The following is a 70,521-nucleotide window of genomic DNA, read 5'->3' as shown; positions in this document are numbered from 1 at the left end:
CACCGCCATGTTGGTCGTCACACGGTGCTCTATGCTCTTCAGCATCCCATTGGTCACAACCTGCGTCGAGGATTAACCAGTCATATTGCTGGAAATGAAGAAAAGTTTGAAGCAACGGCCAGAAGTACGTAGGTCAGTAGGTGATCAATTGCCTCGAGCTGCAAGCCGAAGTTGACGACGAAGGAGTTGGGCACGGGCACGACCTTGATCCAGTCGCCATTGTAGGCGACCTCGAGTCCAGGAACCAAGCTTGGGAGGAGTAGGGTGAGGAGGTTGCGGTCACAGTGCGGCGGCAGGCCGAGCGTCGTCTCCGGGTTCGGGCACGGTGGGTAATGGTTGATGTGGAGGACCACATCGCCGCCGCTGATGTCCCCCTCCAAGTAGTCAGGTCGGAGCCCCATGCCCTCGCACAGCAGCCGCAGTATCTCCATCCCCATGCCTCTCGTCAGCACGATGAACTTCTCGACAACCTCCCTATATATGCATGATCAGGGCCCTTTCTGATAGTGAGATATGGAACATATATGATTTGTCTAGTTGATCGGTGAGATCCCTAGCTTACCGAAGCCTCTGGGGCTTGTCGGGCCAGTCCTTGCTGCTGTCACTGACGGGGAAGGCGCAGGCAAGGCGGAGGCAGTCCCGCCAGTAGTTCTCGCCCCCGGTCTCAAAGATGGAGCCAGAGAAGATCCGGGTGGCTTTGCTTGGATCCTCCGAGAACAAGTGAGCCTTATCCGCCGCCGGTAGCTGGAAGAACTCCTGACACACCGCCTCCATGTCCCGCATCGCCTCCTCCGAGACGCCATGGTTGACGACCTGCAGTCAGGAAAAAAAAAATTCGGCGAAATTTTGAACCCTGCCTGCAGTACTTGGTTAATTCTCGCGATGCAAATGAAATAATTGGGATTGACATCCAGTTAACGGGAAACTTAAGGATGCTTGGTTTGCAGTTTGGACTCGCCATGAAGAAGCCGAACTCCTTGCCGGCGTCGAGGATGGCGCGGCGAACCTCGTCGCGGCTGCGGGACATGTCGACGACGGGCAGGGAGACACCGGCCGCGGAGATGGCAGGCGGGAGCTGGTCGGGCGAGAAGATAAACTCGTCCGGGAGCAAGCCACGGGATGGGGTTAAGTGGAGCATATTCTCCATGGATGAATCGGTGGAGGGTGTACGGGATCCGGAGGCGGAGAGCAGCAAGAAAGGGTACCTGCAAGCCACTTAGCTTGCTCGCTCCTGTTCTTCACACCATGCTGTACGAGCTATTTTATAGGCGTGGACGTAGAGTGAGAGCTTTGGGCAGAAAGAAGTTGCTGCGTATGCAATACATTATTAAACTTCTCGCCGATCCAAAGGTTGCGCAACGAGTTGTGTGTGTGAGAGAGTGACAGCATGAAACTTGCCGCTCTAGTCGGCAGAGAGAAAACAGACGAGAGTATTTCTGGTAACCACTTTGGATCCATCTCGTTTCAGTAGTTTATATCAAATATTTAACTATATATATATATATATATATATATAAAGAGTATATCATACATAGACAGTTATATATAATACGTTTTAGGTAGTTTCAGATATTACGAAACTGAATCAACGGTACCTGATACATCTGGAATCAAGAAAGTACATATTAGAAATGTTTAGATTGGTTATTCAACTCAGAAAGATCAGTATTCAAAACAGATTTACCTACTTTAACGTTAAGAAAGATAACTCTCTATCGATTACGACTGAATATGAGTCGATACCTCACTCTTATATAAGGTGGAAAGGCTAGGGGAGGAGACGAACAAGAGCGAGAGGGGCAAGCATCAAGACCCCAACAGAGGAGCTGCTCGGCAATTTTAGCTCTAGGTTAGATTAGATCCGATCTACTCCTTGTAATATTCTTAGCCACATTGCGTGTACTCGAGATCATCAATATACAGCAGCAACCAAGGTTAAGGTTACCGACCGGAGCTCGGTTACCGAGCTCCGGCAGTAACCGAAAATTCGCGATAACCGCGATTACCGGTCAAAAATTCAAAAAAATTCAGAGAAAATTCATTTGGCAAAATTTGAAATTTGGAAAAAAATCGCGATTTTAGCCGTTCGGTTTGGACCGGTTACCGAGCGGTTTTTGCGATTTATCGAGCGGTTTTCTCAAATTTTCTGCATTATCGGTAACCGCTCGGTTTTCTCGTTAATCGCTCGGTTTTCTCGATTTATCGAGCGGTTTTCTCGATTTTCAGTGAAGTTCAATAAAAAATCCAAAAATTATCTCAATCTTGTAAAATCAATAACTAATTCATCTGAGCTTCAAATCAAGTAAAAACGATTTTTGTTGGTTTCCTTGTAACATGATCTACATGATAAAAGTATTTATACTCATAAAAAAGTTCAAAATTTTCTGTGAAAAATTGTATTTTTTAAACCAAGTTAAATGCATAGTTTACTCTTTGCTAATCCAAAAATCATGAAATTAATTTTTTTAGTCTTCTTACATGATCCTATGTCTTTTAAAAATACATGAACTCATGAATTAGTTATTGTAATATGCATGATTGTGTAAATATGCTGCGACTAGATTAATTCATAACTGACCCATCACACCTCAAAAATTAGTGAAACCATTTTCATTAGCTTATTTATACTATTATTTACGTAGGAAAAATAATAGTAGACATGAAAAAGTTAATTACAGTGATGTTTCTTAACATATTCACTTTATGCTTGTGAACTTTGTAAAAATCATAGAGAAATTAATAAAACTCTAAATAAAGTGAAATCAATTTTAAAGATTTTCTTAAAATATGTTTTACACAAGAAAAATATGTGTTTGCATGTTATACTTTTCCTTAACATGAGGTAATACCTGAGCCGCACGCTTCAATATTTTTTATTTTTTTCAAACTTCCTCCCTATAGAATATGATGCAAACGACATTATTTTTTAAAACAATTTCACAGAAGGTCTTAGAATTGTGTCTAGTTTTTTAAGATTTTTTTTTATGTTTTTGAATTTTTTTGAATTTTTGAATTCAAATTCGGTTACCGTTCAGTTTCTGAAACCGGACCGGACCGAGAAGGTCGTTATCGCGGTTATCATCAGTTTTTTGAATTGTGGCAGTAACACCCCCACAGACATAGGGTATTACTCCAATCAGAGGTCTGAACCTGATACACCTGAAATCAAGAAATTACATATTAGGAAGGTTTAGATTGGTTACTCAACTCGGAACGATCAGTATTCAAAACAGATTTATCTACTTTAACGTAACGGAACACAACTCCCTATCGATTATGACTGGATTTTACAACATTGTAGATGCGCTTGAAGTCAAGAAACGTGAGGGTGCGGTACAACGGCGGGTTGTCCTCGCTAAGGAACTCCTCCGCGAGGCCAATGAGACAGTCTGCAGCCGGCATGATGCATGTCGCCACTGGTTCTATTACACTGTACCTTCTAATAGAGAGTATGCGATAAGAAGGAAGATTACTAAGAGGTTTGACAACATATTATATTTCACCAATTAACACAATATTAATGGTTGACATTAATTTCTATTTATTAATGAATGATATGAATTACTGTGTATGATGCGAAGTTGGTATCATCGAACGACTCTTTGACAGAATGACCTTCTAACGATGATGCGAAGGAGGAGCAAGAAGCAGCATCCCGTAAGCGTGCACAGGAGGAGGAGGATGAGAGGCTAGTCTGTCAGCTGTGCACTGCAGAGGAGCAAGAAGCAGCATCCCGTAAACGTGCCTAGGAGGAGGTGGACGAGAGGGTGGCCCGTCAGTGAGTTGCGGAGGATGCCGAAGGCTCAAATCATAGAGGCGTTCAGGCGTCAGACTTCGATGTCTTTGACACACCGGTGAGTCTGAAGCATAGGCGACGCTGCAGTTGATTAGGCATGGCCGGGTCCTCTACTCCACCACCATCGCCCCCCTTGTGTCCCTAGACGTACACAAGCCATTAGTCGTTAGTGCGGAGACGCGGTCCTCATCACAGGAGAGGTAGAGAGATATTGGACTGACTCAACTTGACCGACTTTTCAGGACTGACCTGTGAGAACTATTATGTATATATGTGTGTTTATTGATGCTTTACTTGTAATATGTGTTCATTACTATGTATTAATGAATATACTTTTATTATTGATTTATAGTAAATATATGTATCATTGTGTGCATGTATTAAGAGAGAGACAGAGAGATTGAGGAGAGGTAGTATAGAGAGGACAGAGAGAGAGAGAGGGAGAACACTGCTGGCTGAAACCTTCAGTTGGCAGTGATTCCAGTGAATCACTGTCGGCCCAATCCTTCAACCAGCAGTGATACCTCTTCACTGCCGGTCCACCGAGTCGGCAGTGATAGTCCTCGACTATCACTGCCCGTTGCCCACTGCTGGCTCCAAAACTGGCAGTGAAGGGTGTTTTGGAGCCGGCAGTGAAGGAGCTTTTTGTAGTAGTGTAGACTGCTATATTTGAATGTAGCTTGTGATTTGATCTATGTTCATGTTTTGTTTGCTGTTTGTGGGCTTGTTTATGGGCATGATTTGATCTGATCATTTGTGGCCTTAATATTATTGCTATTGGATCATTTATGTTGTGGGCTGTGATGTTATCGGGTTCTAGGTTTTTTTTGACCCGTTAAGGTATGAATCGGCCTACTACATAAATCTGATAGATTTCTAGTTGGGCTATCTTTCAGATTTGTTCTTTGTGATGTGGCAGTGTTTGATTTGCTGAAAATTTGACAGATTTTGTGAGACAAAATGTGTCAACGGATAGCTCTAAAAAATAAAACAAAAAAGGACGAATTGGAAGCCGATTAACATCCTATAATATATATTCATGACTAGCTTATATAAAAAGTCATTTTTTTTATTTCTTCATATATATATATATATATATATCATCAATAGGAACGGATGGGTATGTATTCCGTACATACGTAAATTGTATGCATGTATTAAGAGAGAGACAGAGATCGAGGAGAGAGGGAGTATAGAGAGGACACAGAGAGGGAAAACATTGCCAGTTGAAACCTCTGGTCAACATAGTCGGAGTCGACGAAGGAGAAGGCGACAACGACCATCTCCGGGTCTATGCCGAAGCTGAAGGCGAGGAAGGACTCCCTCTGAGTCAATGCTGATGCTGAAGGTGATGATGACTCCTTCCTGAGTCGATGTCGAAGGTGAAGATGACGACGACTCTAACTCATCGATGTAGTCGAAGCCGAAGGTGATGATGACCCCATCTTGGTCGACTACGACTGGATATGAGTCGATATCTCACCCCTATATAAGGCGAAAAGGCTGGGGGAGGAGACGAACAAGAGCGAGAGGGGCAAGCGTCAAGACCCCAACAGAGGAGCTACTCGACAACTTTAGCCCTAGGTTAGATTATATCTGATCTACTCCTTGTAATATTCCTAGCCACATTGCGTGTACTCGAGATCATCAATATACAGCAGTAACACCCTCATGGACGTAGGGTATTACTCCAATTGGAGGTCTGAACCTGTATTCATCGCATGTCTCATCTTGTGATTAATCCCTGCACTCGAAGGTACCCAGTCAATTTACGGACATATTATCGGTAACTAATCTTCGACAGTTGGCACGCCAAGTAGGGGTCTTCTTCTGTTTTGTAGGATTAATCATGCCTCGGGATCACTTTTGTGTCGGATTCTCCGACATCGGCTTCTACGACCACTTTAAGTCGACGACGGACATCTTTGAGTCCCCTCCCGTTGACTCTGAGATCATTTTTGGAACTATGGTTTTTCGTTGGGACGATCAAGGTGGACTGATCCACACCGGTACCCTCATGTCTAGACCATTGAATGCGTACCGTGAGGTAGGACATCTCGAGTGGGATCCTGAGGAGCCTAATGTTCTCCACTGTATGGACACCGATAGCAACGAGGGTGGCGACGGTGACTCCAACACTAGCCAGAGCAGTCGAACAGATCGATTCGTGTTTATGACTAGAGGTGACGACTCCCCATTGACTGACCTAATGGTGGTGGATTCAAACACCATGGTTAACAAGGGTGCGGAAATTCTTGAAGATCCGGCAACAACCATCGCTGCCAACAGTACTAGTGCCAAGTTACCACCCGAAACATCCGCAGCTGTAGCCTTGCGTACACCCGACACGACCCTTCACTGATGGATCACAGGAAGGCAGATGTCGCCTGGCTTTTCCCGACGACTTCCGATGGGTGTACCTACACCTGTGATAGCCCACGGCTCAAGGGACAAGCTCCCTCCTAACAGTCACCATGAGGCTTCATCGGCTCGACCGCAACCGAGCCTCGGTAGCGACATATTCAGTACTCTGGACGCTAACATGCAAAGAGCTCATCTGATTCTCAGATCCCTTCCAGAATTAGATCCGGCGAATCCACTAACTCCTATGGTCAATCATGTCAAGATCCTACTCGATGTGGCTTAAATCCAAGTTACTCGAGCAAACAATCCCCACAACTCCAGGCCCCTAGTCGGTACTATCCCGGCTCGAGAAGCCACAGGCAGAAACACTCGCGAGTAGAGAAATCTTAGACTGGAAGCTCAGCTGGTCGAGCCCGAACACAACACTGTGGGCCAAACTGTAGCTACCATATCCATAGGCGCAGAAATCATGAAGACCCAAGGAACCGTATTCCTCACAACCGGCATCATCTATGTACGGCGATCGAAAGCTATAGTGAGGAACGCCGCGAAGACAATCGCCTCTACTACGACTGCAGATCTACAGGACGAGATGGTCGACATGACTCCCCTGTTTGAAAAGACAGGTGTGATAGTCCCCCCACCTCCTCCTAAAGTGTTCAACGAGGGCTGCGAAGCTTCCATACGCGAACTTTGATCAATTTGGTGGCCCGAGAAGTTCAAAGTGGGCCCGATCCAGAAGTACGAGGGGTAGATCAATCCCAATGAGTGGTTGCAAATCTACACCACTGTTATTCAAGCAGCCAATGGTGACAACCGAGTAATAGCCAATTACCTATTAACCACCTTTGATGGACCCGCAAGGTCCTAGTGGCTAAACTTGCCAGCCAACTCGATTCGTTTGTGGGCAGAGCTTAAGGCTCAGTTCATAGCTAATTTCTAAGGCACATTCGAGCGTCCAGGAATGGAGAATGACCTCCACCAATTGCAGCAGAGCAACAACGAATCCCTTCAAGATTTCATCCGCTGGTTCAGTGACAGGCGTAACATGATCCCGGACATCTTTGATGAGTCGGTAATCATCGCCTTCAAATGAGGCGTTCAGGACACGGATCTACGTGGAAAGATGGCTACTCGGAAGATCCGTACAGTCAAAGAGCTTTTAGAGTTGACTGACAAGTGTGGAAAACAAGCAAAAGCTCAGGTGCGTGCTAAGAACCTTCAATCTGGCAAGGACAAACCTGAGTCCTTAGAGAGCGGAGGAAAGAAGAACAAACCTGGTGAGAAGCGCAAGGGTCCCGATACGACTATAGCTACAGTCGACAGGAGCAAATCGCACAACTCTAGTGAGAACAAAGGCCTCAGTCGAGGTGGCGGAAAGTGGTGTCCCATCCATTGAAGCATCCAACACGACTTCAACGAGTGATATGTGTTGAAGAAGAAACTTGATGAAAAGATTAAGGCAAATGCTGAGCGTGGTAATAAGTAGGTTAAGCCAAACATTGAGGGTGACGAGCCCTAGTTCCACGAGGCTGACCACAGCTTGGCGCACATCTTTGGAGGATCCTCCACGTACGAGTCCAAAAGGTAGTACAAGGCGGTCGAGCGAGAAGTCAACTTGGACCTAATTGGGCCCTCTCGGTATCTCAAGTGGTCGGAACAGCCGGTCACCTTTGATCAAACCGACCATCCGGCTGCGGTACAACATCTTGGTCGATACCCAGTCGTAGTTCAGCTAACCATACTCAACATCAAAGTTTCCAGAACTCTGGTCGATGGTGGTAATTCACTCAACCTCATTTTCTCCAAAACCTTGGACAAGATGGGAATTCAGAGAACAGAGCTTAGGATAGGAGTTGAGCCTTTTGACGGTATAACTCCCAACTCATCAACCATGCCTCTCATCCAGATCGAGCTTCGCGTCACATTTGGCATGCCTGACAACTTCCGTACAGAAAAGCTGACATTCGATGTCTCGGACTTTGAGACGGCGTACAATGTGATCCTAGGTTGCCCAATTCTGGGCAAGTTCATGGTAGTGGTTCACTATGCCTACCAAGCACTCAAGATCACGGGACCCAATGGGACCATTATAGTTAAAGGAGATCAGCGTGCAGCGGTCAAATGCGACAAGCAAAGCCTGGATATGGTCGAACACTTCAGTTGAGTGGCCACCACTCCTAAGGACACAAATTCTAAGTGTCAAAGGCATCAAGGTGTCGTCGAGGACAAAGATTCTAAGCTTGTGAGTCTTGCTGGCACTTCTAAATCCGACGACGCAAAAGGCAAGACCAATGACAGCACCGACAACAAAAAGACTGATGGTTGCGTCAAGGCAGTGCCCCTCGACCCATCTAAACCATCAAAGATGGTTAAGGTTGGGGTCAATCTTGACCCTAAATAGGAAGTCGAGCTCATCACCTTCCTCCAAGCAAACCAAGACGTATTCGCATGGCAATCATCAGATATGCCTGGGGTCCAAGGGAGGTGATCGAGCATCGACTAGCTATTAAACCCGATGCCAAACCTGTGGTGTAGAAGCAGCAAAGGTTTGCGGAAGATAGGAAGTGGGCCATCGAGGAGGAGGTCGATAAGCTCCTAAAGGTGGGCTTCATTCGAGAAGTGTGTCATCCTACATGGCTCGTAAATCCTGTCCTCGTCATGAAAACTAATGGTAGATGGAGAATGTGCATCGAGTTCACCGACCTCAACAAGGCTTGTTCCAAGGATCCTTTTCTTCTCTTGCGCATCGACCAGATCGTCGACTCTACGACAGGCTGTGAGTTGCTATGTTTTCTAGATGCTCATTCATGGTATCACCAAATTAGCATGGGATTAGTGGATGAGAAGAAAATGGCTTTTACTACTCCCTTCGGTGTATGTTGCTATGTAAAGATGCATTTCGGTTTAAAAAACACTGGTGCTACATATCAAAGGTGTATTCAAAACTGTCTACAACCTCAAATCGGTGCAATGTAGAAGCATACATCGATGATGTTGTAGTCAAATCAAAAACCAGAAACGCATTGGTTGACAATCTCAAGGAAACATTCGACAACCTCGGGAAGTATCGCATGATGCTCAACCCTGAAAAATGCACGTTTGGTGTGCCGTCCGGTAAGCTTCTCGGCTTCTAGGTGTCATGTCGCGGCATTGATACCAACCCACACAAAATAGAGGCTCTTGACCATACGAGGTCACCTCGAACACTGAAGGAGGTTCAGAAACAGGTTGCATTGTTGCTATTAGTCGATTCATTTCTAGGAAGGGCGAGCGAGGGATGCTTTTCTTAAAGCTATTGAAGAAAAAAGACCGGTTCGAGTGGATAGAAAAAGCGGAGCGCGCCTTCTAGGACTTAAAAAGGTACTTATCGTCTCCATTAACCCTTACACCGCTTAACAAAAAAGAGGAGCTCTTTTTGTATACTGCAGCTACCCCACAAGTTGTAAGCAGGGTACTGGTGGTCGAACGGGAATGTTCCGAGAAAAAGGCCAAGGTCTAGAAACCCGTTCACTATGTGAGCGAGGTTCTACATGATTCTAAGCTACGATACCCGCAAGTACAGAAGTTGATATATGCAGTCTTGATGTCTTCCTAGAAATTACGGCACTACTTTCAAAAGCACAGGATCACCGTCATGACGATATACCCGCTAAAGGATGTAATACACAATTGGGAGTGTTAGAGCTAAATGAGTTCGACGTAAGTTACGCACCACGCGCAAGCGTGAAATTTGGAGTGTCAGCGGACTTCATCGCCGAATGGACAAGCGTTGAAGAAACAAGGCCAAACAGAGTCGAAGATCACTGGACGCTCTTCTTTAATGGATCGCTCATGCTCCAGGGCTCAAGGGCTAGAATTGTACTCAAATCTCCTACGGGCGACGTACTTAGGTACATTGTTCAATTAGACTTTAAAGCTTCTAATAATGTTGTAGAATATGAAGGATTGGTAAACAGGCTCCGCATAGCTTCATCGCTTGGAATTAATTGACTTCTTGATAGGGCAGAAGGAGAATGTTGTAACTCATCATATTAGTGACGATTGTATTTCTTCTACTTTCAATTAATATATCCTGTTCTATGCAAAAAAAAAATACCGGTTGCCGCATGTGTGTGAGTGCCGGGTATGGTTTGTGTATGTCCTCCTCGAAGGAATAAAAAATAAAACAAAAAAGATGAGCAGGAAGCCGATTAACATCCTATAATATATATTCATGACTAGCTTATATAAAAAGTCGTTTTTATTTATTTCTTCATATATACAGAAGAGTGAAGGTGGGAGGAATCTCCCCTACCCATGACCCCTTGGGTCCTTTATATAGGTGTGGTGGAGAGATGAAATTTCCTCTCCAACCTTTGGTGGGGTAAAAATATTATAAGGTGACCCTTGGGCCTTTACATGGGCTGCTTTTATACGTGGGCTTCTTTGTAGGTCTGGGTCTTTCCCCCAACAACTAGTCATATGTAAGCTGTTCTATTCAAAGTTAGCTGAAATGTCATTTAGCTTTACAGGTTACTACATAACAACACAATGGTGACATGATATCATGTATGGTTCCACTACTACAAAAATTTCTATCAGTGTTAGATTAGAATCATCATCATTACTGCATAATCGACAATGATAATATGACATTATCATTGTCGGTTGTAGAATTGACACTGATAAGTGGAGCTATCACTAATGGTTTGAGATACGAAACAACAGTGATAATGGTGTTATCATTGCCTATTATAGTCATATGACTGTTAGGGATAACAACACTATCACTGCCTATTTAAGCCACAAACCGGCAGTGATGAATCCACACCCCAAAAAGTAATATTTACATTTCTGGCTAGCCTTAGGAATTGATAGCCATGTCCTCTGAAATAAAATACAGCTGATGATGACTACTTGATAATAGTCACATTTGGACACTTTAGGGTTTTCCGTAATTCTCAGAGCATATCTCTATTCCTGGGAGGGGATTCTTAGATGAAAGAAAACTACCCGTAGGTACCCAGGGGATCGTGTAAAAAGGAAAGTTTATCTTCAATAATGGGAAGAGAGACTCCAGAGGATGTATGATGTCCCCTCTATATATATACAGCTTGGGGATACTGCAGAGGATAAGTCATTAGAAGTCGAATAAGTCGCGCAAACCAGAAGACACCACAAACTAAGCAAGGAAGTCACCAACTAGGATAGATTTATCTAGGCTAGTTACGCACCACCCTAGTAATAAACTCATATTAATACAAGATAAATAGGACGTATGGTTATTATTTTAAAGGAGGTCCAAATCTGTCTAAAAAACTTTCTGTGTGTTCTTTTGATTCGTCTACTCGAAGCATCCCCATCTATTCTACAAATTTTAAGTTCAGCGGTTCACCAATCGTTGAGAGCTAGCGCTGTCAATGGGGATCATGATAATGGGAGTTGAAAATTCTACAGTGTTTGATTCGCTGAAAATATGATAGATTTTGTGAGACAAAATGTGTCAATAGACAGCTCTAAAAAATAAAACAAAAAAGGATGAGCAGGAAGCCGACTAACATCCTATAATATATATTCATGACTAACTTATATAAAAAGTTGTTTTTTATTTATTGCTTCATATACATATATATATATACATATATATATATATATATATATCATCATCATCATCATCATCATCATCATCATCAGGGACGGACGGCGGACATCTTTGTGTATGTCCTCCTCGAAGGAATAAAAAATAAAACAAAAAAGATGAGCAGGCACTACCGGATTTTGATACTTTGCCGTGTGCCCACGGCACACGGCAAAGCACTAAAAACACTCGGCATAACACTGTCGGCATACACAGTGCCGGCAAACAGCTGTTTGCCGAGTGTTTTATGTCGAGCACTCGGCAAACATATTCGCCGAGAGCCAAATACGACACTCGGCCAAAAAACCGACATAACGGCGTCAGGGCCGTAACGGCCGCTTTGCCGAGTGTCTAATGTATACACTCGGCAAACCTCGCGACGTTGCCGAGTACCCTCCAATACACTCGGCAAAAGGAGTACAGAATAAAGCCGAGATAGCACTCTTTGCCGAGTGTATACACTCGGCAAACTGGCATCCAAAATGCCAGTTTAAACAGCCTTGTGACACGTGTCATGTTGGCCGAGTGTAACACTCGGCATATCCTTGTTTGCCGAGTGTAACACTCGGCAACCTATTCTATACCAGACGGCCAATTAGTCCTACCAGATTCAAAACTGTCGCTGCAATTCAAAACAATTTATATATATCTCACATATTACCACATTCACATAAACATCACATAAACCGTCGCATAAACATCACATAACATCACATAAACTGTCGCATAAACATCACATAAACCGTCGCATAAACATCGCAAGTGACACAAACATCACAAATTGTCGAGACAAGATAGCAAAATATAGTCCAAACAAAAAGAAAATGTTGCAGGCTGTAACAGACTCCACACTTGATTACCACCTTAACCTGCATCAATCAAGGAGCAAAAACACTAAGTAAGAAGTATGCATTTGAAAGTAAACAGAAATGCTAAGTATGGATATGGGGTTACAAAAGTAAGTTTTCAAAGTGAGGAGAACAAACCAAAGTGAGGTGGAGTACCAATGTGCGAACCTCCAGCTCCAGGCGTATTCGATCCCTCTGATGGATACTGCACAAAGGAGGATATAGTTAGCACAACACTCTATGGTTGTAGGAATGGCAATAATGGTGATTACAAGGTTATAAACTAACTCACAGGAGTGTGTGGAGCATGTGGAGCAAGTGGACGAGAAGGGGTTGGCATCGGTGGCGGAGTTTGGCCCATTGCAGCATAAAGGGGTGTTATCATCGCGTACCACTGGGATCGTTCTGCCGCCATCCTCTCCTCGAACGATCTCTCTAATTCGTGCCGGAGCCTCCTTTCTTCATCCAGCTGGGCCTACAGTATGTCATCGCAATCTCATCATCGTTCCAATGCAAAGCATATACAGATCGTCGAGGATGAATGAAATAGAACTAACCTGGATTTCGTTCATCGCAATCCGTGTAGGCTCTGGGCGAGGACGTATACCCGGACCTGAGCTCGTGCTCTGAGCTCTAAGCTGAGAGAGAGAGGGAGTGGTGGCCGTATCGAGTGTGCCGTCGCCAATCCAGAACCGGCCATGTTTCTTGCCTCCTCCCGCCCTCATAACCACTTCCCCATCAAGATCATGCTCGCTCGGATCAAAGTCTGGGCCGTGGACCTCCTTTGCCATCGATGTGTATCCATCCAGGCGAGCCTTGACGTTCTCGTTGCTGTACGCTGAGGCCGGGTCATTCGGGTCATATGCAACCCCGTGCATCGCCTTTGACTTATGGGCCAAAGCATAAGCCTTGAACTGGGAGAGAGGCTGACCATCATTTTTTGCCGACTGCAACAGAAAAGCAATAACATTCATAAAGGGGACGCCTGCACAGAAATTAAGGAGAACTGAGCTTGGGAACAACAGATGCTATTGCATACCCATCTAGCCGCGAAACTAGTCAGGCTGAGTGATGGTGTGGCGCGCCAGGCATCAACAATCGCCTTTCCCGGCAAGCATTGTGACTCTCCTCCCACTCGGGAGCGCACCACTTCTCCACGATCACCGTCCAGCACGGAAGGTCTCCTGCGCACCACCCCGGAGGCACCTAAATAATCAAGTACATAATATATAAGAAGAAGAAATTAAGTGTTAGTAATCTAAGGAATAATAAGCTTTAATGTACTTTACCTGCAGGTACTGCTCCCGGGTCAGAGATATGGTCCTAGCGTCTTTTTTTTGTCACCTTCGCTCCAAGGTGTTCCGCGTGAAATTTGATCACGGCCTGGACGCGCGCCTCGTAGTGCATATCCTTAACAAGCTTCTTGGCAGCTTTGTCGACGACAGCAGCTGCCCTAGCCTCTAAGCCCGGCTCGCATCTAAAAAAATCCTGCATATAGACGCGACAGATCCAGTCATTAGTTAAATAATTTCCATGCGATTAGTATTGACTAATGTAGTGCGAAAGAAACTTACCCATAGCTCGGCCTTCACCCGCTCGGCTCTATTGGGAAACACCCTTCCCTCCCGATCACGGGCGTCCGGCGCAGCTGCATAGTGGGCCCATGTGTATGCCGGCTCGGTTACTCCGCCCAGAGTAACCATGCCAGGGAACTTCTCCTTGATCAAAAGTCCAAGGATGCCGTTTACATGGCGTGAGTGGTCACCCTCTCCAACCCTCAGCCAGTTCCTGCACAAGTGTAAAGGCAATTTATTAGTATGTGTTGAAATATTGAAGATACAAAGGCAAAAAAATAGTGAGAGTAGAGAGAGCCATTTACTTCTCCCCATCTGGTCGAATGAGCGGGCGTCTAGCCATTGGCACCGGTCGCCTCGGGAGGCTAGAAGGACCACGCAGCCACACACGAGAAGAAGTAGAGCTAGAGCTACCCCCCTGGTCAACCTGCTCCTCCTCTACCTGCTCCTCCTCATCCCCAGACTGAGTCACAGCCGTAGGTATAGGCGAGTCAGACTCAGACTCAACCGCACCTAGAGGCGACTCAGTCTCCTCCTCAACAGCAGGTATAGAAGGACCTCCTCCACCCCTGCCTCCGCCTCTCGGCCTTCCTGGAGGTCTTCCCCGGGGTCTCTTTCCGGACCCGTCACCTGCATCCGTGGCTTTCCCCGTCGCCTTTTTGTATAGCGACGTCAACTTCCTCATACCGCCCACCATGCTTCAATCACTTCCTATGAGAACGAGTAAACCAATTAGTACGGATGTTACAACTTGATGTAAATAAATGAAGCATACTAAAAAAAACATGCTATGAGAAAGAATAAATCATACAGTTATTAGAAATAATCATTATCATCGGGATCAGCTGGATCATAAGTCTCATCATCACTATCACGCGTGTTGAAATAATCATCCTGATGCTCGGGAGGAGGAATGCCGTCATCATTGTCATTGCCTAAATGTAACCGCTCAAGTAATTCCAAGTCCCTCGCATTCTCAACCTCGTCTTCTTCGTCCTCGTCAGCACCAGTTTCATTGTCTACTTCCATGACCTGAGCTTCCGTCAAGTCGATCTCAAAATTCCCTGCGAGGCCATCTTCTTGAAAGAATTCTCCATCATATGTGTTGGGGTCTATGTTGTAATCTTCATTGTTTGGGACTGGTAGTTTACCGTGTGGCGGTACCTTGTACACAACATCCCAACCCTTAAGACGCTGAACGGTTTTGCACGGGTACGAGAGATAATAAACTTGCGTGGCCTGTTGAGCCACAATATAGACATCGTCTCCTGGTAAGACGGTTGATTGTCGAATTTCGACTAGCCCAAGATTAGGGGTCCGTCTCACAACTTCTGGATCGAACCAATGGCATTTGAATATGACGGGATTTAGAGGTTTGCTCCCATCAAAATTCAGTTCGTATATTTCTTCAATTCTTCTGTAGTACTCAGCCCCATCTAAGCCTGGAGTAAAAACTCCGGTATTTGTTGTTCTACGATTGGGTCGACTCTGCTCGTGGTTTGCTGTGTGGAAGCGATATCCATTCACGTCATAAGCCTTAAATGACTTGACCCTATAGGCACAACCATCAGCAACTTGTCTCAAGTCGGCACTCATAGACTCGTCGGTTGTTCCCTACAAGTTTAAGCGGGATAGCTTGGTGTATTAGTCGCATGTAAGAAATGAAATTAAGTTAGAAATGAAATCAAGTTGGTGTAATAGCCAAGTTAGAAAGTACTTTGTGTTTGAACCAAGAAATGAAATCAGGCATGTCATTTCCCACACCATCTCTAAGAAGGGCCGAAGCTTCCTCGAGGGTAGGTTCCCTTGATTCATGCCAGAATTGCTCATTGAATTCCCTATAGCAATGAGAAGAAGCGGAGTTGGACACAAACTTGTGAGTAGTTGAGAAATAATGTATTGAGCACTTACTGCATGTACGGCTCCACTTCGGATAGGTTGGTCAAGACATACAACATAATAGTGCGCCACTCTTCATGTTGCAAGGTCTTGTTAGTCGCACCACTTGCACTGCCAAGTTGCCCTCTAAAGATGCTAAGCTTTGATTCATCTTCGGGGTTGCCAGCATTGTAACGAGGGGGTGGATTATGCACACTGGTAAGATTATTAGCATAGTATTTTGTTGTGTAGTTTGACACCTCCTCCAGGATGTATGATTCGGCTATGGATGCTTCAATTTTGCATTTATTTTTACATTTATTTCGAAGAATCTTTTGCAATCTCTCAATTGAGTAGCACCAACGGCCTTGCATGGCCCCCCCCCCATTCGTGCCTCATACGGGAGGTGCAAAATCATATGTTGCATCGGATTAAAGAAGCCGGGTGGAAAGATCTTCTCCAACTTGCAGAGCAACACAGGCGCCAGTCTTTCCATGTCTGCTACCACGGTATGAGATAACTCTTTAGCACAAAGCTGGCGGAAGAAATTGCTCAACTCCGCAAGCACTAGCCAAACATCCTCGGGGACATAGCCTCGAATCATCACCGGCAGTAGCCGCTCAAGCCATATGTGATAGTCATGACTCTTGAGCCCGTTGATTCGCAAAGTAGCTAAATTCACTCCCCTCTTCAGATTCGCTGCATACCCATCAGGGAACATCAAGGTTTGGAACCACTCAAGTACTTCCCTCCTTTGGGCCCTTGTAAGAACGAAATTGGCCTTTGGCTTCGTCCACGATTTCCCGCCTCTGGGAGGGGCCATGTCTAGCTTTGGTCTATTGCATAATCTCGTTTGATCGACTCTAGCCTTAACGTTATCCTTCGTCTTCTCAGGAATGTCCATGATTGTTCCAAAAATGGCCTCAGCGACATTCTTTTCAGTGTGCATTACATCAATGTTATGTGGAAGAAGGAGATCATCAAAGTAGGGGAGATTCCACAAGCATGGCTTGTGAGTCCAGGCGTGTTGCTCACCATATCCCAGAAATCCATCTCCTTGGGCATTGGCCTCGAGAGCGTCTAACTGAGCACGAACCGTGGCACCGGTCATCTTAGGTGGTGCCGAGCCTTCGACAACTACATCTTTCGTAAAGTTCTGCACGTCTTGTCTGAATGGATGGTCAAGAGGAAGGAATTGTCGATGCTTGTCGAAGGAAGAATATTTGCCACCCTTTGTCAACCAAATGAACTTCAGAGCCGCCCTGCATACTGGGCATGGGAACTTCCCATGCACACACCAGCCACAGAATATCCCATATGCCGGTAGGTCATGCAGGGAGTACTGGTACCAAACATGCATTTTGAAGTTTGTCTTTGTAGCTCGGTCGTATGTCCAGACCCCATCCTCCCAAGCACGGACCAAATCATCCATCAGCGGCTCCATGTACACACTCATATTCTTCCCCGGGTATTCAGGCCCCGAAATTATCAGCGACAGGAATATGTTCTGTCGTTGAAAGATGACGCCGGGAGGGAGATTGAGGGGAATAACAAACATGGGCCAACAGCTGTATGAGGCACAAGTCATACCATATGGATTGAACCCATCAGTTGCGAGCGCAATTCGTACATTACGAGCCTCTAGAGCTTTGTCACGATGAATCAGATCGAACCTCTTCCATGCTTCACCATCTGATGGATGTACCAGCTTGTCAGGATTGTATCGACGCCCATCTTTGTGCCATGTCATCTGTTTAGCAGATTCCACAGTCATATACAGACGTTGGATTCTCGGTACGAATGGAAGATACCGAAGGATCTTCACGGGGATTGCGAGCTGCCTCTTCTGACCATCACCAGAGTCTACCTCAAGATACCTAGAGGAATTGCACTTCACACAGTACTTTGCGTCCGCGTGTTCTTTCCTAAATAAGATGCATCCCTTTGGACAAGCATGTATCTGCTCATATGGCATCTTAAGTGCACGGAGGACTTTCTTCGACTCGTACATGCTCTTTGGCAGAATGTGACCTTCCGGGAGAAGGCTACCAACAACTGTCAGCATTGCGTCGAAGGTTTCTCGGCTGAAGCTAAACTGGGACTTGATAGCCATTAGGCGTCCGATGGCATCCAATTGAGAAACCTTGGAATGCCCGTGAAGGGGTTGCTGCGCTGTAGACAACATATCATAAAAGTCCTTTGCGGTTGACTCCGGCACTTCCTCCATACGTGCTTCATTAAAATGTGCGTCATGAAAGTCATCTAGCATGTCTCCGACCCCGACATCATAGTCGTTGGTGCGTTGACGCACCACCTCCTCTCTGGCACGTTCGGACTCACCATGGTAGGTCCACCGGGTATAGTGTGGCATAAACCCATTCTTACAAAGGTGTTGACCCATGACCTCCTTTGTTTGTTGACGCGCGTTTGCACAAATACTGCAGGGGCACCAAGTTCCACGAGGTCCCTTTGGCCTAGCAAATGCTAATTCCAAGAATGCATCGGTCTTCTGGATCCATTCATCGGTCAAAAAACCCTGACTAGAGCGGCCAGTGTACATCCACTCACGATCATCCATCCTCTAACATATTGGGAAACATACACATACAGTTAATTATTTCCATCAAATATTTGTGTTTTACCATAAGAGGGAATCGGCATGCATCAAACTATCTAATAGGTAAAGATAGGTCCTAATCCCACCTGATGATGTGTACATTGGGCCGTTTCCATGCTCTACTCCGATCCGAGACAGAATTTCGGCAGCACCTCCCCGCTGTTCTCCAAATACACGTCTCGGCAACAAGCCAAGACAATGTGTATCCGGAGAACAACGGGGAGACGCTGCCGAAACTCTGTCTCCGATCGGAGTAGAGCATTGAAACAAACCCAATCTACACATCCTCAGGCTGTCCAAAAAATGTGGATAATTCGAAACAGTTACGGTTATAGATATGCAAAGACTTGCATATTTATAACCATAACTCTTTCAAACGGGAGACGCATAGGTTACGCGACATGCACATCCTAAACCCTAAATTAACAGCTTGTTCTAATTTAAGAAAATTTGCAAATATAGAGTAGTTGTACATGCAAACCAGATTTTAGTCTCAGGTTTAGAAATGACATAATATCTCAGTTTTTGGCATCCATATGTTAGACTAAACATTTGATTAAAATAAGGTAAAATGATAGTGATTAAGACTAAACCACTCTAGAGTCTCATATTTCCATGGAAAACAGCACCTATATTTAGCATTGTAAGCATGAAAGATTAATGGAAGAAATATGCTAAATGAGATAGAATACAAATGCCATATATATTAGTCTCAAGTTTAGAATGCCGTAATGTTTCAGTTTTTGTCATCCATATATTAGGCTAAACATTTGAATAAAAGAAGGTAAAATGATGGTGATTAAGATTAAACCACTCTAGAGTCTCATATCCCATGAAAACCACATCTATATTCAGTATTGTAAGCATGAAAAATTAATGGCAGAAATATGCTAAAGAAGATAGAATACAAATGCCATATATACAGATATGCGTATACCCATCTGTTTTCTCAATCGTTGAAAGCACGTGCCCTTTAGTCCACCTCAAAATTACTATCTTGTTTGTATGCTTAATTTGAAGTCAAATTTCTGCATACGCAATTCCAGCTGTCAACTGTCATTTGGTATACTCCCACGATATTTTTCTTAGGTTCTTTGTCGAGATGCAATGTATGCATAGGTGAGCCGTGCGCTCTGTGCTTTATAGCAGTCCCCAGTTTGTGCCTGACGAAACCGAGGAATGCAGAATTGAGGCGCCAGCAACGTCCTCCCCCCCTGTCACTGTGTTGTTTGCCTGTTTGCCACTGAGTTGAGCTCATGGCAACTTGGGCAACTTGTGTATAGTTGCATAGATAGTAGTAAGATGGTATGGTATGCTAAGGAGCTAGACCACACTGAGACCATTAAAGGTAACAGAACGAATCGAAACAACTGCTGGCGCTCGGCAATGGCATCTTAAATATTGCTGCACTTCAGAAAAATTAGTGATTCAGTTGTGTGTCCAGGGGGAAATTCCCAGAGAAGTAGCTCTGGTGCTGTCAACTTTCCTAATTTAGGTGGTCTTATCGAAGGCGATACTGTCATTGGTGTCGCTTCCTAATCTCCGTCGCAAGAATCGTTTTCGAGATAGAGTTCTATGTGGGGCTGAAATCTTGAGCTGGCCTCTTGTATTACGTTATAGTTTAGGCTCCATATTTTGCTGCTTGGCCAGTAGTTCTTTCAGAAAATATGAAATGAATGACTGAATGCAGCCTACGAACTTTTCTGTGAGCGCATCTGCTCAATCTGCAAACCCACGGTGCTGCAGGCTAAGATGGACTAACTACCTGAGGCCAGATATCAAGAGAGGAAAGTTCACCCAAGGGGAAGAACAAACAATCCTCCGGCTCAACTAGTCTACCTACTAAGAACTCTAGCATGTGCCTGGCATCAACTACTCTAACTAGAAAAATCTCTTGCATATGCCTGGCATCAACTAAGTGTATGTCAATCTAATCTTCACAAAGTCATATTTAGCATGTAGTCCAATCTTTTTAGCATGTACCTTGCTGATTTGCAGGAGGTCGGAGGGGGGCGGCGCGGAGCGGCGTCGGAGGGGTGCGGCGCGGGCGGGGCGGCGCCAGGCGGCGTCGGGCGGCTGCGCGAGGCGGGGCGGCGGCGGAGGAGGGGGACCTGGCCGGCGCGGGTCGGCGCGGGGCGGCGCTAGCCGGCGCGAGGCGGAGCCGCCGGCGTGGAGCGGCGTCGGAGGGGGCCGGTGCGGGCAGGGCGGCGTCGGGCTGTGGCGTCGGGCGGGGCGGCGTGAGGCGGGCGGCAGCAGCGGAGGGGGATCTGGGAGGAGGGGGAGGGCGGCGCTGGCGCCAGCGGCGGATTGGGCCGTGGGAGGCTGCGGCGGCGGCCGGGGAGAAGGAATAAAAATGGGAGTAGATCTGTCCCCGCGCGCGGCCGGGGTGGGAAACCCTATATTCGTGAAATTGCCGAGTGTCTGTTTTTGCCGAGTGTCAAATCTAGAACACTCGGCAAAGCTATTGTTTGCCGAGTGTAAACGCAAGAACACTCGGCAAACACCTGAATTTTTTTTTCTGCTACAAATGCACTTAATGAATTAAAAATAGCAAAAGGACCCCAAAAAATACCAGATTTTAACATCGAATATGCTATGATGTATGTTGAGTGTAGAAAAAGTTTCAAGGTCAAACGACGATTGAACCATCACTTGAGCTTCAAACCTGATCCGTTCCCTCTCGAAACAACGATTCTTCCTCGGAGATGCTTCAGTTTCTAAGCATCGTACGTGATAATTTTTGCGAAACCTTCTCAAATTTTTATCACAGCCTCTACGTATCATATTATAACGCTATGGCAAGTCTCATGGTTTTCAGACTTCGTTTATTTTTTTTAGAATTAGAAAACCAATAAGCTACATGTTGGTGGTCGAGTGTTGCCGCCCAGATATTTCAAATTTCTTTTCATTTCTTGGGTAAGGCCTAAAAATAGACTCAACAACATGAATATGATTTTTTTACCCATTTTTGTTCATTATTTCATGTGCTTGCAGATCAAATTTGACTTATATCCATTAAAAGCCAGGAAATGCACTTAATGAATTAAAAATAGTAAACGGACCCAGAAAAATGCCAAAGTTTAACATGGAATATTCTATGTTGTATGTTAAGTGTAGAAAAAGTTTCAAGGTCAAACGATGATTCAACCGTCACTTTGGCTTCAAACCTGATCCGTTCCCTCTCGAAATCACGATTCTTTTTCGTAGATGCTTCGGTTTCTAAGCATCGTACGTGACAGCTTTTGCTTCTTCCACTTGGCAAGCATTGAAAATTCCTTCTTTGTCTGGATGACAGCTGGAATGATAATATATAGCAGAGAAATTCCTTTTTTAAGGCAAGCAAGAAGAATTGTCATTCTCCTTTGTTTGTGAGCTCAGCTCTTCACACGGTAGCATCTTTGACACATGTTTAGACCACAACTGATTCCAAGGGCCACTCTCAGGAGTCCACATCTGCTGCATCTCAATCTTGAAGCACGACTGAATTCTAACTCTAAGTTCATAACAATATCATCCTTAAACCATACTGCAGTAGTACCGGAATCGATGTGTGGCGGCCCTTGGTCGGTTGTTATTACGAGAAAGAAAAGAGAACAAAAGGAAACCAAAAAGAAAATAAAGAAAAAAAATTAGTTTGCCGAGTGCCTAATATCGGGCACTCAGCAAACATACATGTTTGCCGAGTGTCCGTTAGACGACACTCGGCAAAGTGGAGACTCGCCGTCAGACGCCGAACGGAGGGACACGTGCCACGTTTTTTTGCCGAGTGTCCTAATTCGCCGAGTGTTTTTTCTCTTTTTGCCGAGTGCTATTTTTTGCCGAGTGTTTTTTTATGAATTTACCGAGTGCCATATTGTTTGCCGAGTGCTTTCGTTAGGAACTCGGCGTAGGTTGCTGTTTGCCGAGTACCCGATATAATGCACTCGGCATACACGTAGGCACTCGGCATAAGCCTCATTTCCGGTAGTGAGGAAACCGATTAACATCCTATAATATATATTCATGACTAGCTTATATAAAAAGTCGTTTTTATTTATTTCTTCATATATATATATTAATTACATACGGACGGGTATCACCATCAACAGGGACGGACGGGTATGCATTACGTACGTACGTACATGTGGATCCCGGCCAGGAGCTAGAGATCGATGTCACTGAAATCCATGGCCGGCCTAATGGCCGGACTTTTGTTTTAATTTGCTTCATATCTCCTTCTGAACGTTCTTGAGGTTTGTGGTAAGATTGAGCGATGACCCCAATTTTACAACATTGTAGGTGCGCTTGAAGTCGCGGAACGTGAGGGTGCGGTACAACGGTGGGTTGTCCTCGCTAAGGAACTCCTCCGCGGGGCCAATGAGACAGTCTGCTGCCGGCATGATGCACGTCGCCACCGTTGTCCTCGCCACCGCCATGTTGGTCGTCACACGGTGCTCTATGCTCTTCAGCATCCCATTGGTCACAACCTGCGTCGAGGATTAACCAGTCATATTGCTGGAAATGAAGAAAACCTTGAAGCAACGGCCAGAAGTACGTAGGTGATCAATTGCCTCGAGCTGCAAGCCGAAGTTGACGACGAAGGAGTTGGGCACGGGCACGACCTTGATCCAGTCGCCATTGTAGGCGACCTCGAGTCCAGGAACCAAGCTTGGGAGGAGTAGGGTGAGGAGGTTGCGGTCACAGTGCGGCGGCAGGCCGAGCGTCGTGTCCGGGTTCGGGCACGGTGGGTAATGGTTGATGTGGAGGACCACATCGCCGCCGCTGATGTCCCCCTCCAAGTAGTCAGGTCGGAGCCCCATGCCCTCGCACAGCAGCCGCAGTATCTCCATCCCCATGCCTCTCGTCAGCACGATGAACTTCTCGACAACCTCCCTATATATGCATGATCAGGGCCCTTTCTGATAGTGAGATATGGAACATATATGATTTGTCTAGTTGATCGGTGAGATCCCTAGCTTACCGAAGCCTCTGGGGCTTGTCGGGCCAGTCCTTGCTGCTGTCACCGACGGGGAAGGCGCAGGCAAGGCGGAGGCAGTCCCGCCAGTAGTTCTCGCCCCCGGTCTCAAAGATGGAGCCAGAGAAGATCCGGGTGGCTTTGCTTGGATCCTCCGAGAACAAGTGAGCCTTATCCGCCGCCGGTAGCTGGAAGAACTCCTGACACACCGCCTCCATGTCCCGCATCGCCTCCTCCGAGACGCCATGGTTGACGACCTGCAGTCAGGAAAAAAAAAATTCGGCGAAATTTTGAACCCTGCCTGCAGTACTTGGTTAATTCTCGCGATGCAAATGAAATAATTGGGATTGACATCCAGTTAACGGGAAACTTAAGGATGCTTGGTTTGCAGTTTGGACTCGCCATGAAGAAGCCGAACTCCTTGCCGGCGTCGAGGATGGCGCGGCGAACCTCGTCGCGGCTGCGGGACATGTCGACGACGGGAAGGGAGACACCGGCCGCGGAGATGGCAGGCGGGAGCTGGTCGGGCGAGAAGATAAACTCGTCCGGGAGCAAGCCACGGGATGGGGTTAAGTGGAGCATATTCTCCATGGATGAATCGGTGGAGGGTGTACGGGATCCGGAGGCGGAGAGCAGCAAGAAAGGGTACCTGCAAGCCACTTAGCTTGCTCGCTCCTGTTCTTCACACCATGCTGTACGAGCTATTTTATAGGCGTGGACGTAGAGTGAGAGCTTTGGGCAGAAAGAAGTTGCTGCGTATGCAATACATTATTAAACTTCTCGCCGATCCAAAGGTTGCGCAATGAGTCGTGTGTGTGAGAGTGACAGCATGAAACTTGCCGCTCTAGTCGACAGAGAGAAAACAGACAAGAGTATTTCTGGTAACCACTTTGGATCCATCTCGTTTCAGTAGTTCATATCAAATATCTAACTATAGGTGTATATATATATATAAAGAGTATATCATATATAGACAGGATATATACAACACGTATTAGGCAGTTCCAGATATCACGAAACCGAATCAGCGATACCTGATACATCTGGAATCAAGAAAGTACATATTAGAAAGGTTTATATTGGTTACTCAACTCGAAACGATCAGTATTCAAAATAGATTTATCTACTTTAACATCAAGGAAGACATCTCCCTATCGACTACGGCTGGATGCGAGCCGATACCTCACCCCTATATAAGGCGGAAAGGCTGGGGGAGGAGACGAACAAGAGCGAGAGGGGCAAGCATCAAGACCCTAACAGAGGAGCTACTCGGCAACTTTAGCTCTAGGTTACATTAGATCCGATCTACTTCTTGTAATATTCTTAGTTACATTGCGTGTACTCGAAATCAACAATATACAGTAGCAACCAAGGTTAAGGTTACCGACCGGAACTCGGTAACCGAGCTCCGGCGGTAATCGAAAATTCGCGATAACCGCGGTTACCGGTCAAAAATTCAAAAAAAAATCGGAGAAAATTCATTTGGCAAAATTTGAAATTTGGAAAAAAATCGCGATTTTAGCCGTTCGGTAACCGGTCGATTTGGGCCGGTTACCGAGCGGTTTTTGCGATTTATCGAGCGGTTTTCTCAAAATTTCTGCATTGTCGGTAACTGCTCGGTTTCTCAATAACCGTTCGGTTTTCTCGATTTATCGAGCGGTTTTCTCGATTTTCAGTGGAGTTCAACAAAAAATCCAAAAATTATCTCAATCTTGTAAAATCAATAACTAAATCATCTGAGCTTCAAATCAAGTAAAATAAATTTTGTTGGTTTCCCTGTAACATGATCTACATGATAAAAGTATTTATACTCATAAAAAATTTCAAAATTTTCTGTGAAAAATTGTATTTTTTAAAACCAAGTTAAATGCATAGTTTACTCTTGGCTAATCCAAAAATCATGAAATTAATTTTTTTTAGTCTTCTTACATGATCCTATGTCTTTTAAAAATACATGAACTCATGAAATAGTTATTGTAACATGCATGATTTGTGTAAATGTGTTGTGACTAGATTAATTCATAACTGACCCATCACACCTCAAAAATTAGTGAAACCACTTTCATTATCCTATTTATACTATTATTTACGTAGGAAAAATAATGGTAGACATGAAAAAGTTAATTACAGTGATGTTTCTTAACATACTCACTTTATACTTGTGAACTTTGTAAAAATCATAGAGAAATTAATAAAACTCTAAATAAAGTGAAATCAATTTTAAAGATTCTCTTAAAATACGTTTTACTCAAGAAAAATATGTGTTTGCATGTTAAACATTTTTCTTAACATGAGGTAATAACCGAGCCGCACGGTTCAATATTTTTCATTTTTTTTCAAACTTACTCCCTATAGAATATGATGTAAATGACATTATTTTTTTAAAAAAATTCACAGAAGGTCTTAGAATTGTGTCTAGTTTTTTTAAGATTTTTTTGAATTTTTTGAATTCAAATTCGGTTACCGTTCGGTTTTTGAAACCGGATCGGACCGAGAAGGTCGGTTATCGCGGTTTTTGAGCGGTTACCATCAGTTTTTTGAACCGTGGCAGCAACACCCCCACAGACGTAGAGTATTACTCCAATCGGAGGTCTGAACCTGATACACCCGAAATCAAAAAAGTACATATTAGGAAGGTTTAGATTGGTTACTCAACTCGGAACGATCAGTATTCAAAACAGATTTATCTACTTTAATGTAAAGGAACACAACTCCCTATCGACTACGATTGGATTTTACAACATTGTAGATGCGCTTGAAGTCACAAAACGTGAGGGTGCGGTACAACGGCGGGTTGTCCTCGCTAAGGAACTCCTCCGCGAGGGCCAATGAGACAGTCTGCAGCCGGCATGATGCATGTCGCCACTGGTTCTATTACACTGTACCTTCTAATAGAGAGTATGCGATAAGAAGGAAGATTACTAAGAGGTTTGACAACATATTATATTTCACCAATTAACACAATATTAATGGTTGACATTAATTTCTATTTATTAATGAATGATATGAATTACTGTGTGTGATACGAAGTTGGTATCATCGGACGACTCTTTGACAGAATGACCTTCCAACGATGATGCGAAGGAGGAGCAAGAAGCAGCATCCCGTAAGCGTGCACAAGAGGAGGAGGATGAGAGGCTAGTCCGTCAGCTGTGCACTGCAGAGGAGCAAGAAACAGCATCCCGTAAACGTGCCTAGGAGGAGGTGAACGAGAGGGTGGTCCGTCAGTGAGCTGCGGAGGAGGCCGAAGGCTCAAGTCATAGAGGCATTCAGGCGTTAGACTTCGATGTCTTTGACACACCGGTGAGTCTGAAGCATAGGCGACGATGCAGTTGATTAGGCATGGCCGGGTCCTCTACTCCACCACCATCGCCCCCCTTGTGTCCCTAGACGTACACAAGCCATTAGTCGTTAGTGCGGAGACGTGGTCCTCATCACAGGAGAGGTAGAGAGATATTGGACTGGCTCAACTTGACCGACTTTTCAGGGGTGACCTGTGAGAACTATTATGTATATATGTGTGTTTATTGATGCCTGACTTGTAATATGTGTTCATTACTATGTATTAATGAATGTACTTTTATTATTGATTTATAGTAAATATATGTATCATTGTGTGCATGTATTAAGAGAGAGACAGAGAGATTGAGGAGAGGTAGTATAGAGAGGACAGAGAGAGAGAGAGGAAGAACACTGCTGGCTGAAACCTTCAGTTGGCAGTGATTCCAGTGAATCACTGTCGGCCCAATCCTTCAACCAGCAGTGATACCTCTTCACTGCCGGTCCACCGAGTCGGCAGTGATAGTCCTCGACTATCACTGCCTGTTGCCTACTGCTGGCTCCAAAACTGGCAGTGAAGGGTGTTTTGGAGCCGGCAGTGAAGGAGATTTTTTAGTAGTGTAGACTGCTATATTTGAATGTAGCTTGTGATTTGATCTATGTTCATGTTCTGTTTGCTGTTTGTGGGCTTGTTTATGGGCATGATTTGATCTGATCATTTGTGGTCTTAATATTATTGCTATTGGATCATTTATGTTGTGGGCTGTGATGTTATCGGGTTCTAGGTTTTTTTTGACCCGTTAAGGTATGAATCGGCCTACTACATAAATCTGATAGATTTCTAGTTGGGCTATCTTTCAGATTTGTTCTTTGTGATGTGGCAGTGTTTGATTTGCTGAAAATTTGACAGATTTTGTGAGACAAAATGTGTCAACGGATAGCTCTAAAAAATAAAACAAAAAAGGACGAATTGGAAGCCGATTAACATCCTATAATATATATTCATGACTAGCTTATATAAAAAGTCATTTTTTTATTTCTTCATATATATATATATATATATATATATATATATATATATATCATCAATAGGAATAGACGGGTATGTATTCCGTACATACGTAAATTGTATGCACGTATTAAGAGAGAGACAGAGATCGAGGAGAGAGGGAGTATAGAGATGACACAGAGAGGGAAAACATTGCCAGCTGAAACCTCTGGTCGACATAGTCGGAGTCGACGAAGGAGAAGACGACAACAACCATCTCCGGGTCTATGCCGAAGCTGAAGGCGAGGAAGGACTCCCTTTGAGTCAATGCTGATGCTGAAGGTGATGATGACTCCTTCCTGAGTCGATGTCGAAGGTGAAGATGACGACGACTCTAACTCATCGACGTAGTCGAAGCCGAAGGTGATGACGACCCCATCTTGGTCGACATCGAAGGTGAAGGCAACAACGACCATCTTTGGGTCGATGCCGAAGCTAAAGGCGAAGAACGTGTCTGAGTCGATGCTGATGCCGAAGCTGCCAACGTAGCCAAAGGAGTAGCCATTGTCGATGAAGTTGGTCAGTAGTGGACCGTGTATGAAGGGACTTTCTTCTCCACGGAGCTCAAAGGGACGTGTCTTTAAGATTTACGGTCTAAGGTCCGAGTGGAGCGTTGTCTTTACCTAAAGCTGAGCGGCAACTCGGTCCTCTTTTGCGAGCCTTTGTCTGCCTTTTTAAGCCGATTGGTACGTTGCCTTTACCTAAGGACCAGTGGCACTTCGACTTGCTGTCCTGCATGACACAATGTGCTTCGCATCTTTCTCGGAAATAAGAAATACATAATAACTGATGAATGCTTCGGCTCATGAACAGGATGAATAAATATTTAAATGCATTGATGTAATCCGAAGACATGGTTTCTCTTTGGTGTGAGGGCAGGCACTCTTAGCCCCCATCTTTTGTAACCCGAAGGTGCAATGCCTTCGGTGTGGGGGGTAAGCACTCTTAGCCACCGTCTTTTGTTTTAAGTCGAGAGGTGCGCTACCCATGCAAAAAAAGGTACCGGTTGCCGCATGTGTGTAAGTACGTGTCGGGTATGGCTTGTGTATATCCTCCTCGATGGAATAAAAAATAAAACAAAAAAGATGAGCAGGAAGCCGATTAACATCCTATAATATATATTCATGACTAGCTTATATAAAAAGTCGTTTTTATTTATTTCTTCATATATATATATATATATATTAATTACGTACGGACGGGTATCACCATCAACAGGGACGGACGGGTATGCATTACGTACGTACGTACATGGATCCAGGCCAGGAGCTAGAGATCGATGTCACTGAAATCCATAACCGGCCTGGAGGCCGGATTTTTGTTTTAATTTGCTTCATATCTCCTTCTGAACGTTCTTGAGGTTTGTGGTAAGATTGAGCGATGACCCCAAATTTACAACATTGTAGATGCGCTTGAAGTCGCGGAACGTGAGGGTGCGGTACAACGGCGGGTTGTCCTCGCTAAGGAACTCCTCCGCGGGGCCAATGAGACAGTCTGCTGCCGGCATGATGCACGTCGCCACCGTTGTCCTCGCCACCGCCATGTTGGTCGTCACACGGTGCTCTATGGTCTTCAGCATCCCATTGGTCACAACCTGCGTCGAGGATTAACCAGTCATATTGCTGGAAATGAAGAAAAGTTTGAAGCAACGGCCAGAAGTACGTAGGTGATCAATTGCCTCGAGCTGCAAGCCGAAGTTGACGACGAAGGAGTTGGGCACGGGCACGACCTTGATCCAGTCGCCATTGTAGGCGACCTCGAGTCCAGGAACCAAGCTTGGGAGGAGTAGGGTGAGGAGGTTGCGGTCACAGTGCGGCGGCAGGCCGAGCGTCGTCTCCGGGTTCGGGCACGGTGGGTAATGGTTGATGTGGAGGACCACATCGCCGCCGCTGATGTCCCCCTCCAAGTAGTCAGGTCGGAGCCCCATGCCCTCGCACAGCAGCCGCAGTATCTCCATCCCCATGCCTCTCGTCAGCACGATGAACTTCTCGACAACCTCCCTATATATGCATGATCAGGGCCCTTTCTGATAGTGAGATATGGAACATATATGATTTGTCTAGTTGATCGGTGAGATCCCTAGCTTACCGAAGCCTCTGGGGCTTGTCGGGCCAGTCCTTGCTGCTGTCACCGACGGGGAAGGCGTAGGCAAGGCGGAGGCAGTCCCGCCAGTAGTTCTCGCCCCCGGTCTCAAAGATGGAGCCAGAGAAGATCCGGGTGGCTTTGCTTGGATCCTCCGAGAACAAGTGAGCCTTATCCGCCGCCGGTAGCTGGAAGAACTCCTGACACATCGCCTCCATGTCCCGCATCGCCTCCTCCGAGACGCCATGGTTGACGACCTGCAGTCAGGGAAAAAAAATTCGGCGAAATATTGAACCCTGCCTGCAGTACTTGGTTAATTCTCGCGATGCAAATGAATTAATTGGGATTGACATCCAGTTAACGGGAAAGCAAAGGATGCTTGGTTTGCAGTTTGGACTCGCCATGAAGAAGCCGAACTCCTTGCCGGCGTCGAGGATGGCGCGGCGGACCTCGTCGCGGCTGCGGGACATGTCGACGACGGGAAGGGAGACACCGGCCGCGGAGATGGCAGGCGGGAGCTGGTCGGGCGAGAAGATGAACTCGTCCGGGAGGAAGCCACGGGACGGGGTTAAGTGGAGCATATTCTCCATGGATGAATCGGTGGAGGGTGTACGGGATCCGGAGGCGGAGAGCAGCAAGAAAGGGTACCTGCAAGCCACTTAGCTTGCTCGCTCCTGTTCTTCACACCATGCTGTACGAGCTATTTTATAGGCATGGACGTAGAGTGAGAGCTTTGGGCAGAAAGAAGTTTGCTGCGTATGCAATACATTATTAAACTTCTCGCCGATCCAAAGGTTGCGCAATGAGTTGTGTGTGAGAGTGACAGCATGAAACTTGCCGCTCTAGTCGACAGAGAGAAAACAGACGAGTATTTCTGGTAACCACTTTGGATCCATCTCATTTTAGTAGTTCATATCAAATATCTAACTATAGGTATATATATATAAAGAGTATATTATACATAGACAGGATATATACAACACATATTAGGCAGTTTCAGATGTTAGAGTTTATCTCTTTCCCTATTTAGGTAATCCCCTTCTCAATTTAGATGGCCGGTGGTTGAGTCTTTCCCGCCTAGCCTTTCCTTATGCGCCTAATCTCCCGGATCTCCTCCCTGATCTTGTTTCTATAAATCAGGTAGAGAAAGATCCTCGGTAGAGGTTTATATATTGTACTCCTGTTATTCAGTTTAGAAATACAAGCAATATTCGCGCTATCATGCTATCATGGTATCAAGAGACCATCACGATCCAATGACAACCCGCTTCCGCTAAACCTCACCTGCCTGCGCTGCCTCCTGGTGCCGCGCCGCCGCCCTGGTGCCGCCGCCATGCCTCCTGGTGACCCCCCGCCCGCTCCCGCCGATGCCCAGCAGCGCGCCGAGGACGCGGCCGCACGTGAGAAGGCCCGCCAGGACCTAGTTGGCGCCGCCGATGCGGCTGCCAAGGCCGCTGCCGCCGCTCAGGATCGCGTCCGCGCCGCCCAGGACGTTCTCACGACAGAACGCCAGGCCGCTGCCGATCTCGAGCGCGCCGCGGCCGCTTCTCGCAGCGCTGCCTTCCCACCTGGTGACGACGGTGCCCACAACGACGCCAGCGCCGTCGATGACCTCGATGTCCACGACTACGAGGCCGCCACCATCGCCAATCTCCACGCGCAGGCGGCGGGCGTTCAGAACATCCGTGCCCTCGTGCCCGTGGTTCTGGACCCCCTCTCCTCCCACTACAACCGCTGGCGCGACCTCGTCCTCCTCACCCTTGAGCGGTACGCCCTCACCAACCACGTCCTCTCCGACCCCGCCTTCCCCGCCGTGCCGTCCTGGTGGCGCATGGACGCCGTCGTCCTGTCGTGGGTGCTGGGCACGCTCTCCCCCGAGCTGATGGAGTCCGCCTGCACCCGCAACGGCACAGCACGCCACGCCTGGATCACCGTCGAGGCGCAATTCCTCAGCAACCGCGAAGCTCGCGCCCTTCGCCTCGACGCCGAATTTCGTGTCTTCATGCAAGGCGACCTCTCAATCGACGACTACTGCCGCAAGATGAAGCTCTCGGCGAACTTAGCGAGGTCATCCGCGACCACACCCTCGTCCTCAATGTGTTGCGCGGCCTAAACGAGAAATTCGCCCACATGAAGGCCCACTTCAAGCGCTCCAAGCCGTTCCCCTCCTTCGATGTGGTCCGCAACGACCTCATCCTTGAGGAGATCGACTCCAGCGCGCCAACACCACCTCCGGCGACCGCCCTCGTCGCTGCTCCGGCACGGCCTTCCGGCGGCTCTGCTCCCCCTGGCACCCCCTCCACTGGTGGCCCGGCGGCGCCCCATGACGGATCCACCCGCTCCACGGCGCCCTCCGGCAGCACCGGCCGCGGCTCTGCCGGTGGAGGTCGCTGGCGCCGTCGTGGCAACGGCAGTGGCGGCGGCAAGGCCACGGCGCCATGGCCCTCGATCTACAACCCGTGGACCGGGCAAATCACCATGTGGCCCGGCCCTCAGCAGCATCGTGGCCAGACGCCGCGTGCGCCTGCGCCCCAGGCCGCGTACCAGCAGGCCCTGCTGGCTACCCCGGCCCACTTCGCCCAGCTCGCCCCTGGGCCATTCCTGCCGGCGCCGTTCGGGCAGGCCCAGCCGCAGCTTGGGCCACCTCCGCAGCCCACCACGGTACCTGCTGCCTCGGCTCACCAGGCCTCACCGTGGACACCGTGGTCCCTTGGGATCAGCAGTCCCTCGCCAGCAACTTCAGCACCATGATCCTCAATCCTCCCGGTCCAACTGATTGGGTCATGGACTCCGGCGCCTCCAGTCATATGAATTCCGACACTGGTAACATCTCCTTGTTTCACCCACCACGCTCCTCCTCCATTGTAGTTGGCAATGGATCTACTTTACCTGTCACAGCGTCTGGCCACTCTATCCTACCGGGTCCCTTTTATCTCAATAATATCCTTGTTGCCCATGATATCATTAAAAACCTCATCTCTGTTCGTCAGTTCACTATTGATAATAATTGTTCTATCGAATTTGACCCGTTTGGCCTCTCTGTGAAGGATCTCAATTCCAGGAGCATGATCGCCAGGTGCAATAGTTCCGGACCCCTCTACACTCTCACCGCTCCTGTGCATTCCACGGAGTCATGCGCCCTTGTTGCAGCCCCCCCCCCTCACCACTTGGCACCGTCGTCTTGGGCATCCTGGGCATGAGGTTCTGTCCAAACTCGCTAGTACCTCTGCCATCAGTTGGAATAAAAATACTAGTGATTCTCTTTGTCATGCATGCCAAGTTGGGCGTCACATTAGATTACCTTTTGGAACCTCCTCCTCGCGAGCTCTTAAGAATTTTGATTTGATTCATTGTGATCTATGGACCTCCCCTATTACCAGTGTATCTGGTTACAAATATTATCCTGTTATTCTTGATGACTGCTCGCACTTCCTTTGGACGTTCCCACTTCGGCTCAAATCCGAGACGTTTCCCGCCTTGGCTAATTTTTTCTCTTATGTGAAGACACAGTTCGGTTGCACCATTCGGAGCATTCAGTGTGACAACGGTCGCGAGTTTGATAATTTCTCAACTCGCACTTTCTTTCTCACCAATGGTGTCCTGCTCCGGATGTCGTGCCCCTACATGTCCTCTCAAAACGGTAAAGCCGAGCGTATGATTCGTTCCATTAATAACATCATGCGTTCCATGCTCTTTCAGGCCTCCCTTGCCCCATCATATTGGGTTGAAGGCCTTCACACCGCCACATACCTCATCAATCGACTACCCACCAAAACACTGGCGCTCGGCACCCCCCACTTTGCCCTGTTTGGTTCCCATCCCTCCTACGACCACCTCCGTGTATTCGGCTACGCATGTTACCCCAACATGTCCGCCACCGCGCCTCACAAACTTGCTCCCCGGTCGACTCTTTGCGTCTTTCTTGGCTACTCCAGTAACCACAAGGGTTACCACTGCTTGGACCTCTCATCCAACAGAATCATCACTTCCCGTCATGTGATCTTTGATGAGACATGCTTTCCCCTCGCTCGCTCTCGAGCATCGCCCTCTGACCTTGACTTCTTGTCTAAGTTTGAGGTTTCGGTCTTTCCGATCATTCCCTCCCCTACAGGTACTCGCCTCACCTCGCCTGGCGCCTCGCCCGCCGCAGTTGCTGCGACCAACGTCGCACCCGCTACGACTGCTGACGCCCCGGGCCTGCAGCGTCTGGTGCCACACCTGCCCACCGCACCTACCACGGTCTTGACCTCGACGACAGCATCCGCGCCACGTGCGGCCACGGTGTCACCTTCACCCGTCGCACCATGCGCGGCCCCCGCGGCCCCGTCATCCCCTGCGCCACGCGCGGTCCCGGTGGCCCCGACATCCCCCGCGCCATGCGCGGCCCCAACGGCTTCTGCGCCACATGCGGCCTCGTCACCTGCACTCCACGCGGCCTCATCACCGACGGTGCTGGTGCCTGCTGCGCCCCGAGCGCGCGCAACGACTGCACCCCAGCTGGTGTACAGCCGCCGACCGCACCCTGTCACTGCTACGCCCGTCTCGGCGGCACCCTCTCCTCCACCGCCCGTGGCTCCTGCACCTGCCCGGCTTCCACCTGGTGCTGTCCCCATTGCCCCGGTGGTTAACCAGCACGGGATGGCCACCCGCGGCAAGTCTGGCTTTCGTCTACCAGCCGCGTTCAGTGCCACGGCCCTCTCGCCCATTCCGAAGACCTATCGCAGTGCCCTCGCCGATCCACACTGGCGCTGTGCGATGGAAGAGGAGTACGACGCCTTGCTCTCCAACAACACGTGGGATCTCGTCCCACGTCCTTTCGGTGCCAACATCGTCACTGGCAAGTGGATTTTCCGCCACAAGTTCCATGCCGATGGTTCCCTCGACCGATATAAGGCACGTTGGGTCCTCCGTGGCTTCACCCAGCGTCCCGGTGTGGATTATGACGAGACTTTCAGTCCGGTGGTCAAGCCTGCAACTGTTCGTACTGTTCTGTCCCTGGCGCTCTCTCAGCACTGGCCGGTTCACCAGCTCGACGTCAAGAATGCCTTCTTGCATGGCACTCTCACTGAGATGGTCTACTGCTCACAGCCCACAGGTTTTGTTGATCCTACTCAGCCACATGCTGTTTGTCGTCTCAATAAGTCCTTGTATGGTCTGAAGTAGGTGCCTCGTGCCTGGTATAGTCACTTTGCTGCGCACTTGCTCACTTTGGGATTCACTGAGGCCAAGTCTGACACCTCCTTGTTCATCTATCGCCACGGGACCGACAGGGTATTCTTACTGCTGTATGTGGATGACATTGTCCTCACTGCATCCAGCCAGGATCTCCTTCGTCGCATCATCACTGCACTACAGAAGGAATTCTCCATGAAGGATCTCGGTGTCCTCCATCACTTCCTGGGTGTGACTGTTCAGCAGTGTTCTGAGGGCCTCTTTCTTTCACAACGGTAGTACACACTGGATGTGCTTGAGTGAGCTGGCATGACCAACTGCAAGCCGTGCAGTACCCCCGTTGACACTCATGCCAAGGTCTCCTCCACAGTCGGTGCACCTGTCAACGACCCCACTCAGTACCGTAGTTTGGTTGGTGCATTGCAGTACCTCACCTTCACTCGGCCCGATATCTCTTATGCTGTTCAGCAGGTGTGTCTCCACATGCATGATCCTCGTGACGTTCACCTCTCTGCAGTTAAATGCATCTTGCGCTATCTGCAAGGGACAATTGGTCATGGCCTTCTTCTGCAACCGTCGACGACCTCTGCTCTGCTTGTCTACACCGATGCTGATTGGGCCGGTTGTCCGGACACACGCAAGTCTACTTCAGGCTACGCTTTGTTCCTTGGTGACAACCTGGTTTCCTGGTCCTCCAAGCGGCAGAACACGGTGTCCCGCTCCAATGCCGAGGCTGAGTACTGGGCAGTTGCCAATGGTGTGGCCGAGGCTTGCTGGCTTCGACAGTTGCTACAGGAACTCCACAGTCCCCTGATGAAGAGCACCTTGGTCTATTGTGATAATGTCAGTGCTGTCTACTTATCAACCAACCCTGTTCAGCATCAGCGAATGAAGCATGTCGAGATCGATCTCCACTTCGTCCGCGAGCGTGTTGCTATTGGAGATGTTCGCGTTCTCCATGTCCCGACGACATCCCAGTTTGCTGACATCTTCACCAAGGGGCTTCCCACTTCTGTTTTTTGTGAGTTTCGCTCCAGTCTTAACGTCTGTCCTGTGGATGTTCCGACTGCGGGGGGGGGGGGGAGGGTGTTAGAGTTTATCTCTTTCCCTATTTAGGTAATCCCCTTCTCAATTTAGATGGCTGGCGGTTGAGTCTTTCCCGCCTAGCCTTTCCTTATGCGCCTAATCTCCCGGATCTCCTCCATGATCTTGTTTCTATAAATCAGGTAGAGGAAGATCCTCGGTAGAGGTTTATATATTGTACTCCTGTTATTCAGTTTAGAAATACAAGCAATATTCGCGCTATCATGCTATCACTAGATATCATGAAACCGAATCAGCGGTACCTGATACATCTGGAATCAAGAAATTACATATTAGGGATTTTTAGATTAGTTACTCAACTCGGAACGATCAGTATTCAAAATAGATTTATCTACTTTAACGTCAAGGAAGACAACCCCCTATCAACTACAGCTGGATATGAGTCGATACCTCACTCCTATATAAGGCAGAAAGGCTTGGGGAGGAGACGAACAAGAGCGAGAGGGGCAAGCGTCAAGACCCCAATAGAGGAGCTACTCGGCAACTTTAGCCCTAGGTTAGATTAGATCTGATCTACTCCTTGTAATATTCCTAGCCACATTGCGTGTACTCGAGATCATCAATATATAGCAGTAACACCCCCATGGACGTAGGGTATTACTCCAATCGAAGGTCTGAACCTGTATTCATCGCATGTCTCATCTTGTGATTAATCCCTGCACTCAAAGGTACCCAGTCAATTTACGGATATATTATCGGTAACTAATCTTCGACAGTTGGCACGCCAAGTAGGGGCCTTCTTCTGTTTTGTAGGATTAATCATGCCTCGGGATCACTTTTGTGTCGGATTCTCCGACATTGGCTTCTACGACCACTTTAAGTCGACGACGGACATCTTCGAGTCCCCTCCCGTCAACTCTGAGATCATCTTCGGAACTATGGTTTTCCGTTGGGATGATTAAGGTGGACTGATCCACACCGGTACCCTCATGTCCAGACCATTATATGCGTACCACGAGATGGGACATCTCGAGTGGGATCCCGGGGAGCCTAATGTTCTCCGTTGTATGGACACCGATAGCAATGAGGGTGGCAACGATGACTCCAACACTAGCCAGAGCAGTCGAACAGATCGATTCGTGTTTATGGCCAGAGGCGACGACTCCCCACCGACTGACCCAATGGTGGTGGATCCAAACACCGTGATCGACAATGGTGCGGAAATTCATGAAGATCCGGCAACAGCCATCGCTGCCAACGGTACTAGTGCCGAGTTACCACCCGAAACATTCGCAGCTGCAGCCTTGCATGCACCCAACACGACCCTCCACCGGCGGATCATAGGAAGGCAGATGCCGCTTGGCCTTTCCCGATGACTTCCGATGGGTGTACCTACACCTTTGACAGCCCAGGACTCAAGGGACAAGCTCCCTCCTAACAGTCACCATGAGGCTTCATCGGCTCAACCGCAATCGAGCCTCGGTAGTGACATATTCAGTACTTCAGACGCTAACGTGCAAGGAGCTCATCTGATTCTTAGATCCCTTCCAGAATTAGATCCGGTGAATCCACTAACTCCTATGGTCAATCATGTCAAGATCCTACTCGATGTGGCTCAAATCCAAGTTACTCGAGCAAACAATCCCCACAACTCCAGGCCCCTAGTCGGTACTATCCCGGCTCGAGAAGCCACGGGCAGAAACGCTCGCGAGTAGAGGAATCTTAGACGGGAAGCTCAGCTAGTCGAGCCTGAACACAACACTGTGGGCCAAACTGTAGCTACTATATCCATAGGGGCAGAAATCAAGAAGACCTAAGGAACCGTATTCCTCACAACCGGCATCATCTATGTACGGCGATCGAAAGCTGTAGTGAGGAACGCCGCGAAGACGATCGCCTCTACTACGACCGCAGATCTACAGGACGAGATGGTCGACATGACTCCCCTGCTTGAAAAGACAAGTGTGATAGTCCCCCACCTCCTCCTAAAGTGTTCAACGAGGGCTGCGAAGCTTCCATACGCGAACTTCGATCAATTTGGTGGCCTGAGAAGTTCAAAGCGGGCCCGATCCAGAAGTACGAGGCGTAGATCAATCCCAATGAATGGTTGCAGATCTACACCACTATTATTTGAGCAGCCAGTGGTGACAACTGAGTAATGGCCAATTACCTGTTAACCACCTTTGATGGACCCGCAAGGTCCTGGTGGCTAAACTTGCCACCCAACTCGAGCCCTAGTTCCACGAGGCTGACCACAGCTTGGCGCACATCTTTGGAGGATCCTCCACGTACGAGTCCAAAAGGTAGTACAAGGCGGTCGAGCGAGAAGTCAACTTGGCCCTAATTGGGCCCACTTGGTATCTCAAGTGGTCGGAACAGCCGGTCACCTTTGATCAAACCGACCATCCGGCTACGGTACAACATCCTGGTCGATACCCTGTCGTGGTTCAGCTAACCATACTCAACATCAAAGTTTCCAGAACTCTGGTCGATGGTGGTAGTTCACTCAACCTCATTTTCTCCAAAACCTTGGACAAGATGGGAATTCAGAGAACAGAGCTTAGGATAGGAGTTGAGCCATTCGACGGTATACCTCCAACTCATCAACCATGCCTCTCGTCCAGATCGAGCTTCGCGTCACATTTGGCATGCTTGACAACTTCCGTACAGAAAAGCTGACATTCGATGTCGCGGACTTTGAGACGGCGTACAATGTGATCCTAGGTTGCCCAATGCTAGGCAAGTTCATGGTTCACTATGCCTACCAAACACTCAAGATCCCGGGACCCAATGGGGCCATTATAGTTAAAGGAGATCAGCGTGCAATGGTCAAATGTGACAAGCAAAGCCTGGATATGGTCAAACACTTCCGTTGAGTGGCCACCACTCCTAAGGACACAAATTCTAAGCATCAAAGGCATCAAGGTGTCGTCGAGGACAAAGATTCTAGGCTTGTGAGTCTTGCTGGCACTTCTAAATCCGACGACGCAAAAGGCAAGACCAATGACAGCACCAACAACAAAAAGACTGATGGTTGCGTCAAGGTAGTGCCCCTCGACCCATCTGAACCATCCAAGATGGTTAAGGTTGGGGTCAATCTTGACCCTAAATAGGAACTTGAGCTCATCACCTTCCTCCAAGCAAACCAAGACGTATTCGCATGGGAATCATCAGATATGCCTGGGGTCCTAGGGAGGTGATCGAGCATCGACTAGCTATTAAACCCGATGCCAAACCTGTGTTGTAGAAGCAGCAAAGGTTTGCGGAAGATAGGAAGTGGGCCATCGAGGAGGAGGTCGATAAGCTCCTAAAGGTGGGCTTCATTCAAGAAGTGCGTCATCCTACATGGCTCGTAAATCCTGTCCTCGTCATGAAAACTAATGGTGGATGGAGAATGTGCATCGAGTTCACCGACCTCAACAAGGCTTGTTCCAAGGATCCTTTTCCTCTCTTGCGCATCGACCAGATCGTCGACTCTACGACAGGCTGCGAGTTGCTATGTTTTCTAGATGCCCATTCATGGTATCACCAAATTAGCATAGGATTAGTGGATAGAAGAAAACGGCTTTTACTACTCCCTTCGGTGTATGTTGCTATGTAAAGATGCATTTTGGTTTAAAAAACGCTGGTGCTACATATCAAAGGTGTATTCAAAACTGTCTGCAACCTCAAATTGGTGCAATGTAGAAGCATACATCGATGATGTTGTAGTCAAATAAAAAACCAGAAACACATTGGTTGACAATCTCAAGGAAACATTCGACAACCTCAGGAAGTATCGCATGATGCTCAACCCTGAAAAATGCACGTTTGGTGTGCCGTCCGGTAAGCTTCTCGGCTTCTAGGTGTCATGTCGCGGCATTGATACCAATCCACACAAAATAAAGGATCTTGACCATATGAGGTCACCTCGAACACTGAAGGAGGTTCAGAAACAGGTTGCATTGTTGCTCTTAGTCGATTCATTTCCAGGAAGGGCGAGCGAGGGATGCTTTTCTTAAAGTTGTTGAAGAAAAAAGACCGGTTCGAGTGGATAGAAAAAGTGGAGCGCGCCTTCTAGGACTTAAAAAGGTACTTATCATCTCCATTAACCCTTACACCGCTTAACAAAAAAGAGCAGCTCTTTTTGTATACTGCAGCTACCCCACAAGTTGTAAGCAGGGTACTGGTGGTCGAACGGGAATGTTCCGAGAAAAAGGCCAAGATCTAGAAATCCGTTTACTATGTGAGCGAGGTTCTACATGATTCTAAGCTATAATACCCGCAAGTACAGAAGCTGATATATGCAGTCTTGATGTCTTCCTAGAAATTACGGCACTACTTTCAAGAGCACAGGATCACCGTCATGATGACGTACCCGCTAAAGGATGTAATACACAATTGGGAGTGTTAGAGCTAAATGAGTTCGACGTAAGTTACACACCACGCGCAAGCGTGAAATTCGGAGTGTCAGCGGACTTCATCGCCGAATGGACAAGCGTTGAAGAAACAAGACCAAACATAGTCGAAGATCACTGGACGCTCTTCTTTGATGGATCGCTCATGCTCCAGGGCTCAAGGGCTGGCATTGTACTCAAATCTCCTACGGGCGACGTACTTAGGTACGTTGTTCAATTAGACTTTAAAGCTTCTAATAATGTTGTAGAATATGAAGACTGGTAAACAGGCTCCGCATAGCTTTATCGCTTGGAATTAAATGACTTCTTGATAGGACAGAAGGAGAATGTTGCATCATATTAGTGATGATTGTATTTCTTCTACTTTCAATTAATATATCCTGTTCCATGCAAAAAAAAAAGTACCAGTTGCCGCATGTGTGTGAGTGTCGGGTATGGTTTGTGTATGTCTTCCTGGATGGAACAAAAAATAAAACAAAAAAGATGAGCAGGAAGCCGATTAACATCCTATAATATATATTCATGACTAGCTTATATAAAAAGTCGTTTTTATTTATTATTTCATATATATATATTAATTACATACGGACGGGTATCACCATCAACAGGGACGAACGGGTATGCATTACGTACGTACTCGTACATGGATCCCGGCCAGGAGCTAAAGATCGATGTCACTGAAATCGGCCCCCCGGTGTCCCCAGACGTACATAAGTCATTAGTCGTTAGTGCGGAGACGCGATCCTCATCACGGCAGAGGTAGAGAGATACTAGACTGGCTCAACTAGACTAACTTTTCAGGGAGTGACCTGTGAGAACTATTATATATATATGTGTGTTTGTTGATACCTGACTTGTAATATGTGTTCATTACTATGTATTAACGAATGTAACTTTATTATTGATTTTTAGTAAATATATGTATCATTGTGTGCATGTATTAAAGTTGTTTTTATTTATTTCTTCATATATATATATATGAATTACATACGGACGGGTATCACCATCAACAGGGACGGACGGGTATGCATTACGTACGTACGTACATGGATCCCGGCCAGGAGCTAGAGATCGATGTCACTCAAATCCATGACCGGCCTGGAGGCCGGACTTTTGTTTTAATTTGCTTCATATCTCCTTCTGAACGTTCTTGAGGTTTGTGGTAAGATTGAGCGATGACCCCAAATTTACAACATTGTAGATGCGCTTGAAGTCGCGGAACGTGAGGGTGCGGTACAACGGCGCGTTGTCCTCGCTAAGGAACTCCTCCGCGGGGCCAATGAGACAGTCTGCTGCCGGCATGATGCACGTCGCCACCGTTGTCCTCGCCACCGCCATGTTGGTCGTCACACGGTGCTCTATGGTCTTCAGCATCCCATTGGTCACAACCTGCGTCGAGGATTAACCAGTCATATTGCTGGAAATGAAGAAAAGTTTGAAGCAACGGCCAGAAGTACGTAGGTGATCAATTGCCTCGAGCTGCAAGCCGAAGTTGACGACGAAGGAGTTGGGCACGGGCACGACCTTGATCCAGTCGCCATTGTAGGCGACCTCGAGTCCAGGAACCAAGCTTGGGAGGAGTAGGGTGAGGAGGTTGCGGTCACAGTGCGGCGGCAGGCCGAGCGTCGTCTCCGGGTTCGGGCACGGTGGGTAATGGTTGATGTGGAGGACCACATCGCCGCCGCTGATGTCCCCCTCCAAGTAGTCAGGTCGGAGCCCCATGCCCTCGCACAGCAGCCGCAGTATCTCCATCCCCATGGCTCTCGTCAGCACGATGAACTTCTCGACAACCTCCCTATATATGCATGATCAGGGCCCTTTCTGATAGTGAGATATGGAACATATATGATTTGTCTAGTTGATCGGTGAGATCCCTAGCTTACCGAAGCCTCTGGGGCTTGTCGGGCCAGTCCTTGCTGCTGTCACTGACGGGGAAGGCGCAGGCAAGGCGGAGGCAGTCCCGCCAGTAGTTCTCGCCCCCGGTCTCAAAGATGGAGCCAGAGAAGATCCGGGTGGCTTTGCTTGGATCCTCCGAGAACAAGTGAGCCTTATCCGCCGCCGGTAGCTGGAAGAACTCCTGACACACCGCTTCCATGTCCCGCATCGCCTCCTCCGAGACGCCATGGTTGACGACCTGCGGTCAGGGAAAAAAAATTCGGCGAAATTTTGAACCCTGCCTGCAGTACTTGCTTAATTCTCGCGATGCAAATGAATTAATTGGGATTGACATCCAGTTGACGGGAAAGTTAAGGATGCTTGGTTTGCAGTTTGGAGTTTTGGACTCACCATGAAGAAGCCGAACTCCTTGCCGGCGTCGAGGATGGCGCGGCGGACCTCGTCGCGGCTGCGGGACATGTCGACGACGGGAAGGGAGACACCGGCCGCGGAGATGGCAGGCGGGAGCTGGTCGGGCGAGAAGATGAACTCGTCCGGGAGGAAGCCACGGGACGGGGTTAAGTGGAGCATATTCTCCATGGATGAATCGGTGGAGGGTGTACGAGATCCGGAGAGCAGCAAGGAAGGGTACCTGCAAGCCACTTAGCTTGATCGCTCCTGTTCTTCACACCATGCTGTACGAGCTATTTTATAGGCGTGGACGTAGAGTGAGAGCTTTGGGCAGAACGAAGTTTGCTGCGTATGCAATGCGTTGTGTGTGTGTGTGAGTGACAGCGTGAAACTTGCCACTCTAGTCGGCAGAGAAAAAACATAGAGTATTTCTTGTAACTACTTTGGATCTATCTCTCTATTTGTTCCAGTAGTTCATGTCGAATATCTAACTATAGATATATACATATAAAAAGTATATTATACATAGATAGAGTATGTATAATATGTATTAGATAGTTCCAGATATTACGGAACCGAATCAGCGGTACCTAATACATCCGGAATCAAGAAAGTACATATTAGGAAGGTTTAGATTGGTTACCCAACTCAGAACGATCAGTATTCAAAACAGATTGATCTATTTTGACGTCAGAAAAGACAACTCCCTATCAACTACGGCTGGATATGAGTTGGTACCTCACCCTTATATAAGGCGGAAAGGCTAAGGGAGGAGACGAACAAGAGCGAGAAGGGCAAGCATCAAGACCCCAACAGAGGAGCTACTCGGCAACTTTAGCCCTAGGTTAGATTAGATCCGATCTGCTCCTTGTAATATTCTTAGTCACATTGCGTATACTTGAGATAATCAATATACAGCAGTAACACCCCCGCGGATGTAGGGTATTACTCCAATCGAAGGCCCAAACCTGTATACATCGCATGTCTCGTCTCGTGATTAATCCTTGCACTCGAAGGTACCTAGTCAATTTACGGACATATTGTCGAGAACTAATCTTCGACAGTTGGCGCGCCAGGTAGGTAGGGGCCTTCTTCTGTTTTGTAGGATTAATCATGCCTCGAGCTCACTTTGGCGTCGGATTCTCCGACACCGGCTTCTACGACCACTTTAAGTCAACGGCAGACATCTTTGAGTCCCCTCCCGTCAACTCTGAGATCATCTTCGAAACTATGGTTTTCCGTTGGGACGATCAAGGTGGACTGATCCACACCAGTACCCTCGAGTCAAGACCATTGGATGCATACCGCGAGGTGGGACATCTCGAATGGGATCCCGCTGTATGGACACCGACAGCAACGAGGGTGACGAGGATGGCGACGGTGACTCCAACACTAGCTAGAGCAGTCGAATAGATCGATTCGTGTTTATGGCCAGAGGCAACGACTCCCCACCGACTGACCCAATGGTGGTAGATCCAAACACCATGGTCGACAACGGTGCAGAAATTCTTGAAGATCTGGCAACAGCCATCGTTGCCAACGATACTGGTGCCGAGTTACCACCCGAAACATCCACAGCTGCAGCCTTGCGTGCACCCGACACGACCCTCCACAGGCGGATCACAGGAAGGCAGATGCCGCCTGGCCTTTCCCGATGACTTCTGGTGGGTGTACCTACACCCGTGACAGCCCATGGCTCAAGGGATAAGCTCCCTCCTAACAGTCACCATGAGGCTTCATCGGCTCGACCGTAACCGAGCCTCGGTAGTGACATATTCAGTACTCCGGATGCTAACGTGCAAGGAGCTCATTTGATTCTCAGATCCCTTCCAGAATTAGATCCGGCGAATCCATTAACTCCTATGATCAATCATGTCAAGATCCTACTCGATGCAGCTCAAATCCAAGTTACTCGAGCAAACAATCCCCACAACTCCAGACCCCCTAGTCGGTACTATCCCGACTCGAGAAGCCACGGGCAGAAACGCTATCGAGTAGAGGAATCTCAGACGGGAAGCTTAGCTAGTCAAGCTCGAACATGACACTGTGGGCTAAACTGTAGCTACCATATCCATAGGCACAGAAATCAAGAAGACCCGAGGAACCATATTCCTCACAACCGGTATGATCTACGTACGGCGATCGAAAACCGCAGCGAGGAATGTCGCGAAGATGATCGCCGCTACTACGACCGCAGATCTACAGGACGAGATGGTCGATATGACTCCCCTACTCGAAAAGACAGGTGTGATAGTCCCCCCTCACCCCCTCCTAAAGTGTTCGACGAGGGCTACGAAGCTTTCATACGCGAACTTCGGTCAATTTGGTGGCCTGAGAAGTTCAAAGCGGGCCCGATCCAGAAGTACAATGGGAAGATCAATCCCAATGAGTGGTTGCAGATCTACACCACTGTTATTCGAGCAGCCAGTGGTGACAACCGAGTAATGGCCAATTACCTATTAACCACCCTTGATGGACCTGCAAGGTCCTGGTGGCTAAACTTGTCGCACAACTCGATTCGTTTGTGGGTAGAGCTTAAGGCTCAGTTCATAGTCAATTTCTAAGGCACATTCGAGAATCCAGGAATGGAGAACGACCTCCACCAGTTGCAGTAGGGCGACGACTAATCCCTTCAAGATTTCATCCGCTGGTTCAGTGACAGGCATAACACGATCCCAGACATCTCTGATGAGTTGGTGATCATCGCCTTCAAACAAGGCGTTCAGGACACAGATCTTCGTGGAAAGATGGCTACTCGGAAGATCCGTACGGTCAAAGTGCTTTTAGAGTTGGCCGACAAGTGTGGAAAACAAGCGGAAGCTCAGGTGCGCGCTAAAACCTTCAATCTGGCAAGGACAAACCTGAGTCCTCGAAGAGCGAAGGAAAGAAGAACAAACCCGGTGACAAGCGCAAGGGTCCCAAAACGACTATAGCTACGGCCGACAGGAGCAAATCGCACAACACTGGGGAGAACAAAGGCCTCAGTTGAGGTGGCGGAAAGTGGTGTCCCATCCATTGGAGCAACCAACACAACTTCAACGAGTGCTATGTGTTGAAGAAAAAACTTGATGAAAAGATCAAGGCAAATGCCGAGTGTGGTAATAAGCAGGTTAAGCCAAACGTTGAGGGTGACGAGCTCTAGTTCCATGAGGATGACAACAGCTTGGCGCACATCTTCGGAGGATCCTCCATGTATGAGTCCAAAAGGCAGTACAAGGCGGTCGAGCGAGAAGTCAACTTAGCCCTAACTTGGCCCACTCGGTATATCAAGTGGTCGGAATAGCCGATCACCTTTGATCAAACCGACCATTCGGCTACGGCACTACATCCTGGTTGATACCCGGTCGTGGTTCAGTTGACCATACTCAACATCAAAGTTTCCAGAACTCTGGTCGATAGTGGTAGTTCACTCAACCTCATTTTCTCCAAAACCTTGGACAAGATGGGAATTCAGGGATCAGAGCTTAGAATAGGAATCGAGCCTTTTGACGGTATAACTCCCAAATCATTGACCATGCCTCTCGTCCAGATTGAGCTTCGGGTTACATTTGGCACGCCTAACAACTTCCATACAGAAAAGCTGACATTCGATGTCGCGGACTTCGAGACGGCATACAATGTGATCCTAGGTTGCCCAATGCTGAGCAAGTTCATGGCAGTGGTTCACTATGCCTACCAAACACTCAAGATCCCAGGACCCAATGGAGCCATTATAGTTAAAGGAGATCAGCGTGCAGCGGTAAAAAATGACAAGCAAAGCCTGGATATGGTCAAACACTTCAGTCGAGCGGCCACCACTCCTAAGGACACAAATTCTAAGCGTCAAAGGCATCAAGGTGTCATCGAGGCCAAAGATTCCAGGCTTGTGAGTCTTGCTGGCACTTCTAAATTCGACGATGCCAAAGGCAAGACCAACGACAGCGTCAGCAACAAAAACACTGATGGTTGCGTCAAGGCAGTGCCCCTCGACCCATCTGAACCATCCAAGATGGTTAAGGTTGGGTCCAATCTTGACCCTAAATAGGAACTCGAGCTCATCACCTTCCTCCAGGCAAACCAAGACATGTTCGTATAGCAACCGTCCGATATGCCTGGGGTTCCCAGGGAGGTGATCGAGCATCGACTAGCTGTTAAACCCGATGCCAAACCTGTGGTGCAGAAGCAACAAAGATTTGCGGAAGATAGGATGTGGGCCATCCAGGAGGAGGTCGATAAGCTCCTAAAGGTAGGCTTCTCTTGAGAAGTGCGTCATCCTGCATGGCTCACAAATCCTGTCCTCGTCAAGAAAGCCAATGGCAGATGGAGAATGTGCATCGACTTCACTGACCTCAACAAGGCTTGTTCCAAGGATCCTTTTTCTCTCTTGCGCATCGACCAGATCGTCGACTCTATGACGGACTGCGAGTTGCTATGTTTTCTAGATGCCTATTAAGGGTATCACCAAATTAGCATGGGATTAGTGGATGAGGAGAAAACGGCTTTTACTACTCCCTTCGGTGTATGTTGCTGTGTAAAGATGCATTTCGGTTTAAAAATGCTGGTGCTACATATCAAAGGTGTATTCAAAACTGTCTACAACCCCAAATCGGGCGCAATGTAGAAGCATACATTGATGATGTTGTAGTCAAATAAAAAAAACCAGAAACGCATTGGTTGACGATCTCAAGGAAACATTCGACAACCTCAGGAAGTATCACATGATTCTCAACCCTGAAAAATGCACGTTTGGTGTGCCGTCCAGCAAGCTTCTCGGCTTCTTGGTGTCAAGTCGCGGCATTGATACCAACCTGCACAAAATAGAGGCTCTTGACCATATGAGGTCAGCTCGAACACTGAAGGAGGTTCAAAAACAGGTTGCATTACTGCTGTTAGTCGATTCATTTCCAGGATGGGCGAGCGAGGGATGCCTTTCTTCAAGCTGTTGAAGGAAAAAGACCGGTTCGAGTGGATAGAAAAAGTGGAGCATGCCTTCTAGGACTTAAAAATGTACTTATCGTATCCATTAATCCTTACACCACTTAACGAAAAAGAGGTGCTATTTTTGTATACTGCAGCTATCCCACAAGTTGTAAGCAGAGTACTGGTGGTCGAGCGGGAATGTCCCGATAAAAGGCTAAGGTCTAGAAACCTGTTTACTATGTGAGCGAGGTTCTACACGATGCTAAGCTACGATACCCGCAAGTACAGAAGCTGATATATGCAGTCTTGATGTCTTCCTAGAAATTACAGCACTACTTTCAAGAGCACAGGATCACCATCATGATGACGTACCCGCTAAAGGATGTAATACGCAATCGGGAATGTTAGAGCTAAATGAGTTTGACGTAAGTTATGCACCACGCACAAGCGTGAAATCCGGAGTGTTAGCGGCCTTCATCACCGAATGGACAAGCGTTGAAGAAACAAGGCCAAACATGGTCGAAGATCATTGGACGCTCTTCTTTGATGGATCGCTCATGCTCCAGAGTTCGAGGGCTTGCATTGTACTCAAATCTCCTACGGGCGATGAACTTAGGTACGTTGTTAAATTAGACTTTAAAGCTTATAACAATGTTGTAGAATATGAAGGACTAGTAAATGAGCTCCGCATAGCTTCATCACTTGGAATTAAATGACTTCTTGTGAAAGAGGACTCATAGCTAGTCGTGAACCAAGTTTAAAAGGAGTTCCAGTGCTCAGACGACAACATGGCAGCTTACTTACTCGAGGTACAAAAGCTCGAGCAAAAGTTCAAAGGGCTAGAAGTGATGCACATCAGAAGGAGTGATAACTCTGGTGCGGATGATCTTGCTAGACTCGTTTCTTCTCGAGCACCGGTACCCATAGGGGTCTTCGTTGAAACTATCTATCCCGAGAGTTCGGCGAACGGATGCTGCCCAACCTGACCAGTAGTCTAGCCAGGTCAGCAAGGTAGAACGCAAAGACACAGATGCTGCACTACTCAAACACAATCTGACTTGGATGACTCCGTACCAAGCCTATCTCGAGGCTTGAGACATCCCTGATGATGATCAGTCTGTAGAGAAAATTGCTCGTAAATCCAAGCACTACATTTTGGTAAATGGCAAGCTCTACCAAAAGGGGAGTAACAAAATCTTGATGAAGTGCATCACTCAGGAAGAGGGCAGTAAAATATTGCTCGATATCCATGGAGGCATGTGTGGTAATCATGCGTCTTCTCGCATCTTGGTCAGAAAAGTTTTCTGCCAGGGATTCTATTGGCCGACTGCCCTCTAGGATGCTTCCGAGCTGGTCAAAAAGTGCGAGAGCTACCAATTTTTCAGAAGGCAGACCACTCGACCAGCCCAAGCTCTGCAAACAATTCCTCTTTCTTCGCATTTCTCTGTCTGGGGCATGGATATCCTGGAACCATTCCCAAGGGCCCAAGGTGGTTACAAATTCCTATTTGTGGATATCGACACGTTCACCAAGTGGATAGGCCGAACCTATAGGAAAAATAACTACAGAAGCAGCCAAGAAGTTCATGAGGAGCATAATTACTCGATTCGGCATTCCACATCGGATAATTATGGATAATGGTAGTCAGTTCAGAAGTGGGACCTTTATTGCATTATGTGAAGAATTCGGTATCAAAACTTGTTTCATCTCAGTTGCTCAGCCGCAGAGTAACGGTCAAGTTGAGCGTGCTAATGAAATAGTCTTACAGGGCATCAAAACTCGGGTCTTCGACAGGCTAAAAGCCTACTCAAAACGCTAGGTAAAAGAACTTCCCTCAGTACTATAAGTCATTCGTACTTCGGCCAATAGAGCCACCGGTGAAACTCCGTTCTTCTTGGTTTATGGAGCTGTCGGTGACATGGGAACCAGGGGTCCCCGAGTCCCGAGGCCAGGACAGCAGAATGCCACATGGTGCCTTCTCTCGGGGACCATCCCCCCGAGGGTTGAGAAGAGACTTATCCAGGAGAGGGTGCTCGGGGCCATGAACAGTGGTCCCCGAGTACCCAGAGTTCCCCAAGGACCTGAGAAGCCACTTGCCGGTGGACCCCACAAGGGCTCAACGGTGAGGTGTCCATCGGTAGGAGGCCCAATGCTGCATTTAAAGAGGGAGCGTGGCCATTCACTTCCAACCACTCCCCCCCCCTCACGCCTGTCGTACTGAGTATGTCAGTCCTTGCCACCGCCTGGTAGGAAGGCGTGGGGATATTTAATGCGACGGGTCACATCACACGTCAGCTTGCGGGGCCATAAGGGAAACGGTTTGGAGATATCGTCGCTGGGCTCGAGGCGTATCGCTTGCCCCGCTGCTGTGTCAGGTCTGTTCTGACCGGGCGGGCATGCGAGGCAGTTCGGCGGCTGCCCGGTGGGCCCCCTGCACCTGCTAAAGTTGGGCGTAATGGGCGACAGGACCAGCCGAAGGCGTATTTTCAACCCTTGTAACATCAAACTGTAGCCCCATGACGGTTGCTTTCTATTTATGGCTCATGGGAACTCGTGCCCCCATTTCTGGGCACGCCGAGCCTCCCCAACAGGATAAAGGGGGGTGCACTTCGTAGAAAGGAGGACTTGGAAGAGCAAGACGACTAATAGAGGTCAAGTTGAGATAGGGCAGCTCGAAGCAAGACCGAAGCTCTAGACTTAGACAAAAAACCTTGTAACTCAGAGATCCAGAGAAAGACATTTCAAAAGCATTAATAGCACATCATACACACAGGAGTAGGGTATTACGCTCCGTGCGGCCTGAACCTGTCTAAAATCCCTTGAGCATTTACTCTCACTCGCCGACGATCATCCGTCCCGCCTAGATCTCACTTATTCGCATTAAATCCACGTACGAGGTAGATCCATAATCAGCCCCCCTGGCCAAATTTCAAAGGGGGTCCCTCAGGATCCCCGCTTGCGGTGTTCACCCACCGACAAGAGCGGAAGCGATGCTCCTGACTAAGTTGTAGTTCGGATCACCTCGAGTAGAAGGTTACTCCGAAGAAAGGCAGGATCAATTATGAGCGGACGATATAAATTTACTCGAGGAGTACCGAGATCGAGCATCTATTCGAGCAGCTAAGTATCAGCAAGCGTTGCATAGATATCTAAGCCTGATAATTCAGCCCAGGAAACTCGCTGCTGGGGACCACGTCCTACGAAAGGTGCCGAAATAGGCCCAACGCCACAAGTTATTGCCTAAGTGGGAAGGACTTTACATAGTAGTTGAAGTCACTCAACCTGGATCAGTACAGCTATCTACTCTAAACAGTGAGATACTCGAGCACTCGTGGAACATCGACTAACTCCGAAAGTTTCCTTCATAGAAAAGGTGGGTTATAGGTAAGTCAATTACATTCGATTTAGTTAGTTGCTCGATTACATAATCTTTCCCTTTTCCTCTAATCCATGTGGCTAGTGCAAAATTGGCAGAGAGGATACACCTAGCTCTTGCAAATAATGAAGATCCACAACCTCCAAAAGTTTGGAGGCATATGAACCCTCATTCGCCCTTGAACGAGTCGAGGAACCTTTTATACTCCTCCCTCGGGTGGCAGCTAGTCACTCCAGGAATCGGTCGCCGATCAGCATAAGGGCTAGGAAAAGTGGTCGAGGCAAAGACCCTACTGGAGCTACTGCCAACGCTGGTGATGCCGAGTGGTCTTCTACGTGGCGTGAAGGTGATCTGGCAGTTATCGACGGAGAAGGTGACCGCACCTCCTTAGCGGTGATGACTCGGGGGCTCCACCGTCGAAGACCTCGATGACGGCTTGGTCGATGATCCGGTCGAGATCACCACCATCCGCATTCCTCTTCGGTGTGGAGTGCTGCGCCGTCTAGCCTAAAGCATAGGTCTTGATGTAACGATGAATGCACTGAGTGAGGGGACGGCGGTGATCTATGGTGGGCATTTCTTCTCTCTCCTTCTTAGACCCACCACTCGAATCCTCGTCATCGGAGGAGGTGATGATGATGACCTCAAGAAGTATTATGGTGAGAGGCCTAGGGGAGTTGACTTCTGTGGTTGGCTCAAGAGGCAAAGATGGAGTGGAGGCCATGGCTTTAACCTCTACGAGTCCTAAGAGGCAATGGGCAAAGGAAACAAAGGAGACGATGGACAAACGGATTTGAGTCTCCTCTATTTATAGCGGGGGAAACGGGTTGTACTGTGTAAACGTAGCCATCAAGATCCGAAATGATGGTGCCTCAGGCACGTAGCATGTTTGGCGGAAGTTGAGACGTCATGACTTGTCCCCTCTCTACAAAGAGGGATGGGTGGCCATTATGACGTGTCAAATCAATGTTGCGGTGAAAATGAGCACAAACGGGAGTGGGGTCTTTTAATGCCCACCTACCCGGCAGTTTGAGTTTACTTGATAACCACATTGCAGTTAAAACCATAATGCTCAAGGGCTTACATTCTCGAGTATTTAGTCGAGAACGAGCTTTACTCTTTGTTCGACTCCGTCATTGAGTACATAGTCAAGAATGAGCTTTACTCTTCGTCTGACTCCTCATCGAGTACATAGTCGAGAATGAGCTTTACTCTTCGTCCGACTCCATCATCGAGTACATAGTCGAGAGCTATAACACTGCTCTCCAATCAATGGTACAAGTATGTCCTTTTCTACTCTCCGATCTAGTAATTTCTTCCTCGACCATAGAGTCGGGGGCTACATCACAATACCATTTTTCTTTTATATGTTTTTTGCAAAAATTTATCTGGCTCTGCATTGATCACATTAAATAGAACCAACAGAGGCATGTGTTAGGTCGATGACGGACAGCTATACCTCAGGAGGCATAATGGCACAGAGATTGTCAGACATCTCACGCCTAACGGCCAAAAGGGTTCTGAAGTCCTAGTTTGTCTCGCGTGTGCTCTCTATTGATTTCATGTTTGTATGCTGATCGAATGCGCAAATTGATAAAAGTTCGCAGAAAATTCGATATGCCTTTTCTTTTTCTAGCTCTGTATTAATCTTTTCCTCATTATTATGGTCTTCTCGAGTATTTAAGGACCACGCATCTAATGGCTTATCTAGTTAAGATTTCAGGTGTTGATAGATGCATAATCGTATGGTCTTGAGAATGATGACAACATGTATCTATCAGTTATTGCATCTACTTATGCTAATCCTATTTCATCGACAAGGGAATAGCAGACAAAAGCATAATAGACTAGCAAAATGTAGTATTGTTGCGGGCATTCCCAGATCATAAAATATGTTCTACAAGTGTCAGAGCAGAATGCATCATCAATCCGAGGGACTCCCCTCACTATCATCACTAGGCAGACTAAGCCTTAATGACTTAAAAAAGGCTGGAACCACCGGCTGGACGCTTTCAACATGTTTTGGGGCTTCCTCGCTAGTACAATTGAACCCGACTATCACCAATGAGGTATTGAGCGCGGGATTGTAACTCTTGAGGATACCTAGCAATGTGGCGACAGTTGCAGAGGCTGCTTGGGACATAAGGTCGAGTGTCTACTCCTTCAGCTCTTGAAGAGCAAGGACAGTAGCATCCCGTTGAGCGATGGCAGCATCCCGTTCAGTCATCATGGCCTTCTTTTCAGCTCGCTTGATTTTCACTTGATCCTGAGTTTCTCCCGATACTTGACGTCGTCATCAATCTTCTTCGTTGCGTCAGAAAGAAGTTTTTTCTTGTTGTTATAGGAGGACTCAAGGCCTGAAGAAGGTAAACCTGAAAGTAATTTTTGTTAGTTATCCAATAATCGAATCACGCACTTATGATCGGGGACAGACTTACGTTCAATTTTCTCCCTCTTGGCTTCAAGATTCTTGTGGTGGTTGGTCTTGGCGGCAGCTACCTGAGCACCTGTAACCTCGAGAAGAACCTTTATCGTTAGCCACGTGTCGTTGGTTGGGATCGATATTGAAGTTTCATTTTCCTTGAGCTACGGGTCTTCTTCGGGTGCGCTCGAGGAAGGATCTCTAGTTTGAGGAAGTGGAGCCGAGGCTGAGTCAACTAGGGAAGTCAGTCCCGGATGATTGGTCGAGACGCTGGAAGCCTAGGTTTGCGCCTCAGTTGATAGTCTGCAATCAACATAATAAGGGAAGAGGAAAAGAAAAGACTACCAATCGAGATTAGGATCCACGACAAACCTCTTTGAAATTGGGAAGTATGAAATAATGCTTAACTTTGGACTTTTTGTGGTCACCTCCTTCGTTCTTGGACAGGTAGGCAGAGCCGATAGAGGAGTTACACATGGACCAGGCAAAGCCAAGGCATCTATAGCCTGCAAAGAACTAGATGATAAAATTTATTATCGAGTATGACCTACTAAAGAGCGATAATTCGACCGAAATTACCTCTCTAGTTGAGTCATCAGGCATGACGGTCCCTCGAGTTGGCGATTGTGAGGATGCGCCAGACGTCCCCTAAAAAAGCCAGTCACGCAAATTCATCATTAGTAGAATGACCGAAAGAAAATCGATAACTCGAGAAGAGTTACCTTTTCGGCCGAGTCATCGAGAGTGGCAGTTGCTCGAGGAGGTGATTGGGTGGGTACGCTTGCCGTCCCCTAACAAAAGGCCACTCATCCAAACCGAACGCATTCAAGTATCCACTTGATAATTTGAAAGGAAATAAAAAGATAATGAGAATTTTGATTTCAATACCCATGGGCTCCGCCTTCGCTTGCGCTTGAGAGGACTTGGATCAGGCAGCAAGTGAGAAGACGAGGATGATCTCTTCGATCGAAGAGACCCCTCGGCCTCCTCATTGGCTGATCCTTTCCCCTTGTCGACAGCATCAGTAGAAGAAGTGCCATCAAGATCAAAGACCTCGCTCGAAAGGATATATTCTTGGCGGAAGACGGGGTCCTACAGTCATACAGACAGGACAAATCAAATAGATAATGATGGGTCCTACTTTTCCAGTAAGAAAATCCTTATATGTGGTCAAAGATTCATGAAGGAATAAGGTAGAATGCCACATTCTGGTGCTTCGAAAGAGAAGAGCTTGTTCAACCAGGAAGTGACACCCTGTACAGGCAGGGCTAAAAAAGAGAAAAAATGTTATTCGACAAAGCTTGAAGGTCATAGCAAAAAGAAAAGGGAAAAGTGCTAAATAAGACTTACATTCGGCCGCATCCCTGGAGACATCCTCATCCTCACTTTATTCCCAAGCCAGGCGCATTCGCGCCTTCAAGGGGCTCGATCTGTTGCTAATAAAATCTCTGGTCACATGCCATCCAGTTAGGCCAAATTGCCTTAGCATGCCAATCCGGTTGGCGTAGTAGGTGTTGTGATGGGACTCTCGGTGCTCTTGTGTCCAAGATAGATTTCGGACAGGGAAAATGCCTTTATACACTAAAGGAAAACCAATTGGGTCAAGATTGGAGACGTAAAATAAAAGTTTTTTTCCAATCCTTCGACTAGGAGGAGGTTAGGGGAACCAAGATATAGGAATTTTTCATTCCACTCCTCAATTGGAAACCACACCCTCCGACACATTTATTCTCTATAATCCTCTTCAGTTTATAAAAGTACTAAAAAAGATTTAAGCTTGGCTCGATGCCAAGGAAAGCCTCACATAAATGGATAAAAAAACTCAACATGGTGACGGAGTTGGGGTTCAGGTAGTGAACTTCAATCTGATATTGATCGAGCACATTGAGAAAAAATTTGGAAGGAGGGATGTTAAATTCGCAATATAAGAAAGACTCGAAAACTACAAACTCGTACTCGATCTTGCAGGAAGGGAATCTCTCACCAAATGCCATCCTCCATTCAATTAGGCTGCATGGTGGCACCACTCCTTCTGCTTTGAGTTCCGCCAGTCGAGACTCTTGCATCGCCAAGGGTGTCCAGGCCTCGATCATGAACCGCGCTTCATCGTACTAATCGGGTGAGGCGCTGGTGGCTGCTGCGCCTGACTGCTTCTCCGGCGAAGAGGAAGTAGGGATCTTCGAAGAAGAACTGGGATCCATGTATCTAAACTTCTTTTGGCCATGGTGCGTGCTGGGGCGGAGAAAGCCAAGAGGCTTGTGCAGGAAGATTGGTGGCAATGATGAGGAATGACCGCTACAAATTCGGGTCATACGGGTAAATAACCAAAAAGTTACCACCTCTTCGACCACTCCCATTTTTACAATACTTCGACTAGCGCGAAAGAGGAACGATAACGACGTGTGAATCTCTGCATGCCCTTATGCCTGCATTAAATGCGTCTATACCTGCCGTTTCAAATTTGAAAGGTTTTTTTTAACTCTACTCGATGTCGAGTGTCGATCAGTTGAGTTCTTTAATCTTTTCCTTCAAGTCTCGAGTGCGGTTAACCGCAGGGCGCTCGACCCGACTGAGCTTCCACTCGATACTCGAGGAAGAATCCATCCGACTATAAGCCTGATCCACTTTACTCGACCAAGCTTAGACTTGGTGATGCTCAAGTGAGCGCTTATGGAAACATCTCCTCCTGGGTAGAGTTAGGGGGCTACTGTCGAATATCTAACTATGAGGTATATACGCATAAGGAGTATATCCTACACAGACACGGTATGTACAACATGTACCAAAGAAGTATATACTAGGAAGATTTAGATTGGTTACCCAAATCAGAACGATCAGTATTCAAAACATATTTATCTACTTGGACATCAAGGAAAACAACTCCCTATCGACTATGGTGGATAGAAGTCGGTACCTCACCCTTATATAAGGTTGGGGGGAGGAGACGAACAAGAGAGAGGTAAGCATCAAGACCCCAACAAAGGAGCTACTCGGCAATTTTAGCCCTAGGTTAGATTAGATTTGATCTACTCCTTGTAATAGTCTTAGCCACATTGCTTGTTAGGTTTCCCCCCGAACCCCCCTTCCAAAACAACAGATCGGATAACGCAAGGAATTGCGTGTACTCGATATCATCAATATACAGCAGCAATACCCCCACAGGATGTAGGGTATTACTCCAATACGAGGCTCGAACTTGTATACATCTCGTGTCTCGTCTCGTGATTAATCCCTATCTTGATGGTATCCAGTCAATTTACGGATATATTATCGGGAACTATTATTTGATAGTTTATATTCTTTTTTTAAATACCAGTATAACTCTTACATGTACGCACATACTTACATCACCATATGCACGCGCTAACAAAACGCATACTAAAGACCGGAGATGTGAAGCTTGAAAATTAACGTAGTCACCATAGACACCTTATTGTTCGCATATACGTCACCTACTATTAAAAAATTCTATTTTGATAAGATATATAAGGAACAAATATATAATTTGAGATGAGTAAAAGAGTACAACAACCTTCACTAATCATTCGCTTGGTTTTCATATTCGACGGCGTTAATTTCTGCTTATGGGACACAACACACCGTGTGGACCAACAACAAAAGAAAAGATCTATTCGGAAAAAAATATATTAAATAATAATGGCATTAAATTGTCTCGTGGAACACCAACAAACCGATTTGGGTCAAAAACGGAATGACAAATTTTGGTCATGTGGAATAAATCAAATACTAAAACTGTTCATGCGGAACGAAAATAAAATTGCGGAACTAGCATAGCAAATTTTGCATTTTTAGGTTATTACGTCGAACCAAAACTAAAAAAATAAACTAAAAATTCACTCACACTTAATTAAGTGAAGAAAAAATAAACTAAATAATGATTAAAACTTCCTATTAGATACCCACTTATATTCCTAGATAGAACAAATACTGTACGAATAACTAACTAGTGGAACAAAATGGCCATATTACTTTATAAGGGCTTGTTTGGATGCGCCAGAATTGGGGCCCGGAATGGGGCCGAATCCATTTATTGCCCTATCTAGTTTGAATTTCATTTGAACGAGTTCTTGTGTGCGTGCGTGTGAAGGGGTAGTGGATTTCTTTGTTCCCATTCAGCTCCCAAATGTGACAAATTGGTGGCCGCGGTTTGTTTTGAGCCACGCGTGGATTGGGTTGTTGGAAGGGGATTAACCCAATCCAAGGGTGGATCAAGCCACACGTAGGTGATTTCTCCGGCTTGCCAAACAAGCCCTGATTGTGTGTGTGTGTTGCGTTTTTGCTCAGCTGCAGAGTTGCAAGGGTGCAGCTGTATAAATGTTGGGTTATTTGGTGGAACATGACATCATGTTTTCTTATATCTATTATCGGTTATCGGTGTTGGGTTTTAAATCCGTCGGTGTGTTTTTTGATTCATCTATTCGAAGCATTTATATCTATTTACAAATTTGTAAGTTCAACGGTTCATCAATCATCGATAGCTGGTGGTATTTGTGGGGATCATGACAATGGGTCTTGAAAATTCTACATACAACATGTGATCAACTTCACTCAGGAGAACTGATTTCTCGAATGAGGGATTCTACGACAACTTATAACACCCTAGTTTTTTATTTCTTAATTTCCTAAAATTTACCTAGAATTTAATTAGGGTTTAAATAAATAGAATAGATTAAAATCTATTTTCTATAATAAAATTTAATTTGACCATAGGTTATATATTGGTTGAATGCATTCATACTGAAAATAAGCATTAGGATTTTATTGTATGAAAAATAAAACTTTTGAAAACACTATGGCACACCGTGTAGAATTTCGACAAAGTTTGAAAAATACTTTCTTAAATGAAAATATCTTTTCTCCCTTTAGGCCAATCCCTTTCCTTTTCTCTTTTGATTTCTTTTTCTTTCAGCCCATTTCTTTTCTTCCCTCCTGGGCCAGCTCGTTCTTCCTTCCCTTCTGGCATCCACCTTTCCTTCCGTTTGGGCTACTTCTTGGCCCATCTCCACACGCGCTCCCCGCATGGGCCGACCAATCCTGCTTCGCCTGCCTCCCCTATTGGCGCCCCGGTCGAACCCGCAATCGCCCTCGCGTAATGCTCACGAAGCCGTCGCCTTCTTCCTTGCAATGCGCCGCCTCGAGTCCGAGTCGAACACGCCCGCCGCTGTCGTATCCCACCTGAATCTCAACAAACCCGCCGATCCGATCTACTCTCCGCGTCTATCTGATCCCTTGTTTATTTAAGCATGTGCCGCCCTCCCCCTCCTTTTTGATCTATTTCGCCCCACACTGAGCCGCTACGACCCCTAGCCACTTCCGTCATTGGCAAGCCTCTCCGGAGCTCACGCAAACCACCACGTTGAAGCTGCCCAGCCCTCGCTGACAGGTCCTTTGGCTTCGCAAGCTTGAGGGCAAGTCTGTCGACCCCTCCTTGTCGCTTCCCGACCACTAGAAGACCTCCGCCACTCGTCAAGCCTCTCTGCCACCGTGTGTTGTTGCCAAGCCTTTGTAAGCATCTGTGAGGTCCCCTCTCCCCTCAAATAGGTTCGTCTTTCGCCCTTCTTTGTGTTTTGCCAATCACCGTCGCTCCCCGTGCCTCGCGATGAGCTTCACTTGTGCGCCGGCTAGTCCACCACGTGCTCGACCTCGGCTCCACTGTGAACCTCATTATCAGTGCCCCTAAATCCTCTCAGTCATCAGATCTATTTTGGTCGGCCCAGATTAGATTGGCAGAATATCTCTTTCCAAGCCAATCGCATGACGCTACATGGCTACATAATTCCAGTCAACCGAGTTGCCTAGTTAGCCTGCCATGTCAACGCCCAATCAGCTGCCACGTTAGCCTAAGTGCCCACGTGTCCAGCCACGTCAGCAGAGCCTTTACCCAGTCAATTCTAATTGTTTTTAATTCAGAAAAATTGGCAATTTTGCACATTAGCCCATAAACTTCTCTGTATTTACCAAAAAGTCCCTCTATTTTTACAAAAAGGGCTATGTCCTCTCTATTTTTATTCAAATTAAGTCATTTTCTTTTACAGTTTTATCCCTTAACTTGTTTTTAGTGTAACTTTCTCATAATAGCTCCGATTTAGATGATTTATTGCGCTCTCGTGTTCGTAGCAGCATGTACTACCTTTTAGTACCTTTTTTATATATGTTAGCTATTGTTTGGTGTACTGTTCTTAGTTAGTTTTGTTATGTGCTTTTCTGGTGTGTTTCGAGAGAAGATGAGGAGCAGTTCGAGAATCTCCAGGACCAAGTCTTTGAAGAGTTTGAGCAGCAAGTTGAAAGAGGTATGTGTCCTTGAACATTCTGATCCTAGTTTTTTAAATACGTTCTTTATTTCAAACATGCATGATGTTAATTCTGAATCCTATTTACTTATATTACCTTGTTCCCTATATTCCTTGTCGCCTAGTTGTTAGTAGTGGTTATGTTGGGTAGCTTATGTTTAGCTTTGCACAAGGGTATGGATGGGTAGTCAATTAAACATGATTAATGTACTATGAGACTATGAATTGGGAAATTTTGGTAATGGTATAGCAACATAGAACCTTAGGTCTTGAGCAAATTGGTGCTAATGATGTTGGTTACAGTTATGTTGTTGGTATGAAGAGAGAGATTGCAGAGTATGTAGCATTATGTGATATATGTCAAAGCTGAACATTAGAGACCCACTAGACTGCTTCAACCTTTGAAGATACCAGAATGGAAATGGGAAGAAATTAATATGGATTTTATCATTGGATTGCCCCGAACTCAATTTGGATATGATTCTATTTGGGTTATAGTGGATCGCTTGATGAAAGTTGCACATTTTTATTCCAGTCAAGACCACATACACAGGACCTAAACTTGCTAAGTTGTATATCGCTTGAATTGTATGTTTGTATGGAGTACCCAAGATGATAGTGTCTGAAAGAGGAAGCTAGTTTACCTCCAGGTTTTGGTAAAAGCTACATGGGTCATTGGACACCATGTTAAACTTTAGTTCGGCATATCATCCGTAGACCGATGGTCAGACCGAGAGGGTAAATCAAATTCTGAAAGATATGCTAAGAGCTTGTTCCTTGAAAAACAAGACTAGTTAGGATAAAAATCTTCCCCGTGTAGAGTTCTCCTACAACAATAGTTATCAGGCTAGTTTGAAGAAGTCGCCGTTTGAAGCTTTGTATGGAAGAAAATATAGGACACCGTTGTACTGGAATGAGACAGACAAAAGTCAAGTGTTTGGTTCGAAAAATTTGAGAGAAGCAGAAAGGCAAGTACAATAGATCAGGGGAAATTTGAGAACAGCTAAAACACGACATAAGAGTTATGCTGATCATCAACGTTGTGAGTTGACTTTTGAAGCAAGTGACTTTGTATATCTACGAGTCTCACCAGTCAGAGGTTTTCGTAGATTTAAAGTCAAATGAAAACTTGCACCCAAGTTTATAGGACCTTTCAAGGTGTTGGAAAAACATGAAGAAGTAGCATATCATTGGAGCTATCGCCTTAGCTAGCAGATGTTCATGATGTTTTCCACGTATCACAGTTGAAGAAATATCTACGAGTTCCCGAGGAGCAGATGCTCCTAGAGGAAATAGAAGTTGGAGAGGATCTCACTTACATGGAGTACCCTATCAAGATTCTAGAGACATCAGAGTGAATCACCAGGAACCGGAGAATCCGTATGTGCAAGGTGAAGTGGAGACACTATTCCGAAGAAGAAGCGACATGGGAAAGAGAATCAGATCTGAAAGTCGAGTTTCTACAGCTCTTCTCTGATCCTTCTGAATCTCGAGGGAGAGATTCCTTCTAAGGGGGTAGGTTTGTAACACCCTGGTTTTTTTATTTCTTAATTTCCTAAAATTTACCTAGAATTTAATTAGGGTTTAAATAAACAGAATAGGTTAAAACCTATTTTCTATAATAAATCTAATTTGGCCATAGGTTATATGTTGGTTGAATGCATTCATGCTAAAAATAGGCATTAGGATTTTATTTTGTGAAAAATAAAACTTTTGAAAACACCGTAGTGCGCCATTTAGAATTTCAAAAAAGTTTGAAAAATGCTTTCTTAAAAGACTATATCTTTTCTCTCTTTGGACCCTATCCCTTTCCTTGTCTCTTTTGACTCCATTTTCTTACAGCCCATTTCTTTTCTCCCCCCCCAGGCCAGCCCGTTCTTCCTCCCTTTCCAGCCTCCACCTTTCCTTCTATTTCGGCCGCTTCCCGATTTGTCTCCGCGCCCTCTCCCCACCTGGGCTGGTCGAAGGCCAGGCCCAGCCATCTTGCTTCGCCCGCCTCCCCTATTGCCGCCCTGGCCGAACCCGCCATCGCCCTCGCATAACGCCCGCGAAGCCATCGCCTTCTTCCTCACGCTGCGTTGTCCCGAGTCCGAGACAAACATGCCCGCCGCCATCGTATCCCACCCGAATCTCAATGAACCCACCAAATTCTAGCTGCTCTCCATGTCTATATGATCCCCCATCTATTTAAGCTTGTGCCCTCCACCTTTTTGATCTATTTCGCCCCACACCAAGTAGCCACAACCTCTAGCCACCGCCTCCATTGGCGAGCCTCATTGGAGCTCGTGCAAACCACCGCACCGGAGTTGCCCCGCCCTCGCTAACGGTCCTTCGGCTTCGCAAGTTCGAGGGCAAGTCCATTGACCTCTCCTTGTCGCTTCCCAGCCTCCAGAAGACCTCCTCTGTCGCTCGTCGAGCCTCTTCGCCACCGCATGCCTTTGCCAAGCCTTGGTAAGCATCGATGAGGTCCCCTATCCCCTTAAACAAGTTCGTCTTTTGCCCCTCTCCGTGTTCTACCGCTCGTTGTCGCCCTCCATGCTCGGCGAAGAGCTTTGCTCGTGTGCTGGTGAGTCCGCCGCCGTGCTCCGCCAAGTCCTCAGCTCCACCAAGAACCTTAGTGCTGGCGCCCCCAAGTCCTCTCAGCCATCGAATCTATTCTGGTCAACCTAGATTAGATTGGCAGCATACCTCTTCGCAAGCCAATCGCATGACACCCATGGCTACATAATTCCAGTCAGCCAAGTTGCAACCTGCCACGTGTACGCCCAATTAGCCGCCATGTCAACCTCAGTGCCCACGTGTCCAGCCACATTAGCAGAGCCTTTACCCTATCAATTCTAATTGTTTTAATTCAAAAAAATTGGCAATTTTGCACTTTAGCCCCTGAACTTCTCTGTATTTACCAAAAAGCCCCTATCTTTTAATAGTTTAGTCCCTAAACTTTTCTTTATTTATAAATAGGTCCCTTTGCTTTTACAAAAAGGGCCATGTCCTCTCTGTTTTTATTCAAATAAGTCCTTCTTTTACAGTTTTAACCGTAAACTTGTTTTTAGTGTAACTTTCTCGTCCTAGCTCCGATTTAGATGATTTTCACGCTCTCGTGTTCGTAGCACCGTGTACTACCTTTTAGTACCTTTTTCATAGATGTTAGATATTGTTTAGTGTACTATTCTAAGTTAGTTTTATTGTGTGCTTTTATGTTGTGTTTTGAGAGTAGACGAGGAGCAGTTCAAGAATCTTCAGGACCAAGTCTTTGAAGAGTCTGAGCATCAAGTTGGAAGAGGCAAGTATCCTTGAACATTTTGATTCTAGTTTTTTAAATGCGTTCTTTATTTCAAGAATTCATGCTATTAATTCTGAATCTTATTTACGTATTTTACCATGTTCCCTATATTCCTTGTCGGCTAGTTGTTAGTAGTGGTTATGTTGGGTAGCTTAGGCTTAGCTTTGCACAAGGGTATGGACGGGTAGTCAGTTAAATATGACTAATATACTATGCAACTATGAGTTGGGAAATTTTGGTAATGGTATAACAACATGGAACCTTAGGTCTTGAGCAAAGAGATGCTAATGATGCTAGTTACAGTTATGTTGTTGGTCTGGCAATTGCTCAAGTGATCTAAGTAAGGACAGGTTTGTGGAGCGACAACCAAAGAAGTATCGTATCAACCATGAGACCTGGTATGGGACATGATTGGCCTATTAATTAGTGGATTCTAGTGTTATGCGTGCCAAACCGTAAGAGTGGATGTGTGAGGATGGCTAAGGCTAGAACCATTTGGTTAGTGGTATGGGATGTGTAGTGGAATGAAAGAGTGAAATCTTGCTGGAGCTACAAGGCGCAAAAGGGGGCTTTTGAGTGGCGTGAAAACCACTTTGATGGTGGTAAAACCTAGCGGGCATGCGCATACTAGATGAAACTTTACAACTACCTTGTAGTGATTTTTCGGGCAACACACAATGGGTGTGTGTTAAGTGTTTAGAGGATGTGGCAACAAGGAAATCACGACTCGTGGGGAAAGTTGGACAACCTCTATAGAGTGTAAAATCTGATATATCAGTCATGCTCATGGTCATGAGAGACTTGGATCCTCACATGATTAGTTGGATGGGTTTGGTTTGGATTAGTTGGTTTGGTTGGATTGTTCTTTGTTATCTATGATGGGTATCAAGTCGAATGGTTTGGGAACCTGATGTGGTTTTTAGGGAGTTGAGAAACATATGGAGATGCTTCTAGGAGTTGGAAGTTTAGTGATGAATCACATAGTTAAATAGAATGCTTTTATAACTCTATGATAGGATAGTTGGTATTTATGCAAATTTAACCTGTTATAGCATGTTCCTTTATTTAAGCTTGCATGTCATTTATTTCCCACACTTGCGGAGTATAATATATACTCACACTTGCTATTTCTATCCAAATATACATCAAACGCTTCTCAGATAATAAAGGAGAACCAGACTACTACATTGATGAAGATGAAGAATACTAGGTTGGTGGATCCCCAGTCAATTGCCTATGAAAGATGAGAGCTTCACTGTGTTTTGCTAGTGGGTTTTAGTTAAAGACTTTGATGTATTTCTATCTTGTTTAAGTTAAACATTGTAATAGTGGCACTATATGTGATACACTGATAAAGTCGTTGCATGTATAAAACTTGATCCGTGCATACATATGGTTTACATCTGATTTTATCCCTTTATAAAACCAGGTGTGACACAACTTCACCCCTCCCACCGATGAACTGGAAGTCAACCAGGTAAACTTTGACGAAGAGCTTTGCATCAATGATTCTAGTGATGAGGTAAGTCGTTTCATGGATCAATGCATCAATGACTATGACATCTAGTTCGAACCACATGACTGATAAGACAACCGTGAATGCCCTATTCACCACAAGCCGGGACCTTCCCCCACAACTTCCGACAAAATGGATTGTCGAGACACTTTCCAAAGCGATCCGATAAAAATCAATGATGGTCTGGACATCTCCTCTAGCGGAGGTTACCCCCTAGAAATCTTTGCCATCAGAGATGGGAGTAACAGTCTGGACAATCACGATGATGACCCTGCAAACATGCAGGGCCCTCCTACTCCGTGTCCAGGTGTCGGCCAACAACACTGCCACAGATCCTAAACCCTAACAGGGTGCAACGTTTACCGTCTCCTGATAACCAACAGTGGGGTTAACGCTTTAGATCTACTACAACTTAGAGGATCCTCTTATATAGGAGGCCCTCATGCGTCCTCAAACTATAGATCTGACAACCCCAGCGGGCAAAGGCTACATGAACTCAATGATCGATATGATGAAAGAAGTTCCCATTTAGGCCGAGAATACTCATCTAGCCCTAGCCAGGAACAGCTCTAATCGCAGGAGATTGCGTAGTGCCCTGTCATGAGAAATATCAAACTCAGAGAGGCATAATCCCCGGAACAAGGCGTCTCGGGATAACAATCGAGTAGCTAACCGTCGTAAGACCTTGCTAGTCAGAGGTCATCGATTGATGGAGATGCCCGAGGACCCCCAAGGTGGCATCGTCTGCCCTTCGATAATCTAATTGGGGGACTTCTCGGCACCGATAAACATAGGGCCAATCTCCGACACCCATGGGTAAAACACCTATGGTTGCTGGGACCAAGCAAGGTGCCATCAACAGATGTATGGCCTTCTCTTTGAATCTATGAAACGTGAGTTGGCTAGCAAGGTTTTGGCCCAGGTTGATCGAGAAGTACAATGGGAGTACGAACCCCATTGAGTTCCTCCAAATCTATACCATGGCTATCCAGGTGACTAGTAGGGATGAGAAGGTAATGTAAATTACCTCCCCACAGCCCTTGAAGGGGCAGCTAGGACATGATTGCCCAATCTATCGCCACTGACATTCTACTCATGAGAGCACTTAGCAACATATTATGAGCTAACTTTCATGGCATGTACGTTCGCTCTGGCATGAAAAATGATCTCTACCATTGCGAGTACATGGAGAATGAAACCTTGCGCGATTTCATGCGCCGCTTCAATAACAACCAAAATGCCATCCCCAAGATCATCGACTATAATGTCATCTATTCATTCACTCAGGGGGTTAAGAGCTGAGATGCGTTGAAGACATTGCCAGAAAGGAGCCTGAGACGGTAAAGGAGCTCATGAAGATCATCGATAAGTGTGCCAACGCCAAGAACATGCTTCTCTTCATCAAGGAGAAAGCTAAGGGCATCAAGCATTCTCAACCCGGGCTCGACAACAACACTGTTAAGACCAAGTGCAAAAAGAACACCAAGGGAGTTAAGGGTAAAAGAGCTAAAGATGATGAGGTTTTTCCATATCTACCCAACACCCATCCCGACAAGCTTTCTGGCACATCCCAGAGCAAGAGTTTCACACCAGGCACTGGCGGACAAGATGGCATACCCTAGTGCAATCTCCACCAGACCGACAACCATAGCCTCCACAAGTGACGTCTTTGGAAAAAGATGGTCAAGACAGAGGTCGAGAAGGCAACTAAAGGAAAGAATACTCAGGTTGTTGCACAGAGTAGGGACACTAGCTCTAGCAGCAACGTGGATGACTCAGACCCAATGTCTTTCCAACCAAACGAGGGGATCATTGACCACATGTTCGGTGGTTCCATGTCCTATGAGTCCAAGCGGTAATACAAGATGGTAGCCTGAGAAGTTTTGGCTGCCATCCCTAAATGTCGCCAAGCCATTAAGTGGTTGAATACCCAAATCTCCTTCGGCCAAGACGACTACCCTGTAAACTTAGTACGGCCAGACCGCTTCCCGATAGTGGCTGAGCCTATGATTAACAATAGCAGGGTCACCTGAGTACTCATTGATGGAGGGAGTTCCATGAACATTCTCTTTGCTAGCGCACTCAAAGCAATGCAAGTCTCCCGATCTACCATCCAATCGGTTACGCAAGCCTTCTACTGCATAGTACCTGGATCTTTGGCGACTCCCATCGGCCAGATATCGCTCTGTTACCTTCGAGAAGCACGACAACTTCCAGACAGAAAAGATTCTGTTCGACATGGTCGACTTTCAGATGGCATACAATGCCATCTTGGGAAGACCTACTCTTGCAAAATTAAAGGGCAGCTGCGCATTGTGCTTACCAATGCATGAATATTTCGAGACTTGAGGGAGTCAACACTATTCATAGTTGTCCAAAAGCGGACCTATGCTATGACAAGCAAAGTCTAGACATGGCCACACAACATCATCCCGATAAGGAGACAAAAAACTTGAGGATGAAGGCGATCTTAAAGTCCCATGGTGAAGTTAAAGCAGTTCCTCTGGACCTAGTGGAGCCCTCCAAGAACGTTCAGATTGGCTCCAACCTAGATCATAAATAGCAACTCGCACTCATCACCTTCCTCTAGGAAAACGTTGATGTGTTCGCATGACAACCGTCTAACATGCCTGGTATCCCTAGGGAGGTGATTGAGCACAAACTATCCATCTGGCCTGACACAAAGTCGGTTAAAAAGAAACTCCTGCAGTTTGTGCCCGATTAGAAGGAAGATATAAAAGAGGAAACCAAAAGGCTCACCAATGCAGGATTCATTCAAGAGGTGGATCACCCTGAGTGTCCTGTCAATCCTATCATGGTCAAAATATCAAACGACAAGTGGAAAATGTGTGTTGACGTCACCGATCTCAACAAAGCCTGCCCTAAGGATACTTTCCCTCTGCCATGAATAGATCAGATAGTTGACTCTACTTATAGGTGCGACTGTCTAAGCCTTCTCGAGGCCTATTCCAGTTATCTCCAGATTAGCATGCATCTAGAAGACAAGTAGAAAACTTCCTTTATCTATTTGGATTCTATTGCTATGTCAAGATGCCCTTTGGACTAAAGAATGCTGGTGCCACATACCAAGGGGAACACAGATAACGCTCCATGACCACACCAGCTAGAATGTTAAGGCCTACATCGACAATCTCGTTGTTAAAACCAAAAAGAAGGAAGATCTCATCCAACCTACAAGAGATGTTCAACAACCTGCACAACAATTGAGTCATGTTGAACTCGAAGAAGTGCACATTTGGAGTCGACGTTGGGAAGCTACTTGGTTACCTAGTGTCTTACCGGGGGAACAAAGTCAATCCTGAGAAAATCAAATATATTGAAGAGATACAACCTCTAGGTCAGTACAAAGAGTTTAGAGACTAACCGGGTGCATGGCAGCTCTCAGCTGGTTTATTTCCTGACTCAAAGACTAAGGACAAGTTTGAATGGTTAGAAGATGCATTCAAAAATCTGAAGAGGTATCTTTGGTCCCCCCCCCCTATGCTAATCGCTCCTAACCCAAATGAAGATCTTTTATTATATATTGTGGCTAGACCACATGCCATGAGTGGGGTACTAGAGGTGGAAAGAAAAGTGCCAGACAAACGAGAGAAAAAGCCAGCGACTGGTGTACTACATCAATGAAGTATTCCAAAATCCTAAAGACTGCTACCTGCAAGTGCATAAGCTATCGTATGCTGTGTTGATGGCCTCTCACACAAGCTACGACATTATTTCCATGCTCACAAGATCACCGTACGATTAATATTCCCACTTGATGAGATCTTGCACAATAGAGACGCAATCAGCCAAATAGCCAAGTGGTATGTTGAGCTCAAGGAATTTGACATTCGCTTCATGCCTCGAACAACGATTAAGTCGCAAGTGCTCGCATACTTCATGGTCGAATGGACAGAACTCGATCAAACCTAGGACGGCCACGGTGACTTGTCGGATATATTTTCATATGGATCACTTACGCTTCAAGCGCAGGGGCTGGGATTATACTGACCTCTCCCACATGAGAAAGCCTACAATATGCTTTGCAGATTGACTTTTTGGCCATGAATAACGTAACCGAATATGAGGGTTTGCTCGCTGATCTCTAAGTAGCTTCTACTCTTAGTATCCACCGCCTACTCGTGAAAGGGGATTCGCAGTTGGTGGTGAAGCAAGTTAGCAAGGAATATGAAACCTTGGATAAGGGTATGATGGACTTCCACGTGGAGGTGAGGAAGCTGGAAAAGAAATTCGTCGGACTTGAGGTCAAATATATCCCAAGGAAGGATAATTGCATCACCGATAGTCTTGCCCACTTAGCATCCTCACGATCTCTATGACAAACTAGGATTTTTGTAGAGAAACTCTTAAAGCCGTCTGTGAAATCATCAGATGCCATAGCTGAAGGAGTGGTGGTCTACGAGACCTATAACTAGCTCAGGGGCTCGTTAGGGATCGACGCCCCAAAAGGAGTCATGGGGGAACTCGTGGCTCAGCTCAAAAGTGAAGTTTCATGGATGAACCCAATCCACAAGTACCTTCAAGATCTAGTTGTGCCTGAGGATGATGCACTAACCTAGCAAATTTTCGTTGATCCAGGATGTATACGCTAGTGGACGGATGTGACATCGCAAAATCTGTAAACATGTCATTAAGCATTCATGAGCACCATTAGCATCATGTTTAACTATTTTGAGAAATTTTTGACATGCAATTTAAATTAAACATAAATTGTTAAAATTAATATTAAGTGATGTATTGTGAAGGAACTCACAAATTTGCTATGCAACATAGGGTTGGTAATAATTTTTGAAATTAGTCCAAGTCATATAAAGAATATTAATGAATTTTCCCAAATTTTTGGGAGTTATTTTGAAGCATTAAATATCTGTGCAACTTAGAAAAGGTTGCATTTTGAAGAATTTTAATTCAAATTTGGCTCAGGCTTCTTGGGTCAAACAAGTTAAAATGGATTGCACATGAATTATAGAATCCAACAAAATTTATCCTAGGATTTTTAGACCTTGGGAAGATCTGGTTTGGAGCAGAGCAAAGAAAGAAAATCTATGTTCATATCGGCCCCATCAGTCATCCCCTCCCTCCTCTGTCTCGGCCTAGCAGCTTCGAGAGGGTGGCTACCGGTTTTGTTGACTATTGCGGCCACCAAGCCCCTTCAAGAGAGCAGTAACCACCTATATCCTCTCTCTTGCCCTTATCTCCCGTCTCTCTCCCTCACTTCTTCTTTCTGCCACCGAGAGCATACAGAGTAGAGCGCACATCACAGCAGTTGCGGGCCAAATTCACCTTGCCGCCAACGGAATCACCCGAGCCTGAGCCAAGAGGAGTCCGGGGCGACTTCGTGGAGCTTCACCGAGCTCTCCCTCACAGGATCCCCATCGAGTCCGGCTGGATTTTGCGCGTCGCCCCTCTCTTCTTTGACTCTGGTGGCTTTCTTTGCCCCTCCACCGCTGACCCACCACCACACCGCTCCTCCAGCCTAACAAGAGCACGATGAGCTTCCTCGAGCTCCCCTTTACCTTTCATGCGCATCTTTCTAGGCTTAGCCCATGGCCAGCATGCCTCCCCTCGCATGTCCATGCACTGTCGTCCCGCTGCGCATGCCGTCGGATGAGCCGTCGTCTGGCACTCAACCCTTAGACCCCTTGGCCAGATCCCTTGTGGCACATTTAGCTGCACTTTTTTGGCCACCAACTGCACCCCTCCGCCTTGTTCCCATGTAAGTTCTACCACCGCC

The 70,521-nt window shown here is 46.6% G+C and overlaps 6 protein-coding genes across 8 annotated transcripts in view; 2 read left to right on the top strand and 4 right to left on the bottom strand.

The window, feature by feature from the left end:
* The window catches only part of LOC133904314 (2'-deoxymugineic-acid 2'-dioxygenase-like), a 1,618-nt gene extending 434 nt beyond the window's left edge, over nt 1–1,184 (bottom strand). The window contains exons 1-4 of one of the 2 annotated variants that reach the window (XM_062345781.1): nt 959–1,184; nt 563–813; nt 204–474; nt 1–60 (exon numbers count right to left, since the gene is read on the bottom strand). The exon at nt 1–60 is cut by the window's left edge and continues 434 nt beyond it. In XM_062345781.1, coding sequence (XP_062201765.1) covers nt 1–60; nt 204–474; nt 563–813; nt 959–1,147 — 771 coding nt within the window. In that variant the 5' untranslated portion in view covers nt 1,148–1,184. Of the gene's footprint in view, nt 61–152; nt 475–562; nt 814–958 lie in introns of both variants that reach the window. The other variant, XM_062345780.1, reaches the window with a different exon arrangement.
* A 6,798-nt stretch (nt 1,185–7,982) lies between these two features.
* Nucleotides 7,983–8,327, top strand: LOC133904545 (uncharacterized). Its single transcript, XM_062346038.1, has one exon. The coding sequence runs from the start codon at nt 7,983–7,985 to the stop codon at nt 8,325–8,327; it is 345 nt and encodes a 114-aa protein (XP_062202022.1).
* A 14,560-nt stretch (nt 8,328–22,887) lies between these two features.
* On the bottom strand, nt 22,888–24,289 carry LOC133904956 (2'-deoxymugineic-acid 2'-dioxygenase-like). 2 transcript variants are annotated; one of them, XM_062346618.1, is made up of 4 exons: nt 24,054–24,289; nt 23,658–23,908; nt 23,299–23,569; nt 22,888–23,163 (listed from the first exon to the last, which is right to left on the bottom strand). In XM_062346618.1, the coding sequence occupies exons 1-4, from the start codon at nt 24,240–24,242 to the stop codon at nt 22,903–22,905; spliced, it is 972 nt and encodes a 323-aa protein (XP_062202602.1). In that variant the 5' UTR covers nt 24,243–24,289; the 3' UTR covers nt 22,888–22,902. The 2 variants fall into 2 exon arrangements, with proteins under 2 accessions (XP_062202602.1, XP_062202600.1); XM_062346616.1 differs by having other exon boundaries at nt 23,248–23,569; nt 24,054–24,287.
* Nucleotides 24,290–29,161: 4,872 nt separating this feature from the next.
* Nucleotides 29,162–30,721, bottom strand: LOC133905037 (2'-deoxymugineic-acid 2'-dioxygenase-like). Its single transcript, XM_062346726.1, has 3 exons — nt 30,067–30,721; nt 29,657–29,978; nt 29,162–29,572 (listed from the first exon to the last, which is right to left on the bottom strand). Exons 1-3 carry the CDS (start codon nt 30,285–30,287, stop codon nt 29,312–29,314), a joined length of 804 nt encoding a protein of 267 aa, XP_062202710.1. The 5' UTR covers nt 30,288–30,721; the 3' UTR covers nt 29,162–29,311.
* Nucleotides 30,722–41,697: 10,976 nt separating this feature from the next.
* On the bottom strand, nt 41,698–43,261 carry LOC133905047 (2'-deoxymugineic-acid 2'-dioxygenase-like). The gene is made up of 4 exons (XM_062346743.1): nt 42,960–43,261; nt 42,557–42,807; nt 42,147–42,468; nt 41,698–42,062 (listed from the first exon to the last, which is right to left on the bottom strand). Exons 1-4 carry the CDS (start codon nt 43,146–43,148, stop codon nt 41,802–41,804), a joined length of 1,023 nt encoding a protein of 340 aa, XP_062202727.1. The 5' UTR covers nt 43,149–43,261; the 3' UTR covers nt 41,698–41,801.
* A 3,140-nt stretch (nt 43,262–46,401) lies between these two features.
* LOC133904544 (uncharacterized) lies at nt 46,402–46,983 on the top strand. Its single transcript, XM_062346037.1, has one exon. It carries the CDS (start codon nt 46,402–46,404, stop codon nt 46,981–46,983), a length of 582 nt encoding a protein of 193 aa, XP_062202021.1.
* The last annotated feature ends 23,538 nt before the right edge of the window (nt 46,984–70,521 follow it).

Source organism: Phragmites australis, chromosome 22 (assembly GCF_958298935.1).
Source record: "Phragmites australis chromosome 22, lpPhrAust1.1, whole genome shotgun sequence".
Classification (NCBI taxonomy): Eukaryota; Viridiplantae; Streptophyta; class Magnoliopsida; order Poales; family Poaceae; genus Phragmites; species Phragmites australis.
The sequence above is the reverse complement of the archived record's forward strand: the minus strand, read 5'-3'. Positions and strand labels throughout refer to the sequence as shown.

Excerpts from the sequence above, each read along its gene's own strand:
- LOC133904545 (XM_062346038.1), top strand. The coding sequence starts at position 7,983 with ATGGGAATTCAGAGAACAGAGCTTAGGATAGGAGTTGAGCCTTTTGAC.
- LOC133904956 (XM_062346616.1), bottom strand. The coding sequence starts at position 24,242 with ATGGAGAATATGCTCCACTTAACCCCATCCCGTGGCTTGCTCCCGGAC. Across the intron at positions 23,570-23,657 it reads GACAAGCCCCAGAGGCTTCG|GGAGGTTGTCGAGAAGTTCA; the intron begins GTAAGCTAGGGA and ends ATGCATATATAG. Across the intron at positions 23,164-23,247 it reads ACTTCGGCTTGCAGCTCGAG|GTTGTGACCAATGGGATGCT; the intron begins GCAATTGATCAC and ends TCCTCGACGCAG.
- LOC133905037 (XM_062346726.1), bottom strand. The coding sequence starts at position 30,287 with ATGCGGGACATGGAGGCGATGTGTCAGGAGTTCTTCCAGCTACCGGCG. Across the intron at positions 29,979-30,066 it reads GACAAGCCCCAGAGGCTTCG|GGAGGTTGTCGAGAAGTTCA; the intron begins GTAAGCTAGGGA and ends ATGCATATATAG. Across the intron at positions 29,573-29,656 it reads ACTTCGGCTTGCAGCTCGAG|GTTGTGACCAATGGGATGCT; the intron begins GCAATTGATCAC and ends TCCTCGACGCAG.
- LOC133905047 (XM_062346743.1), bottom strand. The coding sequence starts at position 43,148 with ATGGAGAATATGCTCCACTTAACCCCGTCCCGTGGCTTCCTCCCGGAC. Across the intron at positions 42,469-42,556 it reads GACAAGCCCCAGAGGCTTCG|GGAGGTTGTCGAGAAGTTCA; the intron begins GTAAGCTAGGGA and ends ATGCATATATAG. Across the intron at positions 42,063-42,146 it reads ACTTCGGCTTGCAGCTCGAG|GTTGTGACCAATGGGATGCT; the intron begins GCAATTGATCAC and ends TCCTCGACGCAG.
- LOC133904544 (XM_062346037.1), top strand. The coding sequence starts at position 46,402 with ATGGGAATTCAGGGATCAGAGCTTAGAATAGGAATCGAGCCTTTTGAC.